Source organism: Asparagus officinalis, chromosome 10 (genome assembly GCF_001876935.1).
Source record: "Asparagus officinalis chromosome 10, Aspof.V1, whole genome shotgun sequence".
Lineage (NCBI taxonomy): Eukaryota > Viridiplantae > Streptophyta > Magnoliopsida > Asparagales > Asparagaceae > Asparagus > Asparagus officinalis.
Window position 1 is genome coordinate 37647550 of NC_033803.1, and position 63517 is coordinate 37711066.

Below are 63517 nucleotides of genomic sequence, written 5' to 3' on the forward strand. Positions count from 1 at the left end.
TGTGCTCTATGGATATCTGTCCACTCTGTACCCTTTCTTTCACAACCAGGAACTTAATGTCAATATGTTTTGACTTAGTTGAGCTCCTGTTGTTATTGGAATACATTACTGCAGATTTATTGTCACAATATAACCTTAGTGGTCTTTCAACATTTTCCAAAATGCGCAGTCCCGTGACAAAATTTCGCAGCCATATTCCCTGATTGGATGCCTCATAGCAAGCTACAAATTCTGCTGCCATAGTGGAGGAAGCTACTAGTGTTTGTTTGACACTTTTCCATGATATAGCTCCTCCTGCTAACATATAAATGTAGCCTGATGTAGACTTCCTGCTATCTTGGCATCCAGCAAAATCAGAGTCCGAATACCCAATGACCTCTAATTTCTCTGATTTTCTGTATGTGAGCATGTAATCTTTTGTTTTCTGAAGATACCTCATAACCCTTTTGACTGCTATCCAATGATCCATACCAGGGTTGCTTAAGTATCTGCCTAACATCCCAACAATGTACGCAATATCCGGACGCGTACATACCTGAGCATACATTAGACTTCCTACAGCCGAAGCATAAGGAATCTTCTACATTTCCTGAATTTCAAGGTTACCTTTAGGGCACTGATTGAGACTAAACTTGTCTCCTTTAGCTACAGGGGTGTCACCAGGTCTGCAATCTTGCATGCCAAACCTTTTAAGTACCTTATCGATATAGCTCTTTTGTGATAATCCAAGAATACCCCGAGAGCGATCTCGATGTATCTGGATCCCTAATATAAAAGAGGCGTCCCCAAGATCTTTCATCTCAAAATTCTTTGATAGAAATCTCTTGGTTTCGTGCAACATGCCTATATCATTAGTGGCAAGCAAGATGTCATCGACATACAGAACCAGAAAAATATACTTACTCCCACTGAACTTGTGATATACACAGTCATCAACAATGTTCATCTCAAAACCGAACGAGATAACTATTTGTTGAAACTTATGATACCATTGACGAGGAGCTTGCTTGAGTCCATAGATGGATTTCCTTAATTTACAAACCATATTCTTTGGGTCTCCCGACACAAAGTTTTCTGGTTGCACCATATAAATCATCTCATCAATGTCTCCATTGAGAAATGCAGTCTTAACATCCATCTGATGTAACTCAAGATCATAATGAGCAACAAGTGCCATGATTATTCTGAAAGAGTCTTTCGATGAAACCGGAGAGAAAGTCTCTGTATAATCAATGCCTTCCTTTTGAGTATAGCCTTTAGCCACAAGACGTGCCTTATACCTCTCCACATTACCGTTTGCATCCCGCTTGGTTTTAAAAATCCATTTACAACCAATTGGTTTTGCACCTTCTGGTAATGGGACAAGTTCCCAAACCTTATTGTCTTGCATAGACTTGTACTCTTCATTCATGGCATCAATCCACTGTTGAGAGTTAGAACTTTTCATGGCCTGAGAGAAGTTGATTGGATCATCTTCTAACATTCCACTACTTTCCTCATGTTCTTGGAGAAATACAATATAATCATCCGGAATAGCATTTCTCCTTTCTCTCGTGGATCTCCTTAATGGCACTGGTTCTTGAGGTTGTTGAGTTTGTTCTTCTGGAACAGGGAGTTGTTCAACATTATCATCTTGAGGTTCCGGATTTACTTCTTGAGCAACAACAGGTATAGGAACCTGAATATTGTCAAAAGTAACTGTATGGATTGGATCTGAAGCCAATTCCTCCTCAAAACTAATGTCTCTAACCTTATTTCTCCCCCCAAACTCAACATCCTCAAAGAATGTTGCTGTTCCCGTCTCAAAAATATTCCTTATAGTGGGATCATAAAACTTATAGCCCCTAGAGCGATCAGGGTACCCAATAAAGTAGCTGCTAACTGTTTTGGAGTCCAATTTCTTTTCATTTGGCCTATAAGGCCTTGCCTCAGCTGGACATCCCCAAATATGTAAATGCTTTAAACTGGGCTTTCGACCAGTCCAAAGCTCATAAGGTGTTTTAGCAACTGCTTTACTTGGTACTCTATTCAGAATGTAAGCTGCTGTCTTAAGTGCTTCTCCCCAGAGTGACTCTGGTAAAGAAGAATGAGCAATCATACTTCTTACCATATCCTTAAGAGTCCTGTTTCGTCTTTCAGCTACACCATTCATGCTAGGTGAACCCGGCATAGTGTACTGTGGGACGATACCGCATTCCTCTAGGTATCTAGCAAATGGTCCTGGACGTTGTTCACCTGAACCATCATATCTACCGTAGTACTCACCACCACGATCAGATCTGACGGTTTTAATTCTTCTGTTGAGTTGATTCTCAACTTCAGCTTTATAGGCTTTGAACATGTCCAGAGACTCAGATTTTTCATGAATAAGATATAGGTGCCCATAACGTGAGTAATCGTCTATGAATGATATAAAATATTGTTGACCATTCCAGGATTCCGTAGGGAATGGCCCACAAATATCCGTATGTATCAATTCTAAGACATCCGAAGATCTGTTGGCACCTAATCTCTTCACTTTGGTCTGTTTTCCCTTGATACATTCAACACATACGTCGAAGTCCGAAAAATCAAGGGAATCCAAAATGCCATCAGACACAAGACGCTCAACTCTACCTTTTGAGATATGACCTAAGCGCTTATGCCATAATGTCGCCGAATTTTCCTTATTTAATTTACGCTTAGTACCACGTGATTCCACATGCAAGGATTCATTGTAAGAAGCAATTGTATCAAGCAAATATAGGTTGTCATAAATACTCAAGTAACCGGTTCCCACAACATTTGAATTAAAAGATAAACTGAATTGACTGTTTCCAAATGAACAAGAATAACCTGATTTGTCCAATACAGAAACAGAAACCAAATTCCGTCTAAAAGACGGTACTACAAAAGTATCTTTTAAATCCAAATAATAACCAGTTCCTAACAACAACCTAAAGTGCCCAATTGCTTCCACATCTACCGATTGTCCGTCGCCCACAAAGATGTGTCTTTCAACATCACTTGGCTTTCGGTAGCTCAGGCAACCCTGCATAGAAACACTTATGTGAGTAGTAGCACCAGAGTCTAACCACCAAGTGTTTCTAGGTACTGAAGCTAAATTAACCTCAGAACAGACCAAAGCAAGGAACGTACCCTTATTATCACGCCAGGCGTGATATTTTGTACAGTCCTTCTTTACATGTCCAGGCTTCTTACAGAAGAAACAACCCTGATTATCCTTATGTTGTTTCTTCTCAACTGGACCCTTAGCAGCTTCCTTATCATTCTTCCTTTTCTTGCCCTTATCCTTAGAGGCATAGGCCAAATGAGCACTTTCTGTCTTATCTTGCTTCAACCTGTCTTCTTCTTGCACACAGTATGAAATGAGCTCATTTAGAGTCCATTTCTCCTTTTGACAGTTATAACTGACCTTAAATTGGTTAAACTGTGCAGGAAGAGACAACAAAACCAGATGCACTAATAACTCGTCACAAAGATCGAGTTTAAGTGCCTTAAGCTTTGAAGCAATATGAGACATTTCCATAATGTACTCCCTGATATTTCCTTTGCCCTTATACTTCATTGAAATCAAGCGAGCCAAAAGCGTGCTTGTTTCTACCTTATCGTTTTTCGCAAAACGCTTCTCAATTTCGGCAAGGAAATCTTTAGCCTTAGTAATCCCTTCGGATTCTATGCCCCTGAAGGCTTCCGGAACGCCGTGCTTAATGATCATAAGACTCATGCGATTTGAACGCTCCCACTTCTCATGCTCCTTCTTTGCATCAGGAGTGCTATCCGCATTGAGAGGTTGGGGTTGTTCAGTTCTTAATGCATAGTCAAGATCCATGCAGCCAAGAACAATTAATATGTTCTCTTTCCAAACCTTGAAGTTTGTCCCATTTAGCATGGGAATTGAGTTGATGTTAGCAGAAATTGTTGCAGCAGATGCATTAGCTGAAATAAAACAAAAATGCTCACATCAATAACCATAATCAATAAAATTCAAATAATGACAATCCCCATCCAAGATATCGGGCACAACATTAATATCAGTCTTTGGACAGTAATATTAACTTGTAAGTGATACCTTGTTGCAATGATCAAACATTGACAATAACTCATGTCAAATAATGAAACTATCTTTGGATCGATTCATTATTCACATGTAAACCTTATAATTGTCACACGCTTATCATCGCAGATGTGTATACAGTCTAAATAAATATTAACCTTCCTTTGGGCCGATTAAATATTTACACGAAAGCATACACACAAACATCACACAATCCTCATGAACAATCTACACAAGAGAGGTTACTTTGGCAACTTCTTGTTTCAATTAATCACTTGGAGTGAGAGACAGCCTTAATACCTTAGTGTCATAATATTTGAATTAAATAATTGATTAAAAACCGAATTAGATTTAAATTAAAAATTTTAATTTAAATCAACTGAATTTCCAAAAACTTAATTGGGGTCTCACAGCTTAATTAGGGCCCATAACTTAATTGAATAAATTAAGTATACCAAAGTGGACCCATGAAAAGCCGAGGCTTAACCATAATGAACATGAAGTTCCCTTAACTTCGAACGCGAGGTTCGACTGTATTGAGTACGAGACTCACTTAAGCACGAACGCGAGGTTCGTTTGAGAACGAACGCGAGGTCCTTTAAAAAAGATGAACGCGAGGTTCGTGAACGAACGCGAGGTTCGTTAAAAAAAAGATGAACGCGAGGTTCGACTGAAGCACGAACGCGAGGTTCGACTGAAGCACGAACGCGAGGTTCGTCTGAAGCACGAACGCGAGGTTCGTCAGAAGCACGAACGTGAGGTTCGACTTGAGAACGAACGCGAGGTTCGTAAAAAGTTGAGCTTGACGCTCACCTGAGTTGAACGCGAGGTTCACCTTAGAACGAACGCGAGGTTCGTTTAAAATTGAGCTTGACGCTCACCTGAGTTGAACGCGAGGTTCACCTTAGAACGAACGCGAGGTTCGTTAAAATTGAGCTTGACGCTCACCTGAGTTGAACGCGAGGTTCACCTTAGAACAAACGCGAGGTTCGTTAAAATTGAGCTTGACGCTCACCTGAGTTGAACGCGAGGTTCACCTTAGAACGAACGCGAGGTTCGTTGAGCGCGAAGCTCGGTTAAAATTGAACGAACGCGAGGTTCGTTTGAAGCTTACCGCTTCGCCAAAATTTGAGGTAACCACCTTCTTAATGTTCGCCACGTTTCACGCACGCACGAACCCTTAGGGTTTCAAATTGAAACCGCCGCCGACAAACCCAAAAACCTTTGATTTTTATTTTCAAAACAGATCCAGAATTAGAAAAAATTGAAGAAAAATCAAAGAAAAAATCTAAAAAGTTACTGTTCATCCGAAAAAACTTTACTAATCAGCCAAAAAAAATTTCGTTACTGTTCATCCGAACATTACTGTTCATCCGAGAACAAAACTGAATCTTTAACCAGAGATTTAAGATCAAAAAACCCAATAAAACTTAAATCCCTAAGAATTAATCAAGGTGGCTCTGATACCACTTGTTAGATCTAAATCATAAAACTTGAGATCTAAAACCATAAAGCCATGATTAATTCGAAGAGATTAACAATAATCAAAAGAGCGGAAGCTTATACCTGAATCCATTGATTGAACTTGAGATGAGTTTTGATCTTCTAACCTTAGGGTTTCTCTAAATCCGAATTTCTCTAACTAGATGGGGGTGTAGAGAATTAGAGAATGTAACCCTAGGTTAGGGACCATAACCCCTTATTTATAGATGTTGTTCTTTTGTAATTTAGTCCCTCAATAAATCACAATTACAACCTGGTATCTGCACATATAACCCCATGATTATATTTAAATACCCATTAACCCAACTTAATTGATCACTTTAGTGGGTTATCCTGAAAGATAGCAATACATATTGATTAATCATATGTGCCCACAAATAGATTTATTAGATTAAATCCAACACTATCGTGATTAGGAGTTTAAGTTCTATCATGATTAGGAGTTTAAGTTCTATCATGATTAGGAGTTTGGGTTTTATCATGATTGGGAGTTTGAATCTTATTCTAATTAGGAAGTTAGGCTAGAGATAGGGTTTTGGTTTCCCTATATAAATTCTTCTATAGGTGGAGGAAAAAACCATGAAGAAAAAATAGAGATGTAGTAGATGAGAGAGAGAGAGGGGTTCGTAGTCTTTATCCGTGCAAAAGATTACAAGGAGTGGGCTATGGAGAGAATATGAGAGTTAATTATGTATGTGAGGTTGAGAGATTGAGAGACGAGAGTTGAGTGGTTCCTCTTGTTGTTCTCCCTGATACATAGTGAATTTCTCGTATTGTTGTCCCGTGGACGTAGGTCGAAGTTGGTCGACCGAACCACGTAAATCTCGGTGTTCTTTTTTTCTTGATTGTGGTTGTTCTATCTTATTGATTGGGGTTATAATGCTGACGTGGAGGGGGCTTGAAACATTAAACGTTACTTTTTGGGGCTATTCCACATGTCGCAAAATACAAGGGGGTTCGTCACACGAAGTTCCAACTTTTGAGGCCTGGACACATTTTTCCCAAAAAAGAATGTGACAAGATCTTACCAAATTGATGAAAATATGTCCAAGGAAGTGTACGTATTGCCAAAACTAAAACCAGTTCTATCATCGAATCATGCACGTAAAGAATATGTTTAACATGCTTGTTAAAACAATTATGTGTACATATATTTTGAAAATGTCTATTTCCGCTCTCTGAAGATGATATTAAGGGTGCGAAAAAAGTCTGTATCCATGGGTATATTCATATTTATCGGGATAATGATATGATTACTAATTAATATTTATATCCGATAGAATATGGTGGCTACGCATATTTAATGAAATATCTAGATTCATGTCCGGAATATCTGAATAAATAGTGATCATACAATTGCAATTGTTTTCACCATTAGATCAATTAATGGACTTATATAGGGTTAATTTTAATGACCTATGGGATCCAACCTTAGCTTTTCAGATATAACAAACATATTAATGACCTCTCTTGTAGCATATTAGTTTTCTCATATCCGTGTTGTATCCATATATATATTTTTTCTCTTATTTGGTTCATATCCATTTTTGACTTTGGTGGATATATGCATGAGTTTTTCTTACCATGATATATCCGTATTCGTATAAGTACCTGTAAAATATGAATATGATAAGTACCATGTATCATATATGATACGTCTACACTTGTATGAGATATACATAAGACCATCTTCAATGGCAAGGCAAAAATTGCCTTTCTCTCTCCTTCCACCTCACTTTATTCTCCCTCCACATCACTTGCCTTTTTCAATTGCCTTTCAATTCCACAACAACTAATTTTTCAAAAAGTTTTTCACTTTATCTTTCCTCCACATCACTCAATCATGATAATTAAGTAAAAAAATAAGTTTTATTTGCTTTGTCCAAATAACACAAACTCAAGCTCTATTAATAGATCTTGAAAAATAATAAATAGTGGTAAAAAAATAAAAAATTAATTTCGAGTAATTATTGATCAAAACAGTTATTTAAAAACAAGGTGAGAATAATTGTAAAAACTTTATGACACGCGGGGCCCAACAAGAAATTTAACACAAAGGCAAAATTTGCCTTCCATTGTCTTTCTCTCTCCAACTTTTTCATTTGCCTTTCAATTTGCCTTGATATTAGATGTAATAATTTTTGAGTTGCCTTGCCATTGCACTTGGTCTAAAGGTGAGAAACTATAAGGACAACAAGAGACACCTTAGTTGTGCATTTTATAATTTATTATCCTTGATTCGCAGAGGTGATAAATTGTGTATTCACTGAGTCCTTCCAGTGACATGACCGGCCACATTGATAAGGACATTGACGTCTGTGGAGAAGAAAAGTAGCAGGAAGACTAATTCAACGCGGAAAACGAACACCCTTCTAAGACAGAGAAACTGATGTGACCATCGACGTTTCGTAGTGACCACGCCAAATATTTATTGTCTGGCACGCTATTGTGAGTGTTGAGGTTATTAAGGATCTGATCTAGTTTAATTAATACCCTTCAAGAAACTTGACCAAATGAATGAATGCCGCTGCAGCTGGATATAGGAATAGGATTTTGACTCCAAATACAGTACGTAGGACGTAGGATATAATAGGCTTTTGACTCGAAGGGCCTGTTTGGTGATTTCCTAAAAAAACCAAAAAATAGAAATAAAAACCAAGAAATCTCAAAAAGTACAATTTCATACATTTTCATCCCTAAAACTCACCCACAATATCTAATAAAATATTATTTTTATCCAACAACTCATCCACCATATCTAATAAAATATTATTTTCATCCAACAACTCATTCATCATATCCACCACATCTAATAAAATATTATTTTCATCCACAACATCGCTCAACTCATCTCATCTCATATTTAAAAATCACTCACATCATCCAATAAGATTGTGACAACTCATCCCATCTCATTAACATTTCATTTCTTTGTTTTCCTCCCAAAAAGCTAGGAAAACAATTTACTTAAGTGTGAGTCATATCATCCAATAATATAATGACAACTCATCTCATCTCATCTCTTTTCTTATTTTTAAGAAATAACCAAACAAAAGAAAACAACGTATTACAAGAAATATGTTTCTTATAATTCATTTCCTTATTTTTTCTGCCAACCAAACAACATCAAAACAAGTTTTCTTAAAAAATCACGCACATCATCCTATAATAAGGTGACAATTCATCTCATCTCATCTCCATTTCTTTGATTTCCTTCTTTTTTTAGTCAACCAAACAATCCAAAAACCTATTTTTCTTAGAAATAGGTTTCCTTTTCTTTGATTTCCCTCTTTTTTTAGGCAAACAAACAGCAACACTTGAAAGGCATCTCGATCCTCCAAACATGGGTCTCCTCCACCTTCTCCTCCCTCTCCTCCTCTCTCCTCCAAGTAGTGCTGCCAACCTTGCCTACTACTTCTGTGAAAACACTAATTACACTGAGAACAGCAACTTCCAAACCAACCTTAACCAACTTCTTTCTCACCTCTACAACACCTCCATCTACTTCACCTTTGCAAATCTCACAGAAGGATTCATTCCGGGCCGTGCCTATGGCCTCTTCCTCTGCCGAGGTGACATCAGCCCCTCTGACTGTGCGAATTGCATCGGAGCCTCCACTGACAAGGTACTACAGATATGCCCTGCCGCCAACCAAGCCACCCTCTGGTACGACGTCTGCCAGCTCCGCTACTCCGACGAGCCTTTCTTTTCCTCGTTTGACAACAACATAGCTACTTCCTACCCTGAAGGCCCGAAGGAAAATGACACAGCTGACGTGCTTCGCAACGATGTGAGGGAGCTGATGAGCAGTCTGTTCTATCAGGCTGCAAACAATTCTCCGATCCTATTTGCTACGGGTGAGATATTGTACGAAGGTGATGGAAAGAAGAGGATGTATGGGTTGGTACAGTGCACAAGGGATCTCTCCAGGGATATGTGCAGTCAGTGCCTGCAGCAGATCCTCCCTCGGTGTTGCGACTCAGACATTGCCGGTGGAATTCTAGCAAGGAGCTGCAGTTTTAGGTATGGTGTGGACAAATTCTTTGGAGGGACGCCAAATATCTCCATAACTATGCCATCCCCATCTCCATCTCTCTCTTTTTCTCCGCCAGTGCCTCCTTCCTCTGCGCTGAACGGAAAATATCATAAAAGAAGTAAGCAAACTCAATTTGTTGTGGTATTTTTCTCTCATTAAATTCTCCACCAAGTTATTGTGAGACCCACAAGTGTTCAGTCCCACATCGGGAATGTGTAAAGAATTTGTGTGGTTTAGGTAAGTCTAAGGCTCAAGTGTAATATTGGCTAATCGATTTTAGTAGTTGTTTGTGTTGGAATTGGGATGCAAGACTAGATGGGGGGTGAATAGGATTGCTAGAGTTTTTCGACAAGACTTAGAAAATGCAGAGGAAATATAATAAGCGAAAAACAAAATAGCAAACTAACACATGAACACACGAGATTTTTATAATGATTCGGATCAAAATCTTGCGTCCACTCTTCTATCTTTCGAAGGACTATGACCAATGTTCACCCGAATCAAAACTCAATTTAGTAGGTTTCAAAGACCGTACTTTGAAATCTACCTGAAACCAGTTATCTAACTAATGATCAAACGAAACTTAGTCCTAGCTAGCCCAACTCTCAATTGCCCCGGCTTAAGTATGCCATCAAACTCACAAGTTTAAAACACAACTAACCAAAACAATTAAAGCACAAAAAGAATAATTTAACAACCGTTTTTCAAATCTGTGAAGATGAAGATCTGTGGAGAGGCGGTGCAGCGATGTAAGTGTAGGATACTCCTTCTCACTGAATTAAACTCAGATGAAAAGTGAGCCAAGAAGAAGCTGAATGAGGCTCAAGGAATTTAATCAACTCTCTCAAACCCTAGAATAAAGATCTCTCATTTTTTGTGTATTTGCCTTCTTTAACTTCGTTGTCAATTATGATCTCCAACTCCCCTTAAATAGACCTTAATAGAATAGGAAAGAGATACCCAAATTTGAGTGCAAATAGGAGATACAACGAGTCAACCAATGACTAAGATTAAATCTTGAAAACTAACAAATTTCATCATAACCACTAACGGTGGATCATGACCATTGATGGTCCCTTGGTGATCATCAATGGTTTAACTGTGGCCATCGATGGTGCTGATTCTAGTTTTTGACTTTATTCGATTCTCCTATAACCAACGATGTGTCGCTGTAGACCATCAATGGTGCTAAATCTTATTTATATTTTTCTCTGATTGGCTCCTGTAACCATTGATGACATGTTGACTATCGATTGTTGTCTCTTGACCATCGATGGTTTGTGTTGTGCACAGCGGGCGGGTTTCTATAAAGCCAAATAGTGCACGAGCAAGAATGAGTATGATCACAACCAATACACAAGCACACGTCATAATCACAGAAAGACAAACTAATTTGCGTGGTTCGACAAGTTGTCTACGTCCACGGGGCAAGGAGGGAGGAGTTCTTACTATTAGAGATGAAGAGAATTATAAATAGGGCTACAAAATCACTCAAAACCCTAAAACAAAGCTCTCTAAATCTCTCACAAATCTCCCATAAAAGGATGCAACAATCCTCTCTCAAAGACTGCTCAAAAGGACTTTGCTTAACCCTAATTAATCAGGTTTAGGGCTATATATTTACAGCAAATGAAACGGGTTGAAAACCCAAATCCAACTCAAAAACCAATACGTGGTCGACCGCGGCGGTCGACTGCACAGGAATCGCGGTCGACTGCCACAGTCGACTGTGCCCAATCAAGACGGTCGACCGCCTTTAGCTCTAGAACCCACCTGTGTCTCGTGCACGTTTCTAGTCGACCGCCGCTGACTCGCGTTCAACTGTACAACCTCCTGAATGTTTCCCTGAGTTGTTCTTCGTCGTTCTCTAAATCTCCACCTCGGTGAAGTTTCTCCCAAAACTGAGCCTACACCAAAACATCCAAAATGTCCCACTTGTTGCGTCCAGTACGAAGTAAAATAAATCCATGACAACGGACTCAATCCACAACAAGTCAGGAACCCAAACGAGAGCTCAAACAATCTCCCCTCATTAAAATCAACAAATCCAACCGGCTGCATCTAAAAGACTACCTACGTATCCTCTTGCCGAATGAATCAAGCCGAATGTAGTTCATCCAAATAGCCTTCAAAGGCCCTCAACATTGAAGAATGTTCAATAGCTTCAAACAATGACCAAATTTTACACCTGAAACAACTTTGGTTAACATATCCGTAAGGTTGTCGTTCGTGTGGATCTTCTCCAATATGACGTCTCCATCATCCAAAATATCACGAACAAAGTAGAATCTGACATCAATATGTCTCGTGCGTACATGATAAACCTCGTTCTTTGCCAAATAGATAGCTGACATGCTATCATAATATACCCGAATGGTCTCCTGTGCAATCCCCAAGTCCTCTAACAATCCATGCAACCACAAAGCCTTATTAACTACTTCAGTCACCGCCATATACTCCGCCTCTGTAGTAAAGAGAGCCACTATAGACTGAAGTGTACATCTCCAGCACACCGATGCTCCTTCCAATGTAAAAACATATCCTGAAGTAGACCAGTGCTTGTCAAGGTCCTCAGCATAATCTGAATCCACATAACCAATACAATCCTGCCCATCCTTCTCATTCTTCTAAAAAATCAAACCAACATCCACGGTGCTTCTAATATACCGTAGAATCCACTTCACGGCCTCCCAATAACCCTTCCCGGGGTCGTGCATGTACCTGGATACCATGCTTACGGCCTGTGACAAATCTGACCTCATACACACCATAGCATACATCAAGCTACCCACCGCACTGGCATATAGAACCTTCAAAATGTAATCTATGTCCTCAACTGAAACATGTGACATCAAAGCTGAATGCTTGAAGTGGGGAGCCAATTGAGTACTAACTACTTTTGTATTATCATCAAAGCAGAATTTCTTCAACATCTTCTGTAGATAACTCCTCTGTGTAAGCTTCAATCTCCCCTTTGCCCTATCTCTCTCGATCTCTATACCCAATATCTTCTTAGCTTCTCCAAGATTATTCATCTCAAACTCGGATGACAGCTCATTTATTAACTTTCGAATAACCAAAAAATTCCTGGAAGCAATAAGCATATCATCAATATATAATAACAAATACATGTACTCACAATCCTGTAGCTTGTGCATGTAAACACATGAGTCATATGGGCTCCTCGTGTACCTATGGTCAATCATAAAGCTGTCGAATCTCTTGTATCATTGTCGTGGCGATTGCTTCAAACCATAAAGAGACTTCTTCAGCTTGCATACTAAATTCTCCTTTCCTGCAGCTTTAAATCCTAAGGGTTGTGTCATGTAGATCTCCTCATTGAAATCTTCGTGCAGAAAGACTGTCTTAACATGCATCTGGACCAAATCCAAATCCAGCTGTGCTAACAATGACAATAAAATCCGAATCGATGAATGCTTCACAACGGGTAAAAATACCTCGTTATAATCAACGCCCTTAAGCTGTGCATATCCCTTGGCAACTAATCTGGCTTTGAACCGAATGTCCCCAATAGAAGATCCATCATTCTTCGTTTATACCCACTTGCAACCAATAGCTTTCTTACCCTTATGTAGTTGTGTAAGTTTCCAAGTGTTGTTCATCTGAAAAGAGAGCATCTTCTCCTCCATAGCTTTCCTCCACTTGATCGAATCAGGGCTAGACTCTGCCTCCCTAAATGTAGAAGGAACCATATCATCAACGATATCCACTGATAATGCATATGCGACCATGACATTATTATATCTAGCTGGCTGACGAATCACCCTTCTAGGTCTATTTACTGCAATGGACTCCTGAGTTGTTCTTCACCGTTCTACAGTTCGAAGGCTAAAATTAACTTTCGTGCTGATTTTTACATCGTTTTAAACCGCATCTTGAACATACCTATTTATACCAAAATACCTCATCTCACAAACTATATCAGTAGTAAATGGGAGTTTGTTGTTATTCAGATAAAAGATATTGTACGGACAATGTTCTAACAATCACGCCCTTTTGATAATAACGAGACCCAAAATTTAATATACATAATGTAAAACATGGGGAGATATCTATTCAATACAAAATAAGCACATAACATGTTTCATAGTAAAGATATATAATATGCAAATCTCACCTTACAAATATGCATATGTGAAAGTATAAATGTGTACAGGTTTTCCAAAACTCCACTTGAAAGAAAGCATCAAGTGCTTAAAAAATTTTCAAATCTAGAAATCGATCATGAAATCAATTTGAAAAACATTTATAAAGCAGAAACACTCATGAAATATTTCAAAATTTCACCTTTCTCCACCTTTTGTTATTAGCAAAATAAAAATATACCAATGATATGCAATATACTTGAGAATTCAGATAAAAATTATTAGAAGATGAAAGGAATAGAAATACATACTGGTTCATAAAATAATTTGTAGAAAATAGTACAAGACACACATATATAACTTTAAAACACATGAATCAGGATTATAAGTCATATTAAAATTCACACACAAACTATGAAGATATCGATGAATACTTTGTAAAAGTAGCAATAAAAGTAATTATATTAGTTCATAAAATAAATTCAGATATATCTTATCTAGTTTGAGCCATTTTTATATACAACTTGAATTATCTTAACCTTTAGAAAATGTCCAAAATCTCGATATGTCATCTCAACCATATAGGAATTTTTAAGAGGAAGAATGATAGTGTTTGAAAGATGATGTACATCTCTAAATATGGAAAATATTTAGCATATGATAGACACCCTAAGATATTGAACATTTATATCCACAAGTGTGAGCCTTTGACCATCATTTGATAAATACACTCATTTTTACCGTAGATTTATGGAGTGTTAATCTTTGATCATCTTTTTCATAAATACATTCTTTTTGCTTAATATTTTATAGCACATATATACTTTGTACATGTATAGAAATTTTGGTGCTATATTCAAGTATAATTGACCTCAAACTTTTAGATATATCCAAAAAAATTTTACTAACAACATATAAAAAATATTTATTCTTATTTTCACAATACCAAACATGATAAGTATGATACTAAGTTGTAAAAAAATAATATGTAACGTATCGTGAACCATCTTTTAATCAATCATATATTTAGAACTTTGTGTGCACATATATCATATATAGATGTGTAAAATATGTGACCGAGTATGATAAAATCATGCACATGTACGGAGATCAAACGGCGTTGACCTTAGGGTTTCGTAACGATCGGCGTTGACCTTAGGGTTTTGCATCGATCGGCGTTGACTTTCATCGCAACGTGTTGATCGACGTTGACCTAAGGTTACGTGTTGACCGGCATTGACCTTAGGGTTTCACATCGATCGATGTTGACTTTTATCGCAATGCGTTGACTGTCGTTGACCTAGTGTTTTGCACTGATCTGTATTGACTTTTCATCGTAACGCATTGACTGACGTTGACTTTCGTCGCAATGCGTTGACCAGTGTCTACACAGTTTATGCTCTTAAGGGGTTTGATTAGATTTTACCGACTACCATTTGAGTCGGGCTAACATGCAGATTGTTCAAATCCATTCTGCACGTAACGTTATGCTAAAAGAGTTAACTCTTTTAGTGCTACGATATTTAATACGTAAACTTCGTCTTTCTCACGAGAATAGACTACCCGGCAACGCGTGTTAGGTACTGACTTATCCCTACTTAGGCTTCGGGATAAAAATCCACAGACTTGGATTCTAGTGTCTTGTTCAATCTGTGAAAGACTAAATCAGCAATGCGTGTTAGGTGCTGACTTATCTCTACTTAGGATTCAGGATAAAATTCTCCGCGCGTGTAAGGCGCGAATTCTGAGAGTTAAAAAGTAGTGTCTTCTCTTGGGACAACCAGATGCTGGAGAGGAAGAATTTTATATTCTATCTCCAGTTATAAAGGAAACTCAAAGTGGGATCGCCAATTCGAGAATCTGAAGAGTGAAACTAAGTGTGTGATCTCTACTCCGAGAATCGATAATATTCAGATAATCCTAACTATCGGAAGGTTTGATTACCGAACTAAAGGTGAATTTTTTATTTATCGAGAGTGAATTATGATTTTGTCCCTAACTGTAGGAAGGTTTGACTAAGCGGGACTTCGAGATGACCCTAACTATAGGAAGGTTTGATCACTCGATTTGAAAGTGAACCTCTCGTTCATGAAAGGAATCGAAGGAGATTTTGGCTTTGGCCCTAACTGTAGGAAGGTTTGACCAAATAGAGAGTTTGAGCGATCCTAACTATTTAAAAGTTTGATCATTCAATTTGTAGACCTCTCGTTCATGGAAAGAATCGAGAGGGATTTTAGTTGTGGTCCTAACTGTTTAAATGTTTGACCAAGTGGGAGTGAAAGTATAAATCACAGTGGGGGTGTTGACTTGTACGAATCACTCAGTGGGTGTTTTTGATGTCAAATGATGAGATCTTGACACGAAAGGGATTTGACAATCGCAATAGACCATTCGAATTAAATTTTCCAGTGCTATGTCAGGACTTTAACAGCTGGAGTTTAGTGTTTATCACTTTGTTTGTAATGACCGGGTTATCCCTAAGAATTTTATATATAACATTCTTTCGGGAACTTCCCATTATATGAATTATCCACCTCCAGCTTTCTTTGCGAAGCTGGGTCCAATGAGGAGCACATTGTCCTCAGTCGCATGTTCAGGTTATCCTTAAGAATATAAAATTCTCTAGGAATTTTCCGTCAAAGGTAGGAAACAGTTTAGACTCATATATCTATTGGAGTATGCAGGGAATAGTTTAACCTCATACACCTGATGGAGGATTGAGAAGTGGTTTATACTCGTATACTCTTCGGAGTCAAGGGAAACAGTTTATACTTGTGTGCCCTGTTAGAGTATATAGGGAGTAGCACCTATTAGAGGATTGAGAAGCAGTTTATATTTGTATACTCTTCGAAGTCAAGGGAAACAGTTTATACTCGTGTGCCCTGTTGGAGTATTGAGAAGCAGTTTATACTCGTATACTCTTTGGAGTTAGAGGAAACAATTTATACTCGTGTGCCCTGTTGGAGTATTGATTTGGCTTAATTTAGCGTTATGATGCCAGCTTCAACCAAGGTTTAGATGCTATTTTTGAGAGCAAAGCAAGCCTTAGTAGGATGAATGGTCCTCCTGTGGTATGCACAGTACTTTGGATCCGAAGTATTATCAGCTTCCTCCTGATCTATGATAGGTGGTAGCTTGATCTTGTTGTTTTCAAGGAGGGATTCAAAAATGGTTAGAACATCTTTGTCCTTGAAAGAGTACTCTTTTTAAAGTTTCGGATCCGAAGTATTTTCCTATCTTCGGGGTTGCTGCTGTGATGTCTGATTAACATTAATAGCTGCTACAGGTGCTTTCCCTTTACCACGGGAGGCGAAGCTTGAGTTCAGAGGGTTAAACGTTGTTTGGCCTTTCTCAGCCTTCTTTCTCTTAATGAAATGTTCAGCATGTTCTCCGTGCAGCTTCAACTCTTTCCAAGTCTTGGATGGCTCGACCCTTACGGCTTCCAACACGTCAATGGAAATATTATTGTGGCACATCTGCAAGATGAATTCCTCTGTGACAGGATCTTTACAGTTCATTGTCTAGTTACGGAAGCGTTTGACGAAGGTGTCCACCGACTCTCCGTCTTTCTGCTTCTCGTCGAAGAGTGTCCTGATTGACACATCGGTGTCATCATAAAAAATTGCTGAGGAATAGGTTCTCTATGTCATCCCAGCTGTTGATGCTCCCCGTTTTGAGACGGCGGTACCAATCAAATGCAACTCCACGAAGAGTACCAATGAATGATCGGACCATGAGGGGTTCATTTCCTGAAATCATGCCCAAGTGGGACTTGAAGTAAATTAGATGTTGAGTGGGCGAACCCCTCCCGCCGAACGGCGTAAAGTTGATCATGTTGAGCTTAGCCGGATATGGAATTAAATTCCACTCTCTTGGATAGGGACACAGAATCCCAATCTTCTTTACCTCCTGAGCAAACATCAGTGCGTTGATTTTACTCTCGAGGTCCTTCATTTTCTCATGCTCACTCGTATTTTTACTTGGTCGATTTCGGGGAGGAACATCGCGGCCCTCCCCAGCGTTATCATCATTAGTGGGGCTATCCCCAACGTCTTGATTAACAGGAGGATCATCAGCATTGAGGTGTTCATCCACATCTGATCACTACCTGCTTGGTTAACATTGTTGCGATGACTGGATTCACCAATCTGGTTGGACAGAGCTTGAAGCTATTGGTTATATTCTTCCTTCATCCGCTGTATAGCCATTTCCATTTCAATTTTGAATGCTTCTTTCTGCTTGGCTAGATCATCCTCGAGAATTTTGGCCATTTGCTCGATGTTGATCATAAACACTTTTCGAGCTTGTCCCACGCTAGAATTTGTGTCGTCGGAGGCGATTGCGGAGTAAGTATCTAAAAGTTTGTCATCTAAAGACAGTCATTCGTGCATCCTTAGGTCAACCCTATGTTTGATGGCTTCTAGCTGGAGCCAAGTCATCCGTTGGGCTATTCCTAAATTGACTTTTCTTCCGGATAAAAGTCAAGATTAGAGTAGTTTGAAGCAATCGCAGACTTTTCTCTGTCAACCATATTGATAGTAACTTTAGGGAATTCATTATCTTGACCGGTTGACTTTCTTTTATGAAAACGCCTTGACTTACCCCCTGCCAACCATGGTTTTAACGCTTCAGGGGAAAGCCATTGGAATACGGAGACCCTCTGTGGAGCTGTCTTGGGACAGCTACATTCTAATAATACTACCCGGATAAGTTTGGCGCACGGATAGTGAAAGTCTATCCCCCAGGTATCTCTCTTTCGAGATCTATTCGTACCCCTAGGCTGATAGTACAACTCATTGGCGTGATGACCAGAGCAATCATCGTGTGTTGGCACGACTTCTCAGGTATAACGTCGTCGTCTGACAAATACATTTCCTTCTGAGGATTTGCTACCTTGTTGGCGTTTGCAGGAGTCACACGTTTGGAATCACACCTTTGTGAGGGTAAAATCCTAACATGCTCCTAGACTTCTGTACGCACCCCCAAGCGGGTGGTCACGGGAATCAGCTTGTTAGGAGGTCACGTACGACCCCCAGTCTGGATGGTTGCTCGGGGTTCCTCCGCCGGGCCGAAGCGTTCTCTAATGAGAACCTTGCCTCGACCTTCGTGCAAAGAACCTAGGCGGTTCACCATTATTTTCTTACCTTTGGATATGTCCATACTGTCGTGGAGCTTCACCAGAGGTGTGGGATTAGAAGGAGCGAGATTTCAACTTGACAAAAGCTGGGAACCAGCTTTGGATCTGGAATCGAGCGAGAGACACGACTGGTGTCTCTTGTCGGGTAGAAGCGCTGACTTGGCCTTCGACACCCAAACCTGCTTAGATCTTAGTGGCCTTTTGAACACCTCTTCTTTCTATAATTCTTGTGCTTTATGCACAACGATCCGGGCATGTGCAAGAAGTGCGTGGCACTTCTGGATGTGCTCCTCGAGAGTAGAACGGGTTCGTTTGACACAAACCCATTTGTCTATTAAGGTTGGGAGGAGGACCCCGATGCTTGTTGTGGCGGGGGGGGGGCCACTTGGCGCTTTCTGAACTCCAAATCCACTTAGTAACAGAGTCCATCCACTTGATCCAAAGCCTTGGTGAATTAGCGGGTGAGATGTTGACGACGCCTTTGATGAGCCCTTTTCGTCAACAATAGTGCGTCTTCGATGGGCAACTCCTTGACCTTTGAGGAGTTGTCACGAACGTCAGATCCGGCCTTCTTAAGCATCAGGGAGAAGCCTTCAGCAGCAACTAGGTGAAGATCGTCACCCCGAATCTTCAGATCTGAAGACCAACGAACCTTCTTGAGGGAAGCGATCTTCCTGCGCTTACAAGTTGAATACGATCTGCAGGAGGAGGAGGAGGAGGATACGTACTCCTCAAATTTCTACTGGTCGAACTCGTATTCGACCTCTTCATCCACATGGATCTTGATTGATGGCTGCGGCACGACAGTCTCGGCAGCGAGACTGTTGGCTTCCACTGTGGTCGCCACGGCACGACAGTCTCGGCAGCGAGACTGTTGGCTTCCACTGTGGTCGCCAGCTTGTTTTGTGTGAAAGTTGATTTTTTCATTGTGTAACTCATTACAACTTCAAATGTTACATAGAATTTAAAAATTAATCTTTTTATAAGATCTCCCTACACAATAAAATAACAAAAATTACAACTCTTCTCAAACAAACGTAACAGATGTTTATCTCCCGCTGCTTGCGTGGGATCTTTTCCTATGACGGGGATGTTGATATCCGTGGACTACCAAACGATTAGATAAATCCGGAGTTTAGTTGATTTGCGAAGGAATCAAGAAACCGAAGCGATTATCTTGGCAACTGCGAGATAACCACTCTTCTTGAGATCGTAACTATGTATGATCTCAAGGGAAGGAACCGAGAACTGTAGATCTGACGAATTCTTCTTTTTTATGCCAAAGAACTCGATCCGATCTTCTCCTCTTTTCTAAAATTCATGCTCCTTCAGTCTCCAATTCAGCAGGGCTTCGTCGAGGCTCAAAATTCTAGATCTTTACAAATGATGGACCTAAGGCTGTATTTATGGGCCTCAGGAGCTCTGTTTTCGGATAAGAACCATTGATTCATTTTTATCCTCAGTTGTAATCACTTTATCACGTTCTTGGATGATATTAGATCAGTTGAAACAAATCCATATGGTTAACGGTTAAAAACTACTTAAACGAGACACCTCGGGTGTCTCGGCCTCGGCAAAGACATGTGCGGTGTCTCCGCTAAGGTCCGGGGCACTGTTTTGCGTGTCCTGTTTGTTTTTACTGTATCTTCGTTGTTCGAACTCGGAATTACGCTATTCAAAGTGCGTATGAAAGCCAACGAGGAGATCTACAAGCTCCGATGGTTGAATCATTCATGGAGTAGATGGGACACAAGAGGTGCTTTGTTTTTCGTAAGCAAAGCGTAGCTCCCGATCAGTTCGTATATTCGTTATTCTGCAGCTCCGTTGCTTCACATGGTTCGTCGACTTACTTCATACGCTCATCGACATTAATTATGCTTCTATGACTCGAATAGTGACGTTCATCATCTTCTCTCTGTCTCGAGCCGCGTGCGGGAATCCGTGGGCAATTTTTGACGCCTACAGTAGTAAATGAGAGTTTATTATTATTCAAACAAGAGATATTACATAAACAACGTTCTAACAATATGAGCCAAACAATGCACTAAACTTAGTGGGGGTATCGCAGCTTGCACTGCGTTGCACTGCGCCAACCAGTCGTGAGCCCGGTGCATGACAAATGGTATTATAGCAGTTGGCCAACCAGAATTGTGGAACTAAGTGCTACGCAGGGCTAAATGCTATATCGCGTGAGTGAGGTGGCAGCCACCTTTGGAGCTAGTAGGAGCCACTTCTAGGGTCCACATCGCCTGGTAGTGATACTACGACGTGCTAATTGCCATGTCGTGATGAGGACATCGCTTATATAAGGTGGAGTGATCGAGATTCCCAAGTGTTTAGTCCAACATCGGAATGTGTAAAGAATTTGTGTGGTTTAAACAGGTAAGCTTAAGACACAAGTGTAATATCGACTAATCGATTTTGGAAGTGATTTGAACCACACAGCTCGCTACACTCATTGGGTCCCACGGCTTGTACTGTGCCAATTGACCAGCCCTGGGGTATGACAGTTATTGTCATACTCTTGCAATAAGATATAGTTTTGGACTAGGAACAGAGGCATAAAGAATCTTAGAACCTGGTGATTAGGATCTTAATATCAGAAAACCCTCTTTAACTTTTAAGATTTTTTTTTCAAAACCCCTATAATAGTGTTAACCGAAATTTTCACAGGCAAAAATATCATCTTGCGTAATTTTATCCAGCCAAGTGAAAATTATGGATTTCTAATAATTGGCCGTCTTTTTTTTTCTTGGTTTTTTTGGAGTTTCCTGATAATCCCCAACTTAAGAAGGCTTTTCTAATGTTTTAAAATTTATGGGGGATTATCTGATAATCGTCCAAAGTTAAGAGGAGTTTTATAATATCTAGCCAAAGAACATCTTAAGTTTATGGGTGATAGTGACCATTTCAAGAGCCCTAATTAGCCATCATATTTTGGATTCTTGTTTACCAATATATTCTGGTTCAGAGCATTACACTGCCTCCTACTTTACTTTTGGACTGTAAAGTGCACATGTGGATTAAAAAATTACAAGCAATTAAGGGAGACATCATATACATGCCCCAGCCCAAGCTTGATGACATCATCTAAACAAAAATTAGTCAACACGTTGAAGATATAAATACGCGTGGAGATGTACTATATATGGTTCTGTAAATAAAATTCAGTAAAATAATTAGGCATTACCTTGGAATATCAAATTAAAATGTTAGAATAAATGAGGTTAATAGCATGAGTTTTAGAAGTGCAAGGGTCATAAGTTTAGAAGGGGAAGAGACATAGGTTATGGAAGAATAAGAGTAACTTCCTCATTTATGATATTTATCTTTATGGCATTAAAATAGGAGTTTAATTTGTGACTATTGGTATGCCTAGACGTTTTTATTTTAAAGCCTATATAAAGGGCTATTGTAATCCTTGTTTGATATGAAGAAAGAAAATTGAAGAAATATAAGTGAGTTCTTTGTCTTCATTTGAGAGAGTTCTAAATTCGTAAACTTAAGAGTCATGAGTGGTATCAGAGCCACTTGATCCAATTTTCCAATTCTCTCTTATTCTCATGGCTACCACAAATAATCTTGTCAATCCTCAAGTGCCCAAATTATTGAAAGATAACTATGAGAGTTGGTCAATCCAAATGAGAGCCTTATTTGGTTCTCAAGAGTTGTGGGAGCTGATCATTGATGGGTTCACGGAACCTACACCAGAAGTAGAAGCCACCTATACTTCCGAAGAGAAGAAGGCTCTCAGAGAGCAAAGAAAGAAGGATAGTAAGGCTCGTTTTCTACTCTATCAAGGGTTAGACGAGTCTACCTTTGAGAGAGTTGCCGAAGCAACGATGAGCAAGAAAGCATGGGAAATCCTTGCGACCATCTACAAAGGTGTCGAGCGGGTGAAGCGAATTGGCCTCCAAACTTTGAGGGGCGATCTTGAAGCCGCTCAAATGAAAGATGAAGAACAAATCTCCAATTATTATTCACGATTACTTCTAATTGTGAATAAAATAAGGAGAAATGGAGAGAAGATGGAGGATATCCGAGTGATGGAGAAGTTGCTCCGATCCCTCACATCAAAATTCGAGCATGTGGTGGCGGCAATTGAGGAGTCAAAGAATTTGGAGGAGATCTCAATAGAGGAGCTCTTGGGATCTTTCCAAGTTCATGAACAACAAATGCAAAAGAAGGCTAGTTCCATAGTTTTGGAGAAAGTACTAGAGTCAACATTGACTCTAAGTAATCAAGGCTCACAAGGAAGAGGTCGTGGTCGTGGTCGTGGTAGAGGCAGGAGACGTGGTCCCCAACAGCAAACCACTCAAAATCAAGTGGAGACCAAAAGCTTTAGAGGACGAGGACGAAGCAATCGTGGAAGATCCACACCTGGGTGTGGAAGCAACGAAAATGTTTAGTGCTATAAATGTCACAAGTTTGGGCAATATGCTTCAAATTGTTGGGACAAAACTGAAGACCAAACCAATCTTACCGAAGCAACAAATGATGTGGGTAACAACTCTACGCTTCTTTTGCTAATGATGATTCAAGTGTTGAGAATGATGTTTGGTACCTTGACTCGGGTGCTAGCAACTACATGTGCGGAAGAAAGAACTTTTCATGGAACTCGCAGAAGGAGTTCATGGTAGTGTGAGCCTCGGAGATTCTTCAAAACTCCCGGTTGAAGGCAAAGGGAAGATTAAAATCTACCAAAAGGATGGTAAGCCCGAGTATATTTCTGATGCTTACTGTATTCCTAACATGAAAAGTAATATACTTAGCATCGGTCAATTACTTGGAAAGGGATACAAAGTATATATGGAGAACAACCATATTTGGTTGAAAAATGCAAATGGAGGCCTCATAGCTCGTGTTAAGATGACAAGGAACCGTATGTTTCCCTTGAATCTAAACACGAAAATCGATAAGTGTTTTCAAGGACTCACGGAGAATGAGTCATGGAGGTGGCATCTTCGCTTTGGTCATCTAAACTTCAGCGGTTTGAAGTTACTGTCTATAGCTGGCATAGTACGAGGTCTACCTACAATTGATTCACCGAATCATATTTGTGAAGGTTGTGTAATTGGCAAGCAACCACGACTTCCTTTTCCCAGTGGAAAATCATGGAGAGCAAAGGCACCATTGCAACTAATTCACACCGACATCTGCGGACCCATCGATCCCATCTCTTTTGGAGGTAATAGATATTTTATAACCTTCATTGATAACTTCAGTAGAAAGTTATGGGTGTACATTCTTAAAGAAAAATCTACTGCCTTTACTACATTCAAGCATTTTAAAGTTTTAGTTGAAGCAGAGAGCGGCCACAAGCTAAAAATTCTTCGATACGGCCAAGATGGTGAGTACACCTCAAATCTGTTTCAAGAATATTACAGAGAGCAAGGTATAAATAGACTGTTTACTACTGCCTACACACCAAAGCAAAATAGCATTGCAGAAAGAAAGAACTGGACCATCCTCGACATGATATGAACCATGCTCAAAGAAAAGGGATTGCCAAAGCAGTTCTGGGTAGAAGCCGTGGCGTGCTCAGCTTATTTCCTCAACCGATGCCCACAAAGATAGTGAATAACAAGACACCTCAAGAGGCATGGAGCGGTTACACGCCTAGTGTGGCACACCTACGAATTTTGATTTGAAGGGGCGTGTTGGAATATCAAATTAAAATATTAGAATAAATGAGGTTAATAGCATGAGTTTTAGAAGTGCAAGGGTCATAAGTTTAGAAGGGGAAGAGACATAGGTTATGGAAGAATAAAAGTAACTTGACATAGGTTATGGAAGAATAAAAGTAACTTACTCATTTATGATATTTATCTTTATAGCATTAAAATAGGAGTTTAATTTGTGTGACTATTGGTATGCCTAGACGTTTTCGTTTTGAAGCCTATATAAAGGGCTATTGTAATCCTTGCTTGATATGAAGAAAGAAAATTGAAGAAATATAAGTGAGTTCTTTGTCTTCATTTGAGAGAGTTCTAAGTTCGTAAACTTAAGAGTCATCACGAATTAGTCCCATATCCATACCCGCCTACTGTGTAATATCAAAGTCTGCATAGATTATTGATAAACGATATAAATATAGAGATCTTGTATGAGTTAGTGTTTAAGGTTCAGAAAACTGCTGGACCCTTTCGTCTAAAAGGATTACCAGGCATATTCCTGAAAATTTGAAGTCAAAATTCCATTAGGGTCAAGGTTTCTAGAGGAATGAAAAAGAATGTAAAATCAAAATTGGTCTCTAGTCGGAAGGTCAAACAAATCCATCTCTAACCAAAGTTAGAAGCGAACCAAAGGGATTACAGCAGTAGAGGAATGAAGTAGATCATTTTCACTTTGTTCCTTTTTCTTTTTCTTTTTTTTTCTCCTTTTTAGTTTGCCTTCTCTCAGCATTTACGATGGGCTTGGTCGTGAGTAAGTAATGGCCCAATGAATAATGATGCAGAAAAGAGTAATTATATAGCTACACTTCATTAGTTCTTATCATTTTAATCGTGCAGGATTTAGGTGCAAAGTCGCAGTAGATCCTGTGGTTGTTTGATTCTGCATAATTTCCTTATTTTTACGGACGGCCGTAAAACTTCCCTTCTAGTTTTGTTTCAATATCTTATAAAATATATTATCTTTTAAAAGAGAAAAGAAAGGAACAAATGAATGTTCTAAAATGTTATTTATGTTTTAACAAATAAACATGATAATCTTTAACATTCATTGATGCACTATGGTATTAATTCAATTTATAGTATCATTTTTCATTATCACTTTCATCAAAATAAGACTAATTCTCTGTTGTTGTAGGGAAGAGGAACATCATTATTATCAGCATGGTTATCTTTGTAGTAATCACATTCATGCTTATCCTTGCTGTCAGTATTTTCCTTAAGAGGAGGTCAGCGAAAAATAGCAGTGGTAAGTACTACACTTTCATAGTAAACCAATTAGATCATGTTGCAAATAATCCTGACAATACATAATGTCTTCGGTCATTTTTGCTGCATGGATAAGAGTAGAAACATTTAAACATTTATTTGTTTATGTTGAAATGGTTAAGCTAATACAAGGTAACAAATGAAACACAATATCCACTTTAAACGGGATCTTGGAGATAAAATGGTCTGCCAAATTTATATCCTCCAGTATGAAGTTACAGTTAAGAGAGAAGTAGAGTTTGTTAGTTGAACTTTGCAACATCATTGATGGACAGAAACATGTCATGATTACGTTCAGAAAATGCTGTATAGAGAGCATAACATATCCACTAGCATTCGTTGTTCACCCTGATAGGGAATATCAGATACGCTCTGATACCTGTTGTCGGGGATTCAAGCTACCAAACGTTGGTACAACTGCTCCTTAGCTAACCGACCACCTGTCAAATATAAACCCTATGTGGAATTTGCCTTACCGGATCTTGTGTTAAGCAATGAAAAAAAGAAATAACAGCAAATCAAAAAATAACAAGAACAGAGACCACCAAGTTTAACGAGGTTCGGCAATTTGCCTACGTCCTCGGGAGCCACACAAATAATTTTCTTTATATTAAAGAAAATTACAAAGCTTGAATAAGAGCAGATCTCAACTTTAGATCTCTCAAAAGAAGAACCAACAGAAAACTCTCTGTTGTTCAAATAAAGTGCGAGATTTTCCAACTTAGAAAATCTCCTCTCTCCCTCTCTCTCTCTCCTCAATAAATTGCTACAGGAATCTCTCCTTAAATGAGCGAGATTTTCAGAGGAAAATCTTGAGCTCAATAAATGGTCGCCGCCAGAGATAATCGCTGAGAAGAAGAAAACGGAACAACGGCGCGAGTTCTCTCGTGCATAGGGTTCCCTTAAATAGGGAAACCCTAGCCAAACAGCTGGAGACAGTTGTTCTCCAACATCGCAGGCAAAAGGGGAAGGGCGAAACTTCAAGCTCGCCTGCTCAGTCCCGCACTCAACGTTCGCCTGTAAGCTCAAACCCTGCCTACACTTCAACTTCGCCTGCAGAGGGTCTTCGAGTCTGCCTGCTCGAGTTCGCCAACCGAACCTCGCCTTCGCCCGACTCCAAGCTCGCCTGTAGCTCATCGACGACTTCGCTTGAAACCCTCAAGCTCGCCTCCAAGGGGGTCGCAATCTCGCCTACAGCTTCTCAACCTCGCTTGAAAGTCATCGCCTTCAGCTCGACCCGCCTTACGCAGTTCGACCTCGAGTTCGCTTGTAGCCTTCCGCGAGCTCGCCTGAGCTCGTCTTCGTTGTTCGATCTCGCCGGAGGTCGCCGTCAACGGCGGATAAGGTATGGGTCCACACCCTTTTTTTCCAACAATCTCCCACTTGGAAACCAATTCGTCATCAGCAGACTCTCTCTTAACAAGCATCTTCTCCTGTGTGGCTCCGCCCTCATCCCTTACATATGAAGGCCAACTGAAATTGTGCACAACTCCAGTTTCTGAATGGTGACTGCCTTAGTTAACATATCTGTAGGATTTTAACTCCACAAAATCTTCTCCAACTGTAACTTCCCATCCTCAATCATTGAGCGTATGAAGTGGTAACATAACTCAATGTGCTTCGTTCTGGCATGAAATACTGGGTTCTTGGCAAGGTGTATAGCACTCTTGCTATCACAATAAAGAACTTCGTTCCCCCACTTCAGACCAAACTCTTCCAGGCACCTGGTTAACCAAATCATTTCCTTGCTCGCCTCTGTCACTGCGACATACTCTGCCTCAGTTGTGGACAACGTTACAATCTTCTGCAAATGTGAGATCAGCTCGCTGCTGTCGACCTTAAGGTATAAACATACCCGTTGTGCTTCACCTTGTATAATGATCACCGATGAAATCCGCATCCACATATCCCTGTAGTACCAACTCCTTTCTTCCGAAACACAGTGGCATATTCGTAGTCCCTTTCAGATATCGTAATATCCACTTCACGGCCTCTTAATGTTATTTCCCTAGATTGCTGGCAAACCTGCTCACAACTCCCACTACATGGGCAATATCCGACCTCGTGCAAACCATTGCGTACATCAGACTATTAGACCCTAGAGGGGGGGGGGGGGGGTTAGGGTCTTATGCTAATCTAATCTGATTAAATGCCAATTAAAATTAATTAATAAGTTATCCTAGCAAGTATGAAATATAACAACTATATATAAGCTAGGATAAGCAATATGAACAACAAAGAGGTATATCCTATGATATATGCAAGGATATAAAAACTAACACAAGGGTAAACAATATGAACTAGATAGTGGATCATATAAATAATGAGCTAATGACAGTGGCGATATAAGATATGAGCATGAATATAAATGAACGCCAAAGCACACTCAAACACACTATATGATCACGGAGTTCGGACCTTCCGTCCTACGTCTCCGCTCCCCACTCCCGGGGAGAAATCCACTATCACGACCGGGTTTTCTACGCTCACCCGAATAACGTTTACAACCACACAGTGTCGGTTTCAACGCTCACCGAACAACGTTCACTCCTCACACTCGGTTTTCTAGTTCACCGAAAACTTCACAACACACTCGGTTTCTAGCTCACCGAAAACCTAACAATCTCACAATGTAACAAATATAAATTGTTCTCTAATATGGATGAGAACACAATAAAAGCCCACACTCAATGTTACAACTCTCACAACCCTAATATATTATGAATACAAATACAATAAGCTCAAGTGAGTGTGTGTAAACAATGAGTGAAATCAAAATCAAAACTAAACTCAATTAAAATCTAGCATATAGAAATTATAAACAAAATAATAAATAGCTAGAAATGAGTTTAGAGATTCTTCTCTGAATAACAAGATGGAGAGATGGAGATTGAAGCCCAAACAAGAAGATAATCTCCTCCACTTGTGAAAAACAAAACAGCTTTAAATCAAACCCTTAAACAAGCTTAAAACAAGCTTAAACTCTTGTTAAAATCTTTTAAACCATTCTCTTGCTTGCTTATAAAATCTGAGGTGTCGACCGAAAATCCCGTCGGTCGACCGATGAGAGCAAAAACACGAAGAAAACGTTCTGGACCATCGTCGGTCGACCGGTGCGGTTGACCGATGGAGCTTTCGGTCGACCGGACCGGTCGACCGACAGACTCTCTGTCGCCCAGTGAGAATATGAACTCAGGTTCGGTCGACCGGTACGGTCGACCGAAAACAGATATGACAGAAACTGAAACCTGTTTTGCTGGTTTTAAAATGCTGTTTAAAAATATCAAATAAATTCCAAAAAATGTAAAACTTTGGGGAATGATTGTAGACATGATAATAAACATGCTACAACGACTGGTTTCGAAAAAGGACTTCCCAAATGAAAAATATCATCATTTTGCAAAATAGTCCAAAACACGAAAATGTAAACATGTGAATTTTGACATTTTGGCTAAACCAACTTTTGAAACTTTACAAAATGATTTTATAGACTTGAAGAAAGATGTAAACTATTGTTATGAAGTCTATAAACAATGAATGTAGTATTTTATCAAAATACACATATAATGCACTAAAACATGATTTCATTTAACTAACTAAAATTGATATTGATGAAATCATATATATGCATATGAGTATGAAACAAAAATATGTTTTCTAATTATATTCTATTGTTTCATAGTAGAACTTGAAAACTATCAAACCAAAACATATTTGTATATATATAACTATATATATACAAAAACCAAAACGTGTATTTGTGTATATGATTGAGCTTAAAGTACTAACACACATAATATAAATTCCTAAACTAAATTACCCAAGCAATGATCTTGATCTTCAATAAGCTTGACTTGGTAATCTCGCGGATGAAGCTTGAACTTGGATCTTGAACTTTAATTGAAACGTTGCTTCACCGATATTCCGCCAACCTCCTTTGGATATGATCGTTGAAGCTCTATTCTATCCATCCTCCAACAAGTTGTTTGTCTACAATGAATAGATAACACAAGCACTAGACAAACAACATTAGTTGTAAATTGTTTGTTAAACATTATCAAAACAAGAAGGCCAACAAGCACCACTCATCCCGAATCTCTCAAGCACCCGTCTAATGTACTCGGCCTGAGATAGCCGCAGTGCGCCCAACAAGAAAGAATATACTCACAATATTTCTCCCCCTTTGATAACATCAAAAAGGGGACAAAAGAATTAAGAGAGCGAAAGCTCCCCCTATCAATAAGCATAGGTGAGTATAACATATAGAAAGATATAGGGATTGCTCCCCTATCAAAATGCCATATAGAATATATGAAATAAAAGATCATGGCAAACATGTGAGCAAGCATAAATAATATGCCAAAAATCACTCACAATCAAGAGATAATGAGAACATATATAAATATATCAAGATGAACATATTGTCTCATATCATAAAAGCCAATGTATGAAATCAAAAGAAGAGAAACATGAGAATCATGTAAAAAGTTTTTAAATAAAAACAAACCAACCAATTGAAATCATAAATCAAAGTTTAAATCATAAAACCAAATCATCATTGATTTTCAAAAATCAAGAGAGGCAACTCTATCTAGCTCTTGAGCTAGTATTAACCCATATGAACATTTTAGCATCCGGTAAACATGATTTGGGAATAAACACCTAATAAATCCGGAGGGTTATATATAATAATAATCATGAAAACAAAAGATTTGATACAAGAAAAATTGGTTTTCATATAAAAAGATTTCAAAGTATAATTTTCAAAACCAAGACAAAGAAGGATAAAAACATTAAAACTCTTAGTTTGAAAATCAAATTTGTTTCTGTACCCAAGAACTCTTGGTACCAAAAGATTTAGGGACATGACCCCTATCATTTAAGCTCAAAACCTTAGGGTTATGAACCCTCTTAGGTATATGTGGTGCACTAATATGGTCAAAACAATATTCATTCAAATGACCCTTCCGATTGCAATTTGTGCAATGAAAGAGATCCATTTGTTTTTGTGGACCATTAGCTCGTGCACGGGAATCATTTGCAAATAAAGATTTTCTTTTAAAATTATTTTGCAAATGAGAAACATTCTTAAACAATGGTCTATTTGGAACATATTGCAATTTAGAAGCTTTTTGTATATCAAAACAAAATTTAGCAAGATGTCCAAACCTACCACAAACATCACATTTAAAAACATGTGGTCTATTGGAAGCATTTGTCAAATGAGATTTTCTTTTCAAATCAAAGCAATATTTGGCCAAATGACCAAAACGACCACAATAATCACACTTGAACACACTAGCATGCTTATGATGAACTTTGTGAGAATGAGCATGTGAATGTGTAAGTGTACAAGATGAAGAAGCTACATAAGATGCACAAGGAACATTAGAATTCTTATGTTTGTGTGCATCATAACAAAACTTAGCTAAATGACCTTGACGGCCGCAAATAGAACACTTATAAGTTTTGCTATACATGTGTGCATAATGAGTAGATGATTTTGATTTAGTCTTGGCACACATGTCCATAAGCCTCTTATGATTATTAATGCATATTTTCAAAGTTGAATCTAAAGATGAAATACTATTTTTCATAAGATTCAAATCTTCATTTTTAGGCACATATGCATTTTTAGAAGTAGAACATAAATAGTTATTTATAAAAGAAGCTGTATCATTCTTTATGTTCTCTACTTCTAACATGGCATCAATCTTAGCATGAGATAAGCTAGAAATGGATGATGATAATTTCTCATTTTCCAATTTTAACATATCATTACTTTCTTTAAGAGCAACATTTTCTTTGGAAATGATATCAAAATTGGAAGCTAGCTTCTCATGATCGGATTTTAAAACATCATGCTTGCTTTTTAAATCATTAAAATCATTTTGCAATTTGTTAAAGGCATGCAATAATTTTTCACTAGCACACGCAAGTTCATCACTAGATAAATCATTAGTTGTTTCGAACTCGCAAACCTCACTAGGGCTATCGCCTAGTGGCCGTGTGCATGTTGCTCCGTATGAACTTGAAGTTAGATCCTCCAAAGCTTGTTGGATCGCCTCCAAGTCCCCTTGATGTGCTTCTATAAATTTCCAAACTTTGTAAGCACTATCAAAATGAACAAACTTGTTAGACATAGATGAATTAAAAGCATTTAGCAAATATTCTAACAAAATATTGTTCATTGTAAACATACGATGATCATTCTTATTCCACTATGAAATATAACAACTATATATAAGCTAGGATAAGCAATATGAACAACAAAGAGGTATATCCTATGATATATGCAAGGATATGAAAACTAACACAAGGGTAAACAATATGAACTAGATAGTGGATCATATAAATAATAAGCTAATGACAATGGCGATATAAGATATGAGCATGAATATAAATGAACACCAAAGCACACTCAAACACACTATATGATCACAGAGTTCGGATCTTCCGTCCTACGTCTCCGTTCCTCACTCCCGGGGAGAAATCCACTATCACAACCGGGTTTTCTACGCTCACCCGAATAACGTTTACAACCACACAGTGTCGGTTTTCAACGCTCACCGAACAACGTTCACTCCTCACACTCGGTTTTCTAGTTCACCAAAAATTTCACAACACACTCGGTTTTCTAGCTCACCGAAAACCTTACAACACTCACAATGTAACAAATAAATGATTTGTTCTCTCATACAAGGGGAGAACTCAATTAAGCACAACTCAATGTTACAATCTCTCACAACCCTAATATACTATGTATGCAAATACAATAAGCTCAAGTGGGTGTGTGTAACAATGAGATAATATAATCAAATCTAAACTCAATATAAAAACTAGCTTTAAAGAATGATAATCAAATAACTAAGCAAATGTAAAGCTAGATAGAGTTTAGAAAACTTCTCCAATAGATGACAAGATGGAGAGATGGAGATTGGAGCCCAAACAAGAAGATGATCTCCTCCACTTGTGAAAACAATCTTCAAACCAAACAAACACTAAAACACACTTAAACCCTTGTTTAAAACTCTTTAAACTTGTTTAAAACATTTCTTGAGTACATGAAAACTGAGATCAAAGAGGGTTTTTATAGCCTCCAAGACCTCACCCAAAAACCCAAACAAAATGACCAAAAAACCATTCTGCAACGGCTCTAAAAAGAGCCGTTAGAACTGCAGCGGTCGACCGAGGAAAATCGCGGTCGACCGCGAACGCTCACCGATCAACGTCACTCTTCACAATCGGTTTTCTAGTTCACCGAAAACTTTCACACCACACTCGGTTTCTAGCTCACCGAAAACCTAACAATCTCACAATGTAACAAATATAAATTGTTCTCTAATATGGATGAGAACACAATAAAAGCTCACACTCAATGCTACAACTCTCACAACCCTAATATATTATGTATGCAAATACAATAAGCTCAAAGTGGGTGTGTGTAACAATGAGTGAAATCAAAATCAAATCTAAACTCAATATAAACTAGCTTTAATAGAAATGATAATTGAAAAATAACAAATGAAAGCTAGAGTAGAGTTTAGAAAACTTCTCAATGGAAGACAAGATGAAGAGATGAAGATTGGAGCCCAAACAAGAAGATGATCTCCTCCACTTGTGAAAACTTCTTCACAAACAAAACAAACCCTTAAACACACTTAAACCCTTGTTTAAAACTTGTTTAAAAACTTCTTAGATTTTTGAAAAGAGATCAGCAATGGGGTATTTATACCCACTTGAAATCTCAGCCAAAACCCCAAAACAGAAAGACCAAAAACACCCCAGCAACGGTAACAAAAATAGCCGTTGGAAGCAGTCAGAATGAGCGGCGATCGACTGAAGAAATTCGCGGTCGACCGACAGAAACGATCGGTCGACCGACGGAAATTTCGGTCGACCGCTATCCAGGTCAAACACGAGAAAAACACCAGCTGACTTATCCGGTCGACCGGTGCGGTTGACCGAAGGAAGCTCTCGGTCGACCGCGGCGGTCGACCGACGAACTCTCTGCTGTCGAAAGAACAAACGAGCGGTCGACCGGTGCGGTCGACCGAAAACTGATATGACAGGTTCTGAAAACTGTTTTTCTGATTTTAAAACACTGTTTAAAAATATCAAAAAAATTCCAAAAAATATAAAACTTTGGGGAATGATTGTAGACATGAAAATGTAAACATGTGAAAAAGGACTTCCCAAATGTAAACATGTGAAAATGTAAACATGTGAAAAAATGTAAAACTTTGGGGAATGATTGTAGACATTAAAAAATTTTGAAAAAGAACTTCCCAAATGAAAAATATCTTTATTTTGCAAAATAGTCCAAAACACGAAAATGTAAACATGTGAATTTTGACATTTTGGCTAAACCAACTTTTGAAACTTTACAAAATGATTTTATAGACTTGAAGAAAGATGTAAACTATTGTTATGAAGTCTATAAACAATGAATGTAGTGTTTTATCAAAATACACATATAATGCACTAAAACATGATTTCATTTAACTAAGTAAAATTGATATTGATGAAATCATATATATGCATATGAGTATGAAACAAAAATATGTTTTCTAATTATATTCAATTGTTTCATAGTAGAACTTGAAAACTATCAAACCAAAACATATATGTATATATATAACTATATATATACAAAAACCAAAATGTGTATGTGTGTATATGATTGAGCTTAAAGTACTAACACACATAATATAAATTCCTAAACTAAATTACCTAAGCAATGATCTTGATCTTCAATAAGCTTGACTTGGTAATCTCGCGGATGAAGCTTGAACTTGGATCTTGAACTTTAATTGAAACGTTGCTTCACCGACATTCCGCCAACCTCCTTTGGATATGATCGTTGAAGCTCTATTCCATCCATCCTCCAACAAGTTGTTTGTCTACAATGAATAGATAACACAAGCACTAGACAAACAACATTAGTTGTAAATTGTTTGTTAAACATTATCAAAACAAGAAGGCCAACACAGACTACCAATGGCTGATGAATACGGTACCTTCCTCATGTGCTCCTTCCTTACATCAGTCTTGGGTGATTGCTCACCAGATAACTTGAACTGGCTTCCAAGGGGCGTGCTAACGACCTTAGCATTCTGCATATTGAATCTCTGAATTACTTTCTCAATGTATTCAGACTGACTCAACTTCAACATCCCCTCAGCCACATGCCGGCTGATCCACATCCTAAGAATCTGCTTCGCTGCACCCAGATCCTTCAAGGAAAACTCCTTTGCTAACTGCTTCTTCAGCTTGTTTATCTCCTGTAAACATGATCCTGCAACTAACATGTCATTAACATATAATAATAACACGATATAGCTGGACTCAAACCTCTTGAAGTAACAACAATGATCTGAATTGCATCTGCCAGAGCCAATGCTCTGCATGAAATTATCGAACTTCTTATACTACTGTCTTGGGTCATGTTTCCATCCGTATAAGCTCTTCTTGAGCCTACACACCATCTCTTCCTTTCCTTCCTCAATGAAGCCAACAGGTTGGTTCATGTAGATTTCTTCATCCAAGTCGCTATGAAGAAAGACAGTCTTCATATCTAACTGCTCAAGGTAGAGATTTTTAGTAGCTACTAAGCTCAACACCACCCTGATGGTTGTGAGCTTCACAACGGGGGAAAATATCTTCGTATAATCCACTCCTTCCCGCTATTGGAACCCTGTAGGCTGTCTAAAAATCACAATAGATAGCTGATCCCCATCAAAACAACGATGATGGAAGTTACACTCTGACGACTTCCAGAAGGTTACAATTTGAAGACTTTCACGTAGGTCGCTAAAGGTTACAATCTGACGACCTTCACGACAACTGATGGAAGCTCTAATCAAACAGCCTTCATAATCAACATCGGGAGTTACAATCTGACGACTCTCACATATCAGAGAGCTAAAGCAAAGATTACAAAATGACGATCTTTGCAACGCTTCGACAGAAAGAGACTACAAATCGACGGTCTCTTCAAATCAAACTGCGGAAGTCCTCCCCGCACACCAGCATCAAGACGCACCGTGTTCATAGCCACGAACGCAGCGCAAACATAGCTCCAAAAGCTGCAAACGCAGCTCAAACGCAGCTGCCATCTGCTGCCAAACGCTGCCCAACGCAGCTTACCAACCGCTGCCAAACGCAGCTCTATCGCTGCCCAACGCAGCTCATCAACCGCTGCCAAACGCAGCTCTATCGCTGTCCAACGCAGCTCATCAATCGCTGCCCAACGCAGCTTACCAATCGCTGCCGAACACAGCTTCCATCCGCTGCCAAACGCTGCCAAACGCTGCTTCCATCAGCTGCCAAACGCAGCTTCCAAGCCGCCAAACGCAACTTCCAAGAAAACACTGCGTCCGAGCTTCCAGACGGTGCGTTTGAACGCAGAATTCACGCCAGAACGCGGATTTTGCATTTGACTCGTTCAAACACGAGCTGAACGGTTCCAAAACCGTTTCTCACGATCTGAGGGGATCACAACTCCACTCAGGAGTGATTTAAGGGGCGGTTACATCCCATGAGCCCCACTTAGGAGCGAATTAAGGAGGTGGTTACACCCCTTAATCCCCTATAAATAACTGAAAATCAATTCAGTTCGGGGTTCGGTCTGTTGAAACTTCTTGGCAGCGAAAAGAGGATCCTTCATCCTTCGGTTGGAGCTTTGGAGATCGGCAACAAGATCTTCTTCATCCTTGGCTTATAACCGACTTTCGGTTAAATCAACTCTTTCATAGAGTTTTAAACTTGCCACGCACGTCCTCCACAACGTCAAATCGTGAGGAGAAGATCACGTTCCAGTGAAACAAGACATCGGATCGTCAACGAGAAGCAAACTCGACGCGAGTATTCGAGGGAGGCATCTCATCGCCACCGTGAAGAACCCAGAATTAAACAAAGGAGAGAATCCAGATCATTCTCTTCTCTTTTGTAATCAGGAAATCCAATTGTAACTGAGATTAAAGGAATACAAATCAATTTTCCTTCGTTTCTTTTACTGCAAAATTTTCCAACAAACAAAAGATGGCGACTCCGCTGGGGACTAGCTTCTCTGACGAAGAAGTGGTGGTGCAATCCAACGTCCACCTCACAGGAACGACCGTTAAAAATCTGATCATCGAGTTCGATCAAGCCAAGTATGAGGAAGCCCTTTCCTCCGGATCCCTTAGCCCCAAGGCTATGCGCAAGATCCACAAAGTCTTCAAAGAGACTAAAGCTCCAACTGCTCCAATTGCAGCCGAGGCTATCTCCTCCGGATCCCTTAGCCCTAAGGCTATGCGCAAGATCCACAAAGTCTCCAAAGAGACTAAAGCTCCAACTGCTCCAATTGCAGCCGAACCGCCTAAGGAAGACTGCTCGGACAGCCCCTCCCCCGATGGAGTGGGCTCAGCTTCAGCCAAACCCGCGCCAAGACGACGGGTATCGGGTCGAAAGATGCCCATGGAGGCGACAAAGGCCTTGAAGCAGGCTAAGAAGAACGTCGCTCGACGCAGGAGGAGATCCCTACGACGAGCACATCTCTGTGAATGTCGATCTTCAAGTCAGCACGAGCTTCGTGTTTGTGAGCCTAAACGCGACCATGTGCTCTGCGTTTCTGCTTCAGAACGCAAGCCTTGCGTCTATGAGCCCAAACATAGGCTCTGTGTGAATAAGACTGAACGCAGCCCTCAGTGGTGCATTGTACAGTCAAAATGCAGTCTTCAGGAGTGCGTTCCATTAACTGAACGCAACTCTCAAGCATGCGTTCGGGTGACGAAATCTAATACAGAACCTGGTGTATACCGTGGAGCTTCGGGGCGCTGCCCCGAACCCCGCCGGGGGGTATTCCATCCCCCCCGGACCCCCTGGCCAGGGGCGCGCCGCCCCCTGGACCCCCGGCTCGCTGACCGGTCAGCGAGACCCCCGAATACTCTGCGTAGCGCGATTAGATCGAGGGTCGGATATAAGAAGTCTTTGGATTCAAGGTATCTCAACCATATCCATGCTCACCAAGAGCCAGTCCCGTCCAATCATGGACTGGGGGTTCCAATTCAAACCTCACAATCAGTGAGTAATTCTCTTCAAATATTTACAACAGATTTGAGAGAGTTCATATCGAGAGAAAAACCGATGCAACAATTCATGTGTTCATTCCAATTTGAACGACTGATTCCTACGGTCCTCTCGAAATGTCAATGCTGCTCATATGCGGCCAAACCATTGGTGTTCGACCAATTAACGAACGTTGCCTTGCCTAACCAACGACGACGTTCGCACAAGAAGAAGTCTCCAAAGACCGAATATCTTGGGGTCACTATCAATGTGATCGGCAGAGGAAAAATCTCAGCTCCTAGTTCCAATGACTCTGAGACAAATCGTTCACCGACCGTCAGAGAAATCGCTAACGAGTTTGAAGGAATCTACCAACGCACTCAGACGCGAACAGGAGCCATTCCCCCTGTCAACTATCGGAGGTTAGCCACAGGAACTAATTCCGATGATGAACACTCAGCCATTGCGGAGTCTCAATCATCAAGCTCTTTCTTTGGGCATGAGAGCTTCACCCACATGGCAGAACATTCTGAAGATCTTTCAAAGAGGGTTGCTGAGCAAGACGTCATGCTCAAATCACAGCAGAAGACCCTCAATGAACTCATGGCCCTGTTGACTCAACTCGTCGCAGACAAGGCTAAATCTCAGAAGACAGATTCGCCACCTAGGCAAGAATCCTCCTGGAGAGGAAAAACGTCTTCATCCCGACCTCACACAAGCAAAGGGAAGGAAAAAGTGGTTGATGACACGGCTTCTGATCAAGAAGCCCACAACCTAGAATCTTCCTCTGATGGAGGAAGAGAGACGGAAAACGAACAGAATCTCCAGTCTGCCAAAATGGAAGAATTGGAAGCCCGCCTCAATGCTATTTCTAACAGAGGCGAGCTCCAAGAAGAGGGAGTTGTCAGACCCTATCCTGCCGAATGAGATGCAGCCCCTTAACCTCCAAAATTCGAGGTCCCAACGCTACAAACTTTTGATGGCACGGGATCACCGAACCAACATATCTATCATTTCAAGTCACAGACTGGGAATGTGATATCAAATGACGCCATACTGGCTCGATTATTCATTGGCACCCTCAAGTGAGTTGCCTTTGAATGGTTCAGAAAATTGCCTGCCGGATGTATCCAAAAGTGGGCAGATCTAGAGAGACTCTTCCTGTCAAGATTCTTTGAAGATGATACAGAAGTCTCCATCCATACCCTTCTCGCCACTAAGCAGAAGAAGAGGGAGTACGTCAAAGCCTTCGTCAAGAGGTTCCGAACCATGGCTCTCCGGTGTTCGTCAGGTATGACACAGTCTACCCTAGTGGAGACTTGTCGGCACAATTTGCAAACCGACCTCCTAGCCCGAATGGGAGTTGCAGAATGCCGTTCCTGGAGACAACTAATCTCTCAAGGCGAACAGGCTCAAAAGATTATTGTCAGGATCAAAGCTGAAGAACAAAGTAGGCAGGATCAGCCCGAGCAATCAGACCAAGCCCAATCTTCTCAGTCAGAAAGGGAAGATACTACAACCACTGAAGCCAATCCTCTTCAGTAGGATGGCAGGTCCAATAACTATCACGTTAACAATTACCTCTGATAGTCAACCTAATTAGATAGTGGCCCGTTAGGCGATGTGCCATGTCTACCCTTTTTCCCCCTGCACTTGTTCAAGACTGGGGGTTGGTTTATTTGTAGTTCATTGGATTATGAATAATAAATTTTCTGAGTTGTCATGTTCAATAGAACACCTCCGTCAACCATAAAATCCACCAAAACTATCACGTTAACCGTCACCTCTGATAGTCCTTTTCCACCAAATCCCCCCACCAATCCTCTTCAAGTAGGATGGCGGGTCCACCAAAACTATCATGTTAACCGTCACCTCTGATAGTCCTTTCCCTCCAAATTCCCCCACCAATCCTCTTCAAGTAGGATGGCGGGTCCACAAAACTATCACGTTAACAGTTACCTCTGATAGTCAAACTCATCAGATAATGGCCTACCAGGTGATGTGCCTCTATTCCGACTACATGGATAGTGCCCCACTAGGTGATGTGCCTTGTCTATCTCTTTTTATGCCCCTGCGAAGTCTTAATCAAGACTGGGGGTTGGTTACTTGGAATCCATTGGATTAAGAGTAATAAATCTTTCACATCGTCAAGCTAACATTACACTTCTGACGATCATCACCCCACAGAGTATGAATGCAGCTTGCATCACTCCCAATTTGTCACGTTAACAATACACCTCTGATAATCAACTTATCAATCCTTGTCAATAGGATGATAGGTCCTCGAAATTACTCAAATCACAATCTTCCCCAACAAGATACTAAGTCTTCAAAATCTTAGTATCAAAATTCATCGCTTCTGATGATAAACTCACTTAGCAATTCTCCCCAGCGAGACGCTAGTCCCCAAAATCTTGTTCAAATCACAAGTACACAAATCATGTCACGTTAACAATACACCTCTGACGAAACCAACTTATCAATCCTCTTCAATAGGATGATAAGTCCACAAAGTTTCTCCAATCGCAACACAAATCCTGTCACGTTAGCACTAAACCTCTGACAAAATCCACTTATCAATCCTCGTCAATAGGATGATAAGTCTACAAAGTTGCTCTCATCGCAACACAAATCCTGTCACGTTAACACTAAACCTCTGACAAAACACACTTATCAATCCTCTTCAATAGGATGATAAGTCCTCAAAGTTGCTCCAATCGCAACACATTCTTGTCACGTTAACATCATACCTCTGACAACCTACTTATCAATCCTCTTCAATCGGATGATAAGTCCACAAAGTTGCTCCAATCGCAACACCTTCCTATCACGTTAACATCATACCTCTGACAAAATCCACTTATCGACTCTCCCCAATAGAGCAATAGGTCCTCAAAATTGCCCCGATCGCAATATTCTTCCTGTCACGTTAATATCACACCTCTGACAAAATCAGATAGGTCCTCAAAGTTGCTCCGATCGCAACACTTTCCACTTATCGACTCTCGTCAACGGAGCGATAGGTCCATAAAAATACTGTTAGGTTAACATCACACCTCTAACAGTCAAACCCCTCAATGAACTTGTTAATCATTTTTCAACAAGAATAGCAAGTTGTCATTATAAAATCCCCAGTGGATTAAATATTTTCTGGAATTATCCTAGTGATAATAAAGAAAATTTATGAATTTCACTCTAAGTGAAAATTCATGCCAAGTTAATACTATACTTCTGGCACTTCCAACTTTCTTTCGGTGTTTTAAGTAACACAGGAAGAAATAACGCTTATCAAATCCGTTGATGGCTGAGGGTTTTCCAAAAATCCTATGCACGTTTGCAGGCCCATCAGCTTATGGATGTGAGCCGAGACTTAAAACAGATGAGCCAAAGACAAGTCTCAAAGACTTAGTCAAAAATGTACGGAAACCACTTCTATGTCTTAAGTCAAAACGTTGAGGTCAGACCCGCGATGCAAAAACCAAACGCCGAGGTCACACCCGTGTTCCAAATTCAACATGCAAGGGTGAGACCCGCATCTCAAGTTCAAAATGCAGGGTCCTCCCCCACAGTCCAGAAGCAGGATTATGGCGCATACCTTCACACAGGTCCTACGTGGAAAATACCTTCAACCATGATGCCTTCGAAGCAAGTGCAGAGAACAAATCCTTTACCACAAGGAATCAACAGCTCCAAGATCAGAGTTGAGATCCAAAGTATTCCGAAAATTCGTCCCAGTCAACCGCGAACTTTCAAAAACTTTGGAGGGGGTTCTGTAGGCTGTCTAAAAATCCACAATAGATAGCTGATCCCCATCAAACACCGATGATGGAAGTTACAATCTGACGACTTCCAGAAGGCTACAATTCGAAGATTTTCACATGTCAAAGAGTTAAAGCAAAGATTACAAAACGACAGTCTTTAGCAATACTCTGACAGAAAGGGATTATAAATCAACGATCTCTTCAAACCAAGACGTGAAAGTCCTCCCCGCGTACCATCATCAAGACACTACACCGATTCAATCACCTACGCCGCTTCAACAGCTATAAACACGAATGCAGCTTCTTATGTGAGATGATTGATCTTGATGGCTGCGACAACAACATGACTAATATCATGTTAGCAACCATTAGAGGTGCTGATGAGCAGTGTAATGATATTCGACACACTCAGTGGAGATCATGACCTGCAGTTGATAGAGCGTTATTGAGATGCCTCAATTGTCACAAATGGCCTGAATAAGACCTTCTTTACTGGTCTTTGGTGTCATCCATATATAAAGACAGAGAAATCTAATCAACAGCTCGAACGCAGCTCCAATCGCTGCCAAGCACAGCTCGAACGCAGCTCCAATCGCTGCCAAGCACAGCTCGAACGCAGCTCCAATCGCTGCCAAGCACAGCTCGAACGCAGCTCCATCGCTGCCCAACGCAGCTTATCAATCGCTGCCCAACGCAGCTTATCAACCGCTGCCCAACGCAGCTTATCAACCGCTGCCCAACGCAGCTTATCAACCGCTGCCCAACGCAGCTTATCAACCGCTGCCCAACGCAGCTTATCAACCGCTCCCATGAGCCCCACTTAGGAGCGAATTAAGGAGGTGGTTACACCCCTTAATCCCCTATAAATAACTGAAAATCAATTCAGTTCGGGGTTCGGTCAGTTGGAACTTCTTGGCAGCGAAAAGAGGATCCTTCATCCTTCGGTTGGAGCTTTGGAGATCGGCAATAAGATCTTCTTCATCCTTGGCTTATAACCGACTTTCGGTTAAATCAACTCTTTCATAGAGTTTTAAACTCGTTCAGAGTTCTCCACAACGTCAAATCGTGAGGAGAAGACTATGTTCCAGTGAAACAAGACGTCGGATCGTCAACGAGAAGCAAACTCGACGCGAGCATTCGAGGGAGGCATCTCATCGCCACCGTGAAGAACCCAGAATTAAACAAAGGAGAGAATCCAGATCATTCTCTTCTCTTTTGTAATCAGGAAATCCAATTGTAACTGAGATTAAAGGAATACAAATCAATTTTCCTTCGTTTCTTTTACTGCAAAATTTTCCAACAAACAAACCCCTTCATGACTAATTTGGCCTTGTATCTCTTCCTTCCATCACTCTCCTACTTGACTCAGTAAACCTACTTGTTATGTAGGGCCTTCTTCTGGACAGGTAGCTGGGCTAACTCCCATGTCTTGTTCGAGTGGAGAGAATCCATCACTTCCTGCATTGCATGCTCCTACTGCTGAGATTCGCTCACTTGCATAGCCTCCTCATAGCATTCTGGTTCTCCGCTATCTGTCAAAAGTATGCAGTCTAGTGACGAGAGATACCTGGGATTCAGTTTGGGTATCCTGGATGACCTCATAAGCTCCTCACCCTGGGTAGTCGGTTCTGCACCTGGAGTCTCCTCCGTTCTTTGGTCAGAATTGACGTTGTCTCCCCCATTTGGAAGTTCCTCCAAATCTATGTACTCGATGCGTCCGCATACGTAGTGCTGCTCCCACTGCTTTGGCCCGCCTTAGCATTGTCCCTACCTTGTACATCACTTCCTTATTGAATATGACGTCTCGGCTTCTGATGATCTTCATGTTCTTCTCATCCCAAAGACGATACCTGAACTCATCAATGCCGTACCCAATGAATGTACACTTTAGTGACTTAGCTTCCAGCTTGTCTCTAACATGATCACTGATAGGGACATATGTCACACAACCAAAGACTCTCAAGTGTGAGAGATTAATTTTCTTACCACTTCAAACCTCTTCTGGAATCCCAAAGTCCAATAGAACTGATGGCCCAGGATTTATCAAGTACGCTGCTGTATGCACCGCGTCCGTCCAAAAGATTTTAGGTAGACTTGCATGTAGATCCATGCTCCTTGCACGCTCTGTCAGCATTCTGTTCATCCTTTCTGCTACACCGTTTTGTTGCGACGTCCTAGGAGTAGTCATCTCCAAACGAATCCCATTCAGAGCACAGAACTTCTTGAACTCCACCAGTTCATATTCTCCATCATTGTCTGATCTCAGCCACTTCACTTTCAGATATGTCTCATTTTCCACCATGGCTTTTCACTTCTTGAAGATATTGAACACCTCTGACTTGTGCTTCCTGAAGTATACCCACACATTCCTCGAGTGATCGTTAATAAAGGTGACGTAGTATGCCGAACCACCAAGAGAAGACATGCTAGCTGGACCCCATATATTTGTATGAACAAGCTCTAGCTTGTGAGCTTTAGGTGATCTTTCACCCTTTAGAAAACTAACTCTCTTCTGCTTCCCAAAGATGCAGTCTTCACAAACACCGACTTTCACCGAATCAATGCCTGTTAGCTTTCCTTCTGAGTGAAGAACATTCATACCCTTCTCACTCATGTGTCCCAGCCTATTGTGCCATAGATCTATGCTCTCCTTGCCTGCGGCAATCGCGAGGGTGTCACTCGCGTGTGAAGTTAGGTAGTAGGTACCGGTCTTATTGCCTCGGGCAACCACCATTGTATCGTTGGAGATTTTCCATGAATCTCCGGTGAATATTATAACATAACCTTCTGCTCCAAGCTGACCAACCGAAGTAAGATTCCTCTTCAACTTCGGTACATGTCTAACATTCTTCAGAGACCACTTGGAACCCTTCAATTGTATTTGAACGTCGCCTCTTCCAATGACACTATAGGGTTCATTATCCCCCATGTATACTTTTCCAAAGTCCCCTTCTATATAGTTCTGAAATAGCATTCTATTAGTAGTAGCGTGGAAAGAGGCTCCCGAATCAATGACCCATGAATCGGAATCGCTATCCATGGAGAGAATCAATGCATCTTGCACAATATGATCCTCCTGCTCATTTTTCTTTGGTGATTTACAGGTAGAAGACATGTGGCCCTCCTTACCGTAGTTCTAACATTTCTCTTTGATGGGTCTCACCTTCGAGTTAGACCTCTTCTTCTTCGACTTCGATCGATTCCTGTTTTGGTTTCTCCTATTATGGCTTATGCCTCTCTGCTCGAGACTTAGGGCTAAACCTGAACCTTCTGATTCATTCGATTTTCTTCTAGCCTCCTCGGATAGAATCATAGCTACCACCTTGTTCAGCTTCAACTTATTCTTTCTCGTCGAGTTGTTGATTACGGTCACGCAACCTGCCCAACTATCCGACAACTGCGATAGTATCAAATAGGGTCTGCACTTCGTCATCAAACTTGATGTTGACTGAAATAAGTTGATCAACAATCATGTTGAACTCGTTGAGATGCATCGTGAAGGAACATCCTTCTACCATCTTGAGGTTGAATAGCATCTTGACGAGATGCACCTTATTTGTAGCTGACGGTTGCTCATACATCGTTGCGAGCACTTCCATAAGCCCCACCGTCGTCTTCTCCATTAATATATTGTGTGCTACAGATTTTGTGAGGGCCAATCGGACCTGCCCCAGGGCTTTTCGATCCAATATTTCCCAGTCCTCGTCGGATTCTTCTTTCTTCTGTCCTTTTGCTTTACCCATCAGCGGATGATAAAGATCCTTCTGGTATAGATAGTCCTCCATCTGTGACTTCCAGTAGGCGAAGTCTGATGTTTCAAACTTCTCAATTTTTGATTTGCCTTCTTCTGCCATTTCTTACACACAGATCTGAACAAGGGCTCTGATACCAGTTGATAGGAAATATCAGATACGCTCTGATACCCGTTGTTGGGGATTCAACCTACCAAACGTTGGTACAACTGCTTCTTAGCTATTCGACCACCTGTCATATATGAACCATATGCGGAATTTGCTCTACTGGATCTTGTGTTAAGTAATGGAAAAAAAATCACAGCAAATTAAAAAATCACAATAACAGAGAACACCAAGTTTAACGAGGTTTGGCAATTTGCCTACGTCCTCGGGAGCCACACAAATAATTTCCTTTATATTAAAGAAAATTACAAAGCTTGTATAAGAGCAGATCTCAACTTGAGATCTCTCAAAAGAAGAACCAACAGAAAACTCTCTGTTGTTCAAATAAAGTGCGAGATTTTCCAACTTGGAAAATCTCCTCTCTCTCTCTCTCTCTCTCTCTCTCTCTCTCTCTCTCTCTCTCTCTTCCCCCTCTCTCTCTCTCTCTCTCTCTCTCTCTCTCTCTCTCTCTCTCTCTCTCTCCTCAATAAATTGCTACAGGAATCTCTCCTTAAATGAGCGAGATTTTTAGAGGAAAATCTTGAGCTCAATAAATGGCCGCCGCCAGAGATAATCGCTGAGAAGAAGAAAACGGAACAACGGCGCGAGTTCTCTTGTGCATAGGGTTCCCTTAAATAGGGAAACCCTAGCCAAACAGCTGGAGACAGTTGTTCTCTAACATCGCAGGCAAAAAGGGGAAGGGCGAAACTTCAAGCTCGCCTGCTCAGTCCCACACTCAACGTTCGCCTGTAAGCTCAAACCCTGCCTACACTTCAACTTCGCCTGCAGAGGGTCTTCGAGTCCGCCTACTCGAGTTCGCCAACCGAACCTCGCCTTCGCCCAACTCCAAGCTCGCCTGCAGCTCATCGACGACTTCGCCTGAAACCCTCAAGCTCGCCTCCAAGGGGGTCGCAATCTCGCCTACAGCTTCTCAACCTCGCTTGAAGGTCGTCGCCTGCAGCTCGACCCGCCTGACGCAGTTTGACCTCGAGTTTGCCTGTAGCCTTCCGCGAGCTTGCCTGAGCTCGTCTTCGCTGTTCGATCTCGCCGGAGGTCAGCCGTCAACGGGGGATAAGGTATGGGTCTACACCCCTTTTTCCAACACACCTAACTGTGATTATCTTCACTTGCATTTCACAATTGTTCTGGTTTTTGTGTTAGCTTCATATTTCGTAGGTACAAAAATAATACGCGCACAAATGATTCTATAGTAAGATATCTAGCTTATTTAGTCTTATTTGAAAAAAAAATTCCAATTGGAGAAGGTCATACAAGTTGGAAGTATGTGCTTGTTCTGCTGTTAAATTACTCTTTAAATTTCTGATGTTAACTTATACTTTTGAAACAATTGAGCATTGCAGCTTTGAAGCAGCTCTAACTTGAAAAGTGAGCTAGTTAACTCTGCATGAAGAGAAACCTTTGGAGATCATGTCTATTTGAGTAACATAAGATAAGCGGAAAGTTTTTAAGTTTTTAACATGTATTCATTATTATATCAAAAAGTAAGGTTCTAAGTTAAGGGATCGCCTTGATTGGAGAGACTTAATTTTTCCTTGTAATTTAACTAGTTGTGTTAGCTTGAATATTGAATTCCACTTACCATGGTATGTTACTCAAACGACTAGCTAGGGATAAATAGCAATTATTACAATTTACTATTTTCTAGGTATGGCTACTGTGGAAGAGGAATCAAGAATGGAATCACTATACTTCGATTTATCCATCATTAAAATTGCTACAGCAAATTTCTCTGACATCAATAAGCTTGGACAAGGTGGCTTTGGCGCAGTTTATAAGGTAATTATACACAGTAGAATGGCTCCCCTCCAATAAAACTTGAATCTACTCTTGGTTAACTGTGAACTAGTTCAATTTCTTTTAGAAAACCTTGGGGCAAACGTCCTTTTTGTTTTTGTTTTGTTATTTAGGGGATGCTGCCTAATGGAGAAGATATAGCAGTGAAGAGGCTTTCAACAACCTCGAGACAAGGAATACAAGAACTGAAAAATGAACTTCTGTTGGTTGCCAAACTTCAGCACCGGAATCTTGTTAGGCTTCGGGGGATTTGCTTGGAAGGAGGAGAAAAGTTGGTTATCTACGACTACATGCCTAACGGAAGCTTGGACAAGTTCTTGTTTGGTATTTCCCTTGAAAAATCGATATATATAGCCAACTCCACTTGAACCCTCTAAAACTCCACTTAAACTTCTAGAATGTTTATATGAAATTATTACAATTTTCAAACTTTAAATAGAATAATGACTCCATGACAATTAATCAATTCAATTAAAAGACGCAAAAACACCAACATGCGGTGCACAGCAAAACTTTTTCTGTTGGAGCGGTTACAGCGCATGTTAGCAGGCGATTTTTCCTGCTAACATACGCTACTGCTGAGTTCTTTCAATGGCGAAAAAGAAAAAGTTTAGCGGGAAAAAGATCCTTAAATCGGGATTAGGAGCTTCTATCTCATCTCCGATCGATCATGCTGATTGTTTGGATGTTAATTCTGTTGATAGTGAGGATGAAGATAGTTTCCCCATGGGATCGATGGGTCCAAAAGGAGCGAGGAAATCCAAATCGATGACGGAGATTTTGTTAGCTTCAAGTTCCCTAAATGGATCAAATCTTGATTCAATGTCTTCTCTAAAGAAGGGAGCTCAAAATCTTTCGTTGATGGCGGGGTTTCAAGATCGTCAGCTATCCCCAACGGAGGACCCCTGTAAGTCTTCAAAGTCTTGTAATGGTGGGAAGAACTCTGCTAGGGTTTCTTGGGCAGAGGAGGCCGATTCTGAGTTTCCATCTGGTTCTTTACTTAGCTCTGGGCCTGTGCTTTTGAATTCAACCATTAAATCTATTGATTCTACTGATTCTTTGAATTCAAACAAAAATGATGTTTCACTGACTGGAAATAAGGAGAATAAAGTCAATTCAGAAGAATCTTGTGATCCTCTTTTAGAAAAATCTAAAATCCCTGCAAAGAGCTGGAGTAGCCTATTTTCAGATAACAGGAGGCCTGAAAATGGCATGGTGCTGGATTTTCTGCCTTCTGTCTCAACTGATTCAGTGGTTTTTGATGAAGAGGAATGGAATGAAGGAGCTTCAATGTGGTCTTCATCTGTTGTGGGGCAGGTTCTTGGTTTGAATGCAAGTTTCAAAGCTATGGAAAGTTATGTGCACAAGGTATGGCCTCAATCTCCAGAAATCTGTCTATTAAAGGCAGGTCTGTTTCTGTTTAAATTCAAAGGGAAAGATGAAATGAATGAGGTTCTTTGTAAGGGACCCTGGTTCTTTGGATCTAGACCAATGCTACTAAAACCTTGGTCGATAGATGAAGAAAATATTAAAATTGATGAGTGTGTTTACCCCTTGTGGATTCAATTACCTGCTCTGAGATTAAATTTGTGGAATTCCAAAGGTATAAGTAAAATTGCCAGCTTAATTGGGAGACCTATTGCTACGGACATGTTAACAGCAAATAAACAAAGGCTGTCATATGCTAGAGTCTTGGTAGAGATTAAATTGCCATCCCCCCTTCCTGATCATGTCACCATTCAAGGACCAAATGGAAAATCCTATAATCAGAGGGTGGTTTATGAATTTAAGCCAAGATGGTGTGATTATTGCAAATTTGTGGGTCATGATACCAGTTTTTGCAATAAGAGAACTAAAATGCAGAAATGGATTCCTAAGAAACAAACTACTGGAAACAATAGTCAATCTGGTTCCATACTCCATGCAAATAAAGAAATAGATGAAGTGGTAAATAAGGGAAAGTCTGTAGTACAAGAGCACATGATCACTAGAAATTACCAATCTCCTGTGCATGTGGTGCATGTTTTGGGGGGATCTTCAAATTCTGGAGTTGTGTCTACTCACACAGGAAATCCTGAACTGTCTGGTAATATTGGTAAATCTCCACAGTTTGAACATGATTTACAGCATGGGAACAGGAAATCCTGAACTGTCTGGTAATATTGGTAAATCTCCACAGTTTGAACATGATTTACAGCATGGGAGGAATCTTGAAGTGAATGTGAGTACCACAGTTTGAACATGATTTACAGCATGGGAGGAATCTTGAAGTGAATGTGAGTACTGGTAAGCCTGTTCAAGAGATGGAAACTGAACAAGGGGTTGTGCATGTTGTGCATAGCCAACTACCAGTATCTGATGGTTCTTATGCATATAATCCATGGAGACATGTTCAAGGTAATAAATCTAAGTTGACAGGAAACTCTCTTGGTGTTTTTTCCCAATCTGGAGATAATACTATAAAGTCTGGCAGTAAAAATGCTGGTAATTCTTTTCTATATTTGGAAAATTTGGATTCTGACCCCTCTATAATTGATAGAGGAGGACTGTTCTTTAAATGAACTTATCCTTTTGGAATGTGAGAGGGTTAAATAAACCCTCTAAACAGTTGTTGGTTAAACAGCACTTGCATCTTTATCACTTGTCTTTTATCTCTCTCCTGGAAACAAAGATTAAGGAAAATAATATCAAGGAGGTCACAAAAAGAATTGCTAAAGATTGGGAATGGCTCTCTAATGTGACCAACTCTGAGAAGGCAAGGATTCTAATATTATGGGATTCTAAACTCCTAAACATCCAACAGCTGGACCTCTCAAGCCAACAGATAACTTGCAGGATTACATCTACTGATGGAAGATTCTCAAGTGTCATATCAGCTGTGTATGGATACAATAATGTTCAAGCTAGAAAGGATTTATGGTCAGAATTGTCCCTTATACATAGATCAATTGGAAGCATGCCTTGGATTATTTTTGGTGATTTTAATGCAGTCTTATGTAACGAAGAGAAACTGGGAGGATCACCAGTTATTGATTCTGATACTTTGGATTTCAGATCTTTCATTGATGATTGTCAACTCTCTCATATGAAAACTCTGGGGTGTTTTTACACATGGAACAATAAACAAGACCCGGATACAAGAGTTTGGAGCCGTTTAGACAGAGCTCTTGTAAATGATAACTGGATTCAACAGTTAAATTCTAGTCATGTGGAATTTATGGTTCCCAGGCTATCTGATCATTCTCCTGGCATAATCTCAGTTTATGAAGACTGCTCTTATGGAAAAAAGCCATTCAGATTTTTTAATATGTGGACAAAACATGCTGATTTTCTACCCACTGTGTCTGATATTTGGCGTTCTCAAATCAATGGATTCCATATGTATTCTGTCTGCACAAAGCTAAAAAGGTTGAAAGGAGCTCTGAAGACCTTGAATAGAAGACACTTTCATAATATAAGTGAGCAAGTCATAAGAGCAAAAATTGGAATGGAGGAAATTCAAAAGAAACTTCAAGATGACCCACTCAATCATACACTTATCTGTCAGGAAAGGAATTTTATTGCTATATATAACAAACTCTTGGATCATGAAATTTCTTTCTTCCAGCAGAAAGCAAGAACTGCCTGGAGTATTCAAGGTGACAGAAATACAAATCTTTTCCATTCTGCTATTAAGGCAAATAGACACAACAATAGAGTCTCAATTCTCTATAACAGCCATGGAGACAGGCTTACTGAAGGTGATAAGATAGTAAATGAGTTTGTCTCTTATTACAAAAGTCTAATGGGGACAGCAATCCATACTGATAAACCTGATAAACATATTATACAAACTGGAGCATGTCTGAATTCAAATCAAGCAAGTGAGCTTTCTAAACCTGTCACAAGTGAAGAGATTAGAGCTGCCATCTTCTCAATGCCTGACAATAAGGCCCCAGGCCCTGATGGGTTTAATGCTTATTTTTACAAATCTGCATGGTCAATCATTGGGGAGGATATTACTTTAGCAATTGGGGAATTCTTCAAATCTGGAAAGCTTTTAGGAGCTTTGAATTCTACTGCGATCACTCTCATTCCAAAGGTGCATTGCCCTAAAACCCCAGCTGATTTCAGACCCATATCATGTTGTAACTGCCTCTATAAAATCATTTCAAAAATTCTAGCAACAAGAATACAGGCAGTTATGGGAAGTTTAGTTAACGAAGCTCAAAGTGCCTTTGTAAAAGGCAGGCAAATATCAAATAATATCCTTCTTGCACATGAGCTTGTCAAAAACTATGGTAGGAAAAATCTGTCTCCAAGAGTTATGATCAATATAGACATCAGGAAGGCTTTTGATTCTATTAGTTGGGATTTCATTCAAGATATTCTGACGGATATGGGTTTTCCACTGGGTTTTATTAAATGGATCATATGCTGTATTTCCACACCAAACTATTCTATCTCTTTGAATGATAGCTTACATGGATTTTTCAAGGGAGAAAGAGGTCTAAGGCAAGGGGACCCTCTTTCCCCCTACCTGTTCATTCTAGGCATGGAATATCTGTCCAGAATGTTGAACCAGTTGAAAGAGGATAAGAAATTCAAATTTCACCCCAAGTGCAAAAATCTAAATATAACACATTTAGTGTTCGCTGATGATCTCCTTCTTTTCTGCAAAGGGGATTCTTATTCAGTGAATAGACTGTATCAATGTGTTGTAAAGTTTGGAGCATGCTCAGGTTTAGAAGCTAACCCTGTAAAATGCTCTATCTATTACGGTGGAGTATCTGATGAAACCAAGCATGAGATTGGTAATTCACTGGGGGTCCCTGAAGGTTCTCTTCCAATCAGATATTTAGGCCTTCCTCTCATAAGTAAGAGGATGTCTTACATTGATTGCAACCCTCTACTCCTGAGGATATCAAACCAGTTCCAGAATTGTTTGAAGAACAAATCTCTGTCTTATGCTGGAAGATTGCAGGTTATTAAGAGTGTTGTTTTGGGTATTCAAATTTTCTGGACAACAAGCTACATCTTCCCAGTAAAAGTGCTACAAAAAATTGATGAGCTATGTAGGTGTTTTCTATGGGGCAAATCAGAACATACTTCTAAACCCTCTTTGGGATCATGGAGAAATGTCTGTGTTCAAAAGAAATATGGAGGGTTGGGAATCTTCTCGGCAAGACTTTGGAACATTGCTACTGCTCTCAAAATGCTGTGGAGTATCCACATGAATAAGGAGCTTTTGTGGATTAAATGGTCCCATGAAAATTATCTGAAAAGTAGTAGCATTTGGATGGTAAAAGCTAGAAAGGGAGACTCTTGGATGTGGAAACAACTATTGAGTATCAGAGATAGATGTATTGATATGTGCGGAGGGATTGATAACCTCATTCAGCTTCTCAGTTCATGCTGCAACAAATCAAAAATTAAGCTCTCTGACATTTATTCCAGGCTGTCACCTATTACATCTCAAGTGGCATGGCATGATACAGTTTGGGAGGATTTAAGCTATCCAAAGCACCAGTTCATACTATGGCTGGCAGTCCAGAATAAGCTTCAAACTCAAGACAGGCTCCTTAGACATGGAATTATTCAGGCTTCAGTATGTAAGCTTTGTGACTGTTCTATCTCAGAGAGCAGAAATCACCTGTTTTTCGAGTGCACTTTGTCAAAAAAGGTTTGGAATGGTATAATGGAATGGCTCAACTTCAAATGGAGATCTTGTGACTGGTCTACCCTCTTGAAATGGTTCATTTTCAGGTTGAGGGGTAAGGGTATGAAACAAAAGATTAAGAGGATGGATTTTGCTGCAACAGTCTATACTATTTGGAATGAAAGAAACTGCAGAATTTTCAATCTGAAGAGCAAAACTCCTGACATTTTAATGAAGAATATCAAGATAGATGTCCTCACTATCATTTTGAATTCTCAGTCAGCCGATTGCAGGGAATGGGGGTTCTCCATATAGAGTACTATTGAGGAGTAGAAGGTGCACAGACAGGAGGTGCACGAACTGATCTATGCCCCTAAGATTTGTGCTTTTATGTAATATAGTCTCATTTCTGATATCTCACTGTTGAGTAGAGATTCTTGATGTACAAAATTCCTATTTTTGGAGATGAATATAATTTTTTCATTTACCAAAAAAAAAAAAAAAAAACACCAACATGCACGCAACTTTCTTCACGGAAAACAAGGACGTGAAGCAATTTTCCTCATGACATGATAAATAAGGATGTGTATCATATTCCAGTTCATGAAAAATAAAGGTGCTCATATATCCAAAATATATTGACTGATTGAGCAATAAGCAACGAAAAGAACCAAGTATATGCATTCAAATACTCCATATAAAAACTGTTGGAATATCAAAACTGGAGTGCACAAGCTTAACATATTACGTACCTTGGTGGAATATAATCATGATGTGTGTTTAAGATTGGTACTAATGAGTAATTAAACTTTCATTTCTATCTTGATCAATTGCCTTTTTCATTGCCTCCTAACATCGCTTATTAACTTATATCACTAAGGGGTTATTTGTTTCCATGCGTTTGGTAGATTTTGCACTTAAAAAATGAGGTCCACAAGTTTTTAAAATCCTAGATTTTTATCAAATACAATGTTTTCTTAACAATTTTCTTGCCATAAATTTAGGGTTGTCATGTGGATCAGATACAAAAATGTGATTCCCTAAAATTATGCAAATTTCACTCAAATTTGTGATTTTAGTCAACAATGCTCAGCAAAATCCATCCGCAATCAAACAAATTTGGTTGGATTTTATTCCCTATGCAAATACTCTTCAATATCCATTGCAAACAATCAAGACTTTTGAGTAATGATTTTTCATACTCCCCTACGTGTATCAAAATGCAATTAGAGAACAAAACGGTCATTAATTAATTGTTCATCTTACTTGTATTAGATCCCAGCAAATGTAAAGAATTAAATTGGGAAAGAAGATTCAAGATTATTGGAGGGATTGCGCGAGGTCTACTCTACTTACACGAAGAATCTCGCCTGCAAGTCATACATCGAGACCTAAAAGCCAGCAATATATTGTTAGATACAAACATGAAGCCAAAAATTTCAGACTTTGGTTTGGCTAGGCTATTTGGAGCAGCAGAAACACATGCCGTCACAAAAAGAGTGGTCGGAACTTTGTATGTCCATCCTTAAATAGACTTATTACAACTTCCATTATTTCTAACAATTGGTTTGGACCTGTGCGATTTTTTTTCCCTTTCCTTTCTAGTGGTTACATGGCACCTGAATATGCAAGGCGTGGGAGATTTTCAACCAAGATGGACGTATATAGCTACGGGATTCTAGTTTTGGAGATTGTGACTGGGAGCAGGAATATTATCTTCAAACATGATTCTAAACATGGCCAAGATCTTCTAAGCTATGTAAGTATGAATGTATACTTAGGTTCTACCTTGTTAAAGATAGAATCATAGACATAGAAGCAAACAAGCGAATCCACTTATTGTCAAACATATGATGTTCAAGTGTATGTATATACACTAAATACATAAGAAGCATTGGATATGAACTGCTATCTTATTTTGTGAAATAAGCTGCCAATAAATAAGCGTTACCTACTCCAATATGACTAGCAAGATGGACCTCGTCATGTTGTGTTGCTCATACAACAAAATAAACCATTTTTTCCACAAACATACACACACAAGTACGTACATACAAACTTAGCACGCTTTCAAACTGTATATGCAAGGGATAAAGGAATCTCCACGAGATGAATAAAAAGTGTTGGATAGCAGGTTCCTAATCTGTTTTGGTAACATGTTATTAGAATTCATAATCTGTTTTGGTAACAGGTTATTAGGATTCCTAATTTGTTTTATTTTTGGTTTTAGAATTCCTAGTCTGTTTTTATTTTAGGTTTTCTATATAGATGGAACGCCTTAGAAAAGATTAGGATTAAATAAAAAAGAGGAATCAGAGATTAGAGAGACTTTTGAGCATTGTGAGAGGGAGATATTGTGAGCAAGTTGAGAGCTTTGGTTGAGGGTTAGTTTGTGAGTTTTGTGAGATTGTAACCCTTTTTACTCTCCTTGATTTAGTGGAATCTCCCCATCCTCTCTCCGTGAACGTAGGCAAATTGTCGAACCACATATATCTCTGTGTTTGTGATTGATCTGTCGTATTTTAGTTTTGGATTGTGCTTGTGTGTGGTTGGTTATTCTTCTCCCGTGCTTACGACTTGTTTGGTGAGTGAGCATGCTTCCGCATAGGCGCGCGACAATTGGTATCACAGCTCAGATTTCAGATCTAAGGTTTTAGCATTAGGTGGAGAAAGATTCGTCGTGGAAGCTTGGTTCTTGGAGTTCTAGGCTTCGATGGAGATAGGATTTGAAGTTACCATTGGAGATCTCGCTTTCCTCGTGTGGTTAGGAGTCTATTTGGAATTCAATCTAGGGTTCAGTTGGGTAATTTCTTATTATTTTACAATTTGGAGTTTGCGAGTATGGGTGAAGAAGTTAGTGAAAGCAGCATGATGACGAGTATAGTCCAAGTTGGTTTTCAGAACACCAAAATTAGCGTGGTAAAGTATGACGGCAAGATTAACTATGGTTTGTGGATGAACGACGTTCAAGATGCGCTCAGTGCTTAGAATTTGGAGAAGACCATCATGGTCCAAGAGAGACCACCAAAATATGAAGAGACAGTATGTGAAAAGATGAATAGGAACGCTTGTGGGGTGATCAGAACCTGTTTGAAACAGGAATTAAAGTATAATATAATTAGGGTGACGTCTGCAATAAAGATGTGAGAAATTCTCATTAATAAGTACCTTACAAAGAGTGTTGAGAACCGCTAGCACTTGCTGCGAAGATTGTTCAGATTTCAGATGTCCCGAGGCACCTTACTAGCGGCTCATGTGAACAACTACACTAAGTTATTGTCGGACTTGGCGAATATTGATGAGAAGATATCGGATGAGTACAAGGTAATTATTTTGTTGGGCTCCTTACCGGATGAGGAGTATGATACCTTCGTGCTCACTTTGTTAAATGGGAGGTCTTCTCTCAACTATAGTGAAGTTACTAATGCTTTGACAAACTATGATTTGAGGAGGAATGACAAAGAGACTTCACACGCTAGTACTTCAGGAGAGACCTTGTCGACGAGAGGTAGAAGCCCATATTCAAAAGGTTGTAATAGAGGAATGTCAAAGTTAAGACGTCGTCACCAGTTAGCGAAGAACTAGTGTGCGTTCTGCAGGGAACAAGGGCATTGGAAAATAGACTGTCCAAAGATTAAAGAGAAGGAGAATGACAACCTCGAGCTCAAGGTATTTGGTTGCCCTGCATATTAACATGTTAGAACTGATAAGTTGGAACCTCGGGCTAGGAAGCACATATTTGTAGGATTTAAGCGTAGTGTCAAAGGATATAAGTTATGGAATCTAGTTGATACAAAGATTATGCTGAGTAGGGACATCACATTTGATGAGATTTCTATCTTGAATATTCCCAGCTCTCATTAGGTGGAGAGCACCCCGATAGAGGAGATATTGCAGGTGGTGGAGATTGATGCAGCTCCACATTGTGCAGATGATACAATATCTATTAGAGTGCCGACTAAGGTGACGTCAGGCGAGCACGGCAATGACGAGGAGGATACGGGTATAGTTGTGTAGGATTAGAGACCGACGACTCAGGTTTAGGATTCTATTGGGGTTCAGAGACAGAGAAGAGACATACGGATGCCAGCATGGTATACTGACACTGTAGTTACATATGCACTTCTGGTGGAGAGTATCGATGAGATGGTGCCTACTACATTCAGAGAGGCCGAGCAGAGTTCGGAGGCTGATTCGTGGTAGGTGGCTATGTAGGAGGAGATGAAGTCTCTTCACAAGAATAATACATGGGAGCTTGTTGAGCTTCCAAAGGGGTGGTCTCTTCACAAGAATGATACATGTGAGTTTGTTGAGCTTCCAAAGGGGCGAAAGGCGATTGGTTGTGAGTGGGTATACACGAAGAAGGAGGGCATTGAAGGCACCCCATTGAGGTTCAAGGCTAGGTTGGTTGTGAAGGACTATGCATAGGAGGAAGGTATTGATTATAATGATGTTTTCACTCCGGTGGTGAAGCATTCTTTGATTTGGCTTTTGATAGCTTTGGTGGCACAGTATGGATTGGAGTTAGATCAGTTAGATGTGAAGACGATATTTCTTAATTGTGATCTTGATGAAGAAATATATATGACTCAACTATTGGGATTCTGAGCAACAGGAAAGTAAAACCTGGTTTGTCGGTTGAAGAAATTGCTATACGGTTTGAAGCAGTCTCCTCGACACTGGTCTTATATAGATGAGTTGAAGACATATCTTTCAAAAGAGTTTGAGATGAAGGATTTAGGTGAGGCTAATGGTATTTTGGGGATGGAGATCGATAGAGACAAAGAGAAGGGCAAAATTTGTTTGATACGGGTGACTTATTTGAAAATGGTTCTACAGCGATTTCATGTTAGCATGGATACGAAGTCAGTTAGTGTACCTTTGGAAGCCCATTTGAAGCTTTCAGCTGACCTCTCACCGAAGACAGTTGAAGATCGAGAGTTGATGTCGGAGACTCCACATGCGAGCGCGGTTGGGAGCTTGATGTACGCGATGGTATGTACGAGGCAAGATATGTCACAGGCAATGAGCATGGTTTTGAGATACATGCACGATCCAAGAGTGGGTCATTGGGACGCCGTGAGATGGATTTTGAGGTACATTCGAGATACGCTCAATGTTGGTTTGGTTTATGAGCGAGACACTACAAGTGGGCAGTTGTGCATTGGCTATGTTGATTCAGATTATGCCGGAGATTTGGAAGCGCCGGTCTACTACGGGGTATGTGTTCATTTTGACCTGTTCACATTGATGTTCGTTATCACTTCGTTCGAGATGTTCTTGAAGATGGCGATGTGGAGATTGTGAATGTCCATACGAAGGATACTCCGGCGGATATGCTCACTAAGGTGGTTCCGAGCAACAAGTTTGATCATTGTCGAAACTTGTTGCACATTCGTGATTGTTGAGGCCGTTGACAACCATTTGGATGAACTACGGCCGACTTGATCCCTTGGGAGAGGGGGTACGTAGGCAACCACATTAGTGCAGCCGAATTTGGTGAGACGACGCATTGGTGCTTATGTTGGTGTCGGCTCAGTTTTGGGAATACTTCGCCGATGTGGAGAATTGTTGGATAGCACGTTCCTAATCTTTTTGGTAACATGTGATTAGGATTCCTAATCTGTTTTGGTAACATGTTATTAGGATTCCTAATTTGTTTTGTTTTTTGTTTTAAAATTCCTACTCTGCTTTGATTTTACGTTTTCTATATATATGGAACGCTTTAGAAGAGATTAGGATAAAAAAAAGAGGAGATTTGTAATCAGAGATTAGAGAGACTTTTGAGCATTGTGAGAGGGAGATATTGTGAGCAAGTTGAGAGCTTTGGTTGAGGGTTAGTTTGTGAGTTTTGTGAGATTGTGTAACCCTTTGTACTCTCCTTGATTTAGTGGAATCTCCCTATCCTCTCCCCATGGACGTAGGCAAATTGCCAAACCACGTATATCTCTGTATTTGTGATTGATCTATCGTAATTTAGTTTTGGATTGTGCTCGTGTGTGATTGGTTATTCTACTCCCGTACTTACGACTTGTTTGGTGAGCGAGCACGCTTCCGCATATGCGCGCGACAAAAAGCACCTAACCAAATGGACCCCCACCTTAATAAAGACTAGAATCTTGTATTAAAATAATTGTTTGTTATATTTATTTTGAATTTAATATTAAGTGTTTAATAGTCTATTTATGTATGCTAGAGGTCACTTTTTTTTACTGTAGGCATGGAAGCATTGGAGAAAGGGAAAATCATTAGAGATCGTTGACCCATCACTGGGTGAAGATTACTCGAGAAATGAGGTGTCTAGATGCATTCAAATTGGACTGTTATGTGCTCAAGAAGCTCCAGCTGATAGACCTTCCATGTCTTCGGTATTTCTCATGCTAAATAGTTCCTCAATGCCTCTCCAGGATCCTTTGCCGCCTGCTTTGTTGAGTACAATAGAATCAGATTTATCAATGAAACTGTCATCAAAACAAGCATATCTTAGTTCTACTGATGAATCTTCTGCAAGTAAGTAGCGACAAATTTCAGCAAATGTTAATCTGAAACTATCTATATAACCTAGCTAGATATTGACCCAGTAAGATTACATAGTCCACTAACTACTATATATATTATTATATATATATATATATATATATATATTATATATATATATATAATACATATAGAGAAGAAGAGAGCTCTTTGAGACGACGAGAGAGTGAGAGTGATGCAGATATGGGTATGCTTGGCTACCAAGCCACAAAAAATTATGCTTGGTAGGCTGCAGGCTGTCAAATCCCCCTCCACTCATTCAAATGTTGGAACAAATTCACTAATGGGTCAGTGAGTGGATGCAGGCATGTTGCACACATCACTACCAAGCACCAATTTGCTGTTTTTTTTACTCGGTACCAAAGCATACCAATTTCTCATACTTATATATATATATATATATAAATATATTACTATATATATGATATGACTAAAATTGCGAACTATAGGATTACTAGTGATGAACCCAATTATTGAATCTCAATTTTTTCATAATTTCATGAGCAGTTTACTATGGAAGAATTCAATACTTAACGAATTCCTGCAAATAACATATCTAACGAATTCCTGCAAATAACATATCTCAACCCATTAGATGTAGACAGTGTTGGCAGTTCCCAACAGAGTGGACCTAGCGTCACGCTGAATCCACCGGAAGCGAACCAAAAAGGGAAGGAAAGGGTGCAAAACCACCTCATAAGGAACCAAGCACTTAACAACCACAGGAAGCAGGCACAGGCATTTGGACTTATCTCACACAGCGCCTGATGGTCGTCCTAATAGAAATTGACCTGTACAGCAACCGGGTGATTTATAAAAGTTGCGAGATTGATTAATCCCTATAATTATACCAATCATCTGATACTGCGAGGTCCTAAAAGAGAGATCAAGATAACAAAGGAGAGAGCAAGTATCAACAAAGCAATATGGATGTCTCAACAATATAGATGCCTGAACGAGGAAAAGGAGGAAGATCATTTTCTTTGAATCTTCGATACATCAATGCAAAACATCATACACAGCTTGTCTCCCATTATCTATCATTTGTTGAATATGCCTAAATCTATCAGACTGTTTACTCATATGGTCATTTTTATCTATATATGCCTAAATCTATCATTATCTATCATTGTCTATCATTAACACATGAGCTTGTCTCTCATTATCTATCATTTGTTCAATATGCCTAAATCTATCAGACTGTTTACTCATATGGTCATTTTTATCTATACAATGAGATACACAGCTTGGATGCTACGTGCCTGTGCTCACGATCATTTGTACGCAGATTTCCAGTGTGGCCCAGATATAGAAATTACATAGGCAAACCAAGCTTCCATATGAAACCAATTAAACAACAACAAATAACTGGCATGCACAAAATTAACCCATATCACGAAATAAATATGTGAATTATCTTGGTTAAACTTATAGCCACCTAACTTACACACAGTACAACCTTGACTTGACATTACAAAATCTGATGGGCTATAGCCTATAGGAGATCATATGCTAAACATCCAACTTTTGAGTAAATAATACTAAATGGAAAATAGAAAAAGAGGAGGATTTAGAGCCAAACCGCTATGGGGCTTTTCCTCAGGTAATGATTCTATCATAACACCCTAATACCATTCATTGTTGGTCAGAGGGTGGTAATTAAGAGGGTTAATTTGAGAATTACAGTTTCTTTATTTATAGTGTAGATCACCCAACTTCTATGGGGGTGGTTCTGATAGGATCTTACTGCTTTTCCTCAAATAGGTGGTGGGCTTATCAAACATTGGGTAAAAGTATACTAAACACCCTTGAATGCCTTCAAATAAAAATAGTAAAAAGGGATCAACCAGGAGTTTACTTTTAGCTGCTGCTGGATTACTAACGAAGGATTTTTTGGGATATTAGTCCTCTAAACCTTTAATATTTTGAAATTATTAAAGGTATAGTAAACATCATTGAATACCTTCAAATTAAAATAGTTAAAGGGGATCAACTATGAGTTTACTTTGTGCTGTTGCTGGATTATTGATGAAGGCTTTTTTGGGATATCAGTCCTATAAACCTTTAATATTTTGAAATTAGTCCATCAAATCATTGAAATAGCCAATAGGTTCCCTAATTTATTATATATAGCCTCTCCAATCAAGAGTAACAATAGCAAGATATAAGTGGGAATCTAATAGCAATTCCAATGATTTCTGAGAATAATTTAAAATTATTATAGATTTAACGGAATAATATAGGTAAAAAACCCTACTTAAGCTAAATTACAAGATTGACTTATAAAAGTGACCATCCTTTACCACTTTGGTCTATAAATTAATCCCGGTGGCACTTTGGCATGAAGAGTGAGAAAGATGCAACAATTAGACATTTTTGATTGCTAGTGACAAGTTTGACCATGAAAATTATGTATTTTTTGCATATATATCCTTCACACATTTCAAATTTACAGATTCCCCCCCAATTCTATTATTTGCAAAAAAACCAAAATCTTCCTCTCTTCCTCCATCCCTCCCTCATCCCCTTGCTCTGGCCACTTCCTTTCACCTTCCAATCATCAATAACACAACCTCCACCTTCTCTCTCATACCCATCGAAGAAGTTAAAATAGTGTTAGAATCTGAGAATGAGGGAAAGGAGGTGGTAAGAGTCAAGATGTGGGAAAGGAGGGAGCAAGAGAGTGGAAGGGAACTGGAGAAGGTTGGGGATCGGGAGCAAAAGAGAACGGAGGAGACGTGGGCAGGAGGAGGCAGGAGATGGTGAGAAGAGAGGGAGGGTTTTTTTTTATTATCACAAAATTTAGAATTTGGAGCATAAATCTAAAAAGGAAAATGATTTAAGCACCCAAAATATGGGACTAAAGGAGGGGACAGGTGAGGTGTCCCCTTCCTATTGCATAATGAGTTGGCATGGCCAACTCATTATGCAATAGGGAGGGGACATCTCACCTGTCCCCTCCCTTGATCTCATATTTTGGGTCCCCGTAGCAGCACTCATCTAAAAAATATGCAAGATTTGAAGTGTATAGAAGCAAAATTTTCTTAATTGTTTCACTCAAAACAAGCTGCCGACGGTCGAAAATACGTAATTGTCTCAACTTTGTCGCATTTTATGCCAAAGTATCGTTGGCGTCAACATGAGTTGGAACTAGACTACTATTAATGGAGTCCAATATGTGAACTTATCTATCCAAATCTAATTTCAATTCCCAAAATTGAAATGGTTGCGCTGTTGAATGTGATGTACGACATATCAAGTGCATATATTTCAAATGATTTTGATGTTTTAATCATGTATCAAGCGACAAAATATTAAGCAACTTCATAAAAACTATGAATGTTTATTTTGACAATTTATGATACATGGATATCCTTCAAAAATGTATTCCTATATAGTTGAAATATGCTATATGACATCCAATGGCAATCAAAATAATAGATTTGAATTTATAACATCCACATATTTGATACTGTTAATAAGTAGCCTGGTTCCAATTCTTTAAATATTTTAATTGGCACTCAAACTCTTATATCCAAATATTATTATCTCTTTGTTATAACTAGTATTTAGATCCGTGCAAAGCCCGGTTTCTAAAAAAAATTCTACAAATATTGAACATATTACAAAAATAAATTATTCTGCTTTAGATATGAATTATAGAGGTGCTTTTTGCTTTTTTTATTCGTTCAGATATTCGATCAAGTTTGATTCAATAGTTCATTTAGTACCAATTGTCCAACACCATATGACTCAACTGCATTTATTTGTATACATAATGGTAGATCCATAATTGTGACAGTGGGGGCCACGAAAGTGAACGCGTGAACCTTTCCTGTGACAACCGCCCACACTTGAATGTCAATTTGCAGGCCCACCCGAATGGGAATTTTTCGCTATATATATACCTAGTTTTTCTAGGGTTTAAAGTGTGCAAGGAGGCAAATTGACAGCGCTTAGGAAAAAAGGGCGGTTGTGCAAAAGGAGGCAGGGGTTTCAAAAGCGGCGACCGATTCGTGCATACGCAGAGAGGGTGTGC

At 39.7% G+C, this 63517-nt stretch overlaps 1 protein-coding gene across 4 annotated transcripts; it reads left to right on the forward strand.

The window, feature by feature from the left end:
• Positions 8878-60617, forward strand: LOC109825586 (cysteine-rich receptor-like protein kinase 15). 4 transcript variants are annotated; one of them, XM_020392442.1, is made up of 8 exons: positions 8878-9714; positions 25650-25760; positions 47155-47285; positions 47417-47627; positions 54217-54454; positions 54547-54700; positions 59160-59451; positions 60074-60617. In XM_020392442.1, the coding sequence occupies exons 1-8, from the start codon at positions 8904-8906 to the stop codon at positions 60244-60246; spliced, it is 2121 nt and encodes a 706-aa protein (XP_020248031.1). In that variant the 5' UTR covers positions 8878-8903; the 3' UTR covers positions 60247-60617. The 4 variants fall into 4 exon arrangements, with proteins under 4 accessions (XP_020248031.1, XP_020248032.1, XP_020248034.1 ...); XM_020392443.1 differs by lacking the exon at positions 25650-25760; XM_020392445.1 differs by lacking the exon at positions 59160-59451 and having other exon boundaries at positions 60074-60153.

Coding starts and splice junctions, on each gene's coding strand:
- LOC109825586 (XM_020392442.1), top strand. CDS start 8,904: ATGGGTCTCCTCCACCTTCTCCTCCCTCTCCTCCTCTCTCCTCCAAGT. Junction 25,761..47,154: donor GTCAGCGAAAAATAGCAGTG/GTAAGTACTACA, acceptor ACTATTTTCTAG/GTATGGCTACTGTGGAAGAG. Junction 54,455..54,546: donor AAAAGAGTGGTCGGAACTTT/GTATGTCCATCC, acceptor TTTCCTTTCTAG/TGGTTACATGGCACCTGAAT.